We start from the raw sequence: 69,753 nt of genomic DNA, 5'->3' as shown, positions 1-69,753 counted from the left end.
CTCTTCTTCCGTATCTGCTTCCTGCTGAGAATGGCCGTAGTCCCTGCCTACAGGGGTTTCATGGAGCTCTTTCCCTTTCTGCCTCAGTCAGGATGAGTTTCCTGCTGAAGTGCCACCTCAGTCCCTAGACAAGGAAAAGAAAATACAAACTCGTTATTTAAATTCATACGTCTATTGATTTCTATTATTGATTTGCCTATTAAGCGAGTAAAGGGAAACAGGCTTGGTTAATATATTTCTTAAAGAGTAAAAAGAAAGACCTTTGGTGTAAATTCTCCTCCCCCCTAGACTCTAAGGGCCCTGCCTGGCTTAACACATTTCTGCTTAACAATGGGCTGATGAACCTTATCAATAGCCAGAGGATCTGAGTCTCCAGGGCAATTATCAAGATTTGAGGGCAAGCACTTTTTTTCCAAAGAAAGGAAGGAAGAAAACTTAACTAGGTGTATAAAAAGATTAACTCTGCAAGAGATGCCCCATTTCATTTCTTGCTAAAAGATTAGGAATTTACAAGTGATGTCCCTCTCAGAATTGCATTTTAAATTTTAGTAAGAATTCAGGAAGTAGATTTCAGAGAGTAAGGAGAACCCTTAAGGACTGGTCTTAGAGGATGAGTTGGATGAAGGAGAAAAAGTAACACAGTTTTTTAAACTAAACTCCCAAACTTCTGTTCGAACTAAGTCAGCCTTGCTTTTGTTTTATATATTGAAGTTCGAGATAAGTTTTTCTTGAAAACAAAAAGACTAAGTGGCTCTTTTTGGTAAAAACAACCAACCCCACCTGCACAAACATCTGGCTATTGATAAGGTTCATCAGCCCATTGTTAAGCAGAAATGTGTTAAGCCAGGCAGGGCCCTTAGAGTCTAGGGGGGAGGAGAATTTACACCAAAGGTCTTTCTTTTTACTCTTTAAGAAATATATTAACCAAGCCTGTTTCCCTTTACTCGCTTAATAGGCAAATCAATAATAGAAATCAATAGACGTATGAATTTAAATAACGAGTTTGTATTTTCTTTTCCTTGTCTAGGGACTGAGGTGGCACTTCAGCAGGAAACTCATCCTGACTGAGGCAGAAAGGGAAAGAGCTCCATGAAACCCCTGTAGGCAGGGACTACGGCCATTCTCAGCAGGAAGCAGATACGGAAGAAGAGACCTCCTGTCCCTCAACATCCATACTAATAAGGAGGTTCATGGCTCTTAGAAAAGAGGTAGGCAGGAAAGTAGTTAGGGGGTTTCGGGTCTGCCTGCAAAGACACTGAGGTCATCCTATTTTAGAAGGAGTCCGCCCTAATCCGCCCACAATTAAGCAAGCCAGAAGGCATTTTTTTTTTTTAACTCACACAAAGAAACCATTAGGCAGAGATTTAGATACCAGTTTCAGCCAGTCACTCGCACCTGTGCAATGAAGACCCCAATGACCTTCAACTCACTTGAGTCTCATTATACCATCATTATAATATGATACATATGCCCGGAAGTTCATTAATATCATTATAACAGAATGAATTCTGGGAACGAACATGCACAGAAAGCAGAATGATGAATCACTGAGTCCTGTCAATCGAGGAAGCCCACTCCCCTAAGAAAAGTAACCACCCACAGCAAAAAAGGGATAAAAACCCTGAAGTCTTTGTTACCAGGCCTTTTGAGCCATGCTTCTCTTGCTCGGGCCCGCTTCCATTTCTGGAAGTGTACTTTCCTTTCTAATAAAACTTTTCTTGTCTACTGTATTTTGGTGTCTTGCTCAACTCTTTGTTCGAGACATCAAGAACCTGGACAGCGCGCCTGGAGAGGCCCCCGCTCTCTGGTAACAAGTCTACTATAATTCTAGAAAAATAACCTACAGAAATACTTACACGGTTGAGGAAGTGTAAATATACAGGAGTGTTCATTCAGCACTATAAAAGTGAAAACATTTTTAGAGATAAACAAAATGTCAGTCGATGTGGGAATGGTTAAATCAATTATGGTAGTTAAAATAACTGATAGTTATGGAGCACTTAATATTGACTAAGCACTGCACTGGATGCTTTATGTCTATTACTTCATTTATTCCTCTCAACAACTGTACAAAATTACAATGGAGAAAGTAAAACACATAAGGAAGACTCATCAAGACTATTACAATAGAGGAGAGAGGTCAGAACTCAGTCCGAACTGAACTCTACCGAAACAAAAGGCGTGGGCTGTTAAGCACTGGAACAAACTAGTGGAAAAGCACTGGAAGACATTAGTGGGAAGTCAGGCCGTCTGTGTTTGCTACTTGGCTTTATCCAAAGGAAAAATAAACTCATATCTTTATGACAACCGATAGTTTTATAGCTTAATCAAAGTACCCCCCAACCCCCCAAAATTAACCTCCCACTCTCCCACAGAGATCAGGAAAAGAAGTGCTATCTTTCTTGATGATTACATTTCAAAGAGATGACTTCTAGAACTTTGAGAAAAAACATTCCTGGGTTATAAAACTGGCAGGAGGCTTTTTAAAAGATTTACATCTCAAGGGGGCTGAGAAAGAATTTACAATTATAAGTTTTCTAAAGTAAAAATCCCAAAAAAAGGGAGGTCAGGAGCCTAGAGTCAAGAAGAATCCTGTCTAAAGTGTATTAGAGTGAGGGAAACAGTAAGGCCTTCTTGGTCTGTAGATACTATTATCTTCATTTTACAGAGGAAGAAGGAGACTTAGAGAAAGCCAGGGTTTCGTTCAGGATTCCACTGCTAGAAAGAATAGGAGTCAGATCAAACCCCATCTCTGATTCAGGTAACAGTAAGTTTGTTCACTTTGTGATGCTGCCTCACCATACAGATAATGCTATGCTATGGATCTTTTCAAAGGCATGAAGTAGATCATATGTACAGACATACAGACATACAAAGATATTCTCAAGAAGGTTAAATTTTTAAAAAGGAAGAACAATTGATTACTACTTTGGGCAAAATCAAATAAGTAATAAGATAATAACAATTGAAAAGTCAATCTCTCTCTCTCTCTCTCTCTCTCTCTCTCTCTCTCTCTCTCTCTCTCTCTCTCTCCCACTCCCTCCCTCCCCTTCCTCTCCTCCTCCCCTCTTTCTCCTCCTCTGTAAGTCCAAAGGAAAAGGTATGAAAGGCAATAAGCAAACTATGGTTGCCTGCAGGAGTTGGAAGTGAGTGGGAAGGATTTAAATTTCACACAATTCTAAAATATTTAGTTTGCTTCTATCTTGAATATGGATGTTTTGTTTTAACACTTAAGAAGGCAGAGATAAAATGGAAAAGGAGAGGGGAAGAGGAAGAGAGAAAGAGGAATCAGGTAAAAGGAAGAGGGAAAAAGAAATGTAGAAAGGGAAAGAACAATAGATGGAAGAAAACAAAAAAAAAATAATAAAAAAGAAATAAGTGAGAGAAAGAGAGTAGGGGAATAAAGAGAATGAGAGAGGGGAGAAAAGAGGGAGAGATAAATAAGAAAAATTGTAAAATGGAAAAATGATAAAATGAAGAGGAAAAAGGGGAGAGAAAAGAGAAAGAGAGAGAGAGAGAGAGAGAGAGAGAGCGAGCGAGCACGAGCCAGATTAGAATGCCTCTTCAAATCTCTTACTATAGGGCTATGGGTCTCAGGCCTGGCTGGTCCCAGGTCTGGCTGTAATCCAGGCTCACGGCTAGGAATAGGACCCTAGATTTGAAATGTTACATTAATGTAGTAGGGCACCTGCACCTAAAATATGTAAACATAATTCAGCTTATTGTATCACGCATGTGTGGCTGAATGCTACCATTGTATTCTGATATATGTGGAGCCCATGCGGTCCCCCAGGGATCAGAAAAGGAGCAGAAAGGGAGCCGAAGAAGAGCAGAAGCGGAAGCGTGCTCCCCGCAATAAAGTTGGTGCCTGCTGTTTCATTCTCATGTCAGCCTCTGTGCATTTTTCCAACTGGGCGTCTCACCACCGAAACCTTCCCTTCTTGATCAGCTCAGTGCTGACAAGGCTAAGGGTTTGGATCTGGGAATTAGAATAGTTTCCTTCAAATGTTGATATTCCATGGATTTAAGAGTGGGAACCTAGTTGGAGAGGCCTTTCTACCTTTCAAGCACTCCTGTTCCCTCTTGGTACTTCCACAGGCAGACTGCATAGAGCAAGTGTCAGGTGTGAGTGAGGCTCTGTGATGACTTTATGCATCATAGTCATTTTCCTATTAATCATGAAGAAGGAATTCTCTGATCCACTCAGAAAAGTCTTCTTAGTCTTAACAGGAATATATTGTTCCTAGCTTTTATTTTTTTCCTGTTGATTTACATAAATGCTATCATCTTCTCTAGCTGAAAGTGACTCCAGCAGTGGCTTTATTTATCTGCTTTTACTATTATCATCCAGAGGACAAAGGTTTAGAATTTATTTCCAATAGTTTTCATATACTTAACAGAACAAAATATTTAAAAGGAATATTAAACATATTTTAAAACAGTTTTAAAGTAATTATATACAACAGCAGTTTTTCTCTCTCGAACATAAAAATTTGTCTCTTATCTTATCTTTGAAGCAAATAACACTTTTGTTATCTGAATCTTCCCCCATTTTCTTATTACTCATACCAATTTCTTTTTTAGTCCTTAACTTTTTACTTTTGTCTATAGTGTCCATTCCCATTATATTTAAGGCAAAGTTCATAATAGAGTGAGGATATCTCGCTAAAGAAAAGTTTTATTGCTGTAAAGTAAATCTGTAATGGTGAAAAAAAAATATGTATATACAGATTGGTATCCTTCACAAAAGGACATTTTCCTCAGTTTTCTCTGCTTATAGCCCACTCAACAGACAAGGTGCTTCTTTAAGTGACAGTTATGAAGAAGAGTTGCTTAACTAGTTTTGCTCCCAACTCCAAGTCAGGGAGAGCCCACTGGGCACAGGTTTATTTTATAACAGTCTCTCACAGGTGTCCTTTAGTTTGGAAATTTACTAAGACCATGAAAGCGTTTGCTGGAAATGACTATAAAACAGTAGTTCTCAAACCTGACCTTGCCTTTGGATCAACCTTGGGAGCTTGTTAAAATAGTCCCAAGCCTCACATGGTTCTTGTTTCAGAAGACTAGTATTATTTTTTTCTTCCTTCAATATTATTACTAGGTCTTAAAACTTGCTTATGCAGGCTTTAGATTTTAAGTTCTTAGCAATCAATTGCTATTGAAGGGTTTGGGTCATTTCAAAATGCCACTGAACAGCACCGTTCAATAGATAGGCAAACAACATATGCAACTTTATATTTTCTAGTTACTTCATTTAAAAGTAAAGAGAAATAGGTAAAATGAATTTTAATAACTTTATTTAACTCAGTATAACCAAAATATTTCATTATTTAATCAATATAAAATGTTAATGAGATATTTTACATTATTTTTAAACTTGTGCTAATTCTATGAAATCCAGTGCATATTTACACTTACAGATCATCTCAGTTTGGACTAGCTACATTTCAAGGGCTCAATAGCCATATATGGATATGCTCTATTGAATTAGTGTAGATCTAGAAGACCATGGTTGTGGCTCTAATTGCTTCAGATCTTCATCGATATTTTCTTAATGTTCATCATCACTGCCATGCTGCATCAAAGTACAATTTAATGGTGTCTGAGCTGAAAAAGGTCTCTTATGATGCATTAAAATGGTTACTAGATAATTTCCTGTACAATGCTACTAAATGTTCCCTAGACAGTAGAAACAGTGCTTCACAATGTATATTGAATATACTGTAAAAAAACAAACAAACAAACAAACGAACAAACAAAAAACCTGACTTTTAAGATTGAATACATTTACACAGACAGAGACTCATGGACATGGACAATAGACTAGTGGTTACCAGAGGGTAAGGGGGAGTGGGGAGGTAGATGAGGTACAAGGGGTCAAATATGTGGTGACAAAAAGAAATCTAATTATGTGCAATAAGCACACAATGCAATATATATATGCCTTACTGTTGAACTGTACACCTGAAACTTACTGGATTCCGCTAACCAATGTCACCACAATAAATAAATAAATGTTAATAAAAGATTGAATCCATTTACAATATGAGATATATGTCAAATATCAGAGAGTAATAGTCAGCAGAATAGTGATCTATGAGTAAAAAACATTGTTAGGTGAGTATGGAGAGACTAAACAAAGAAATATTGCTGAGGGAAGCATGAAACTGGAGAAACAGAACATGTAAAATCATATATAATAGAAAGTAGATGAGCATAAAGATAGAAAGATCTATATACAGTGGACCTACATGCTTAAAATCATTGGATTCAAAGAAAATCTCAGTTAGTCTAGTGTTTAGGGACATTTTATTAAATAGAAGAATGAATTTTATTGTAAACCCACTGACTTATGTAGAAATCAGATATAAGCGAGAAGCAAAATCGAACCATTCATTTTGGCATCTCAAAATGTCAATTCTATGTGTGTAATGTCAGTCCTCAGTTGTGAAGATTCACCCATGCAAAATATTGGCTATTTACAAATAGGCCAACAGGGCTGACCAAAATTTTATAAGAGGAATCTAAAGACTAAATATAGTCATGCCGAATTGTAATTGATGAGAATCTTTTAAATGAATCTCAAACAAACTGTATTGTCCGAGGATAGCGATACTGAAATACAAGGGGCAGGGATAAAAAAAAAAAAAAAATGAAGAGGACAGACCAGAGAAAAAATACAGAAAATCCTGTGATTGAGAAAGAATAATAAGAAATTCTATCAAACAACCAGAGAAATGTTTACAGTAAAGTATAAAAAATAAATCAAGGAAAAACAACAGGTATTTTAGTTTGGATGCCTTTGACTATATGTAACAGAAAATTCAACTTAAATTGTTTTATATATAATAAAATAAATGTATTGACAAAACATCATTGGAATTCTAGGGGCAGGACTTCAGGTATAGTTTTATCAGGCCTCTAGCTCAGTTTTACTGTGATTCTTTTGTTACAGAACAGAAAGAGTTCTTCCACCTGACGCTAGCAGAGCCAAACAGTAAACGCCAAGAATTGCAGTGGAGAGATACTGGCGATTTTATTAATGAATTTCACCATCTAGAAGAACGGGAAGCTGTTGATCAAAAGCCCAAACTCCTTGATGGCATGTAGATTACAAATTATATAGGGCAAAATCACAATATATCATGAGTTAGAGATTCAGGGTCATGCGGGGAGCTGATTGGTTGGAGGTACAGTAAGGGCAATAAATCATTTCCTCAGGTCTTAAGGATAGTTCTGAGGTCTTTTCAGGGGTCCTTTTGTCTGATATGATGGGAAAGTAGCCAGGGTATGGGTCCACCTTAAGGCTTAGGAACTGAAACATAACTTAGGTCAAGATGTTTTCTTTAGCCTGCCAGAGGTCCAGACGGTGTAACCATTAGTCAGGTCCAGACTACTGTCTTTGCTTGCTACCTCGGGGGTTGCTGATTATCAGGGTGAAAGTCTAAGTCTCTGAAAGATATATGGTGAGAGAGACGGAGAGGGAGAAGGAGAGGGTCAGAGATGATTTCTAGAGCTAGGATTTAAAACTAAGTTTAATTAAAATCATAAAGACCCTAAGTTTCACTTTCAACTCTGCTCTCCTCTATGTGTTCTAATAGTCTTCAGGCTGTTTTTCCTCATTGTAGTAAAATAGCTGCAGCAGTTACAGGATTTACAACAGCACACTACACTTTTATACAAAAGTCCTGTACTTCATTCTGAACCAGTCTGAACCAATGTGGTGGCCAGAGGAATACCATATGTTTATTGTCTTAAATAAAAGTTATTGACCATCCATAGTTTAATTGGTGTTGCAGAAGAGATGAGAGTGTGCTAATTGGATTATGCTTCTTAGAATTGCCCTTGTAAAGAGGGTCAATCCCACCCAAATTGCGTGACTGCCATACAATGAGGGAGGGTTGGAATGGATGCTGTAGAGACAAATGTTATCCAGTTCAAAGGAGCATAGGAAATATGTCCCTGAATGATATATCTGAGAATCTAGCCAGAGAAATTTCAGTTAATCAGAGCCTGATCAGAAGAGTCTGATCAAAAGAGAAAATCTGGCTTTCATCAACATGATTAGCAGATGTCTAAGCCCTTTGCAAATAAACAGGCTGTATCGCATTTAGGCACAGTTATCATGAAGACTTTAGAAAATTATTCTAAACTAAATACAGATTTAATCATTAAATATAGTACTTTAAAATATCCTTAATTAAACTAAATGCACTGCTATCTACAACATGATTTTAATAAACATTTTATTCGATGAATATAGCTTGTTTACTGAGTCTCGCCAGTGAAAACCATCTGCTCCATTTTATTTCTTCTCGAATAAATCGTTTTCTTTATGTAGACATATACAATGAAGTAGAGAGTTAATAATTACCTGATCAATTTGAGATATCTAGAAAGACAATTTGTATACTCTGAGAACCTTAGCAAACTCTAAAATGTTTAGCTTTAATAGATTTCACTGAAAGTAAAGCCTGGATGCTAGATCAGGGTCAATCAAGAGTATTATTTTTGTGGGATTTTCTCTGCGCATGCATGTGTGTGTTGGTCTAGAACAGTGCTGTCTAATAGAAATATAATGCAATATATGTATTTTTATATTTATTAGCCCTATTAAAAAGTTCAAAGGAAAGATTATTTTATTAACATATAATAACCCAATATCTCTAAAACATTATTTCAACATTAATCAAATGAAAACATTAATGAAATATTTTACCTTTTTTTCCTTGAGTTTTCAAAAACACGGTGTCCATGTTACACATTCAGCACATATCAATTTAGGTAAGTCACATTTCATATGTTCCATAGCCCCATGTGGTTAGTGATTATTATATTGTACGACATAGGTCCAGAATCGTTCATGTTTGTTTTCTACGCAGCCTGAACGCTGTTGATATTAGTCAAGAGTATTATATAGAATTTTCCTCAATATAATGTCAGTTTTGCTGTTCCTTATTTCAAAGATCTCTCTCTCTCTCTCTCTCTCTCTCTCTTTTTTTTTGTCCTTGTCACATACTTTTATATAGTTATTAATTCTATGTGCTTGGTCTCTTTTTTAATTCTAATTTTTCTGCCTTGTTCTATTACTTTTTTATTTATCTAGAATTTATTGAGATGACTACCAATGCCTGCCTTAATTCCACTTTCTTTGATAACATCTCCCTTTCTACAGTAATTTTGTTTGTATCATTTTCATCTGGATTCTTTTAAACCTTTTGCATTAGCTCAAATCAGTTTTCCTGAGGAATTTATGATATTCTTTACTTTGGTACATACACATTCAATTAATAAGCACTTAAAATGGAATGATATTTCAAAAATTCTACATCTCCAGTTTCATGTATATAGACTTTATTCAGATTGTTCTAAGAAACAGTTTTGTGCATTGATAGTACAATAAGCAAAGTAAAAAATACAATTTCATCATCTTATGAATTGAAAAGTGAAAGTATTTCCAAAAGTCTATTTGGATAAAATTAATTTATAATTAGTATCAATGAGCTTTTAGGATATATTTCATAGACCATATTGATATTAAAATGAGATTAATGAAACACATGTCATGTGTTTGTATTTAGTTAGAAGACAACACGTGGAAAAAAAACATATAGCATATTCTATGACCTAATAACTTCCCAGTATGGATTTGCCTCCCTCTCTTCTTGTCCCTTCCTGTATCATTATTTCAGTGGAATAGGCTTGGCAGCAGAAAGTAGTAGTTGAAATAGTGAATTCTCGAGTTAGACAGTCTTGGGTGACCTTGACAGCTGTGTGACCTTGAGAAGTTTCTTTGCTTATTATTAGATTCTTTGTATGTAAAGTTAAGAATGATGAATTTAACTTATCTTACTGATTACTGATGGGATCAAGTGAAGTATTTTATACTTGCACATAACTAGTACTCAATAAAATTATTTATCATTGCTTTTATTATTATTAATAACCATAGTACTTCAAGGTAAATTCTCTTCACTGGCATGTATCTGCATATGTCCAGCATTACCCGTACAACTTGAAAAGTATTTTCACTTGAAAGAGTATCTGAACTGTGTGGTGAGTAAAATCCATACTTTAATCACTTTGTATTAGGACAAAAGACATTTTAAACATTAATAAATAAAATATTTGACTCTAGAAGCTAAAAGAACATCAAAATGACCCAACAAAAGTAGAAAAGAGTTATTTAAGAGGGAAATAATTAGAAGCACCCTATAGAATTGCTAAATAAAATCGAAACCAATAGTTGCTTTTGTGAAATAAATTCACCCATTACAGGTCTAACCTAGAAAAAATGAAAATAACACACACTTGAGCACAATTAGAAATGAGAAAGGGATATGGAGAGGAATTTAAAAACTCAAAGACTATTATGTAAAATTCCATATCAAGAAATTTGCAAATCTAGGTAAAGTGGAATTATAAAAAATAAATCGTGTAAGTTAAAAAAGCCACTCAATAAGAGGTAAAACATAAAAGTTGAGTAGACCAACGACAAAAAAAATAAATAAAAATAAAAATAAAAATTATAGCACCTAAAAGACAATAGAACCAATGATTTTTTAATTAATTTATTTATTTTTATTTTTCAATTAGAGTTGACATTTAATATTATTTTATATTAGTTTCAAGTGTACAGAATGGTGTTGGAAAAACTGGGCAGATACATGCAAAACAATGAAACTGGACTGCTTTCTTACACCATATACAAAATAAACTCAAAATAGATTAAAGACTTAAATGTGAGACCGAAAACCATGAAACTCCTAGAAGAAAACATGGGCAGTAAACTCTCTGACATTGCGCTTAGGAGTATTTTTTCTGATATATCTACTCAGACAAGGGGAGCAAAAGAAAAATAAATAAATGGGACTATATCGAACTAAAAAGTTTTTATGCATCAAAGGAAATCATCAACAAAACAAAAAGACATAAAGGAGAATGCAGTATGGCAAAATGTCAGTTTTTCCCAATTTGATTCATAAATTCAAATGCAGTAAAAATCAGACACCCAGTGAGATTGTTTTCAGAACTTGATAAATGAACTCTATATTTTTCCTTAAAGAAAAGAATATGTGAGATTAGCTATTTTAAAAGTTAAATTAATGAAGATATAAGGTTGTTCTTGCAGTTATCTAAACATAATATAAAGTACAATAGTTAAAGTAATCTGGTGCTGGAAGAGAATAAATAGATAAATAGATAAGAGAATAAAGAGAATAAAAAGATAAATCAATGCATTAGAAGAGAGAGACCAGAAACAATATTTGTTTTCATAGCATATGATAAAAGTAGCATTTCAAATTAGCAAGGAAGGGATCGATTGTTCGATATATGTCGTAAAGATAATTAGCAATTTGGAAATAAATGAGACCCCCACTTCACTCCAAAATAAGAATACATTTCAGAAGAGTATTTTTAATATATAAACAAACAAACAAACAAAACCCCTCTAAGTGGAAAATATAGGGGAATGTTTTAATGTTGGACTCAAGAAGGCATTTCTTCTAAGCATGCAGTAAAACTCAGAACCTTTAAAGGAAAAGAACAAATATTTGAGGACCTAAAACTATACACAGAGTTAAAAGAAATGGCAATAGTTGAAAAGAAAATAGTTTCAACACATAGGACAGACAAACAGTTAATATGCTTGCGATACAAAGATTTATCAAGTGACTATTTCCTCTTAAACTAAAGTTCTCTAGAAGTTAGAGAGTTTTCTGGTTGTGTCCTTAGACTGCATCCCAAACTGATAGCGAATGTGTTAAGCCTGAGAAACCTCTCCAGGGTAAGTATGCCTGGGCCTTTTCCTCTTTGCTCTAACAAAAAGATGTGCCTTGGGCTTTATGCTTTATTTCTTTATTTCATATGGCATTTACTGTTACTTCATGTCCTTAATTTTGCAGAGTCAACAATAAAAGGTGTTTTCAACTATTAAAAAACATGACCAAAAGTCCACAGCTCCAAATCTAGCTTTACTGCTACCATACTGCATTATTCTGAGCATAAGATCTTGAAGTCACATGTATTTTTAAGACTAGTTATTAGTACATTTAAATACTTTTCGGAATCGTAACTCTTTATGAAAGCAGTCGCAGAAAGGATTTTAAGCAGACAGCAGATTTTTTTTTTTTTTCAGAGCTTCTTTACAAAGACGTAATTTAGCCTTGGAATTGAACTATCCTGAGACCTTGCATCCCAACCTCTCAGAACCTGCTTCTTTCCATGTTTACCAATGAGAAAATAGTTTGATCCCAATGTGAGGAACTTTTAGATGTTTCTCTCTCCTCTTATCTATGAAAAATTTTTCAACATTAGTCTTTTAAAGCAACTCTCTCCATTCTCCGTGTTTACTATCTATCACCCAGAAGTGATTTAATGGTTAGAATTCAAGTTCTTAGAAGAAAATAATAGCTGGTGGGAAAGCTATCTTTGGACAGATGACAACACCTATATGTATATAGTGCATCTACCATAAATAGGGCCTTGCTTTGGATTAACAACCGTCTACAACTTTGAATTCAGTTTATAAATAAATAGATCATAGTTATCAGTAGTTAGGAAGGGAAAATCTAGTCGTGAAAGGAGTCATTACAAGAGAGAGTTCTAAGAAATTGAGAACTGAGTGATAAAATAATTAATAGTCCCAATGAATAAAACCCGTAAGCTTAAGTTAGTTCACTAATTTGGCATTTGGAATGAAAAATACAACATCCGTTTCTCAAGTTTAGAGATGTAATTTACGTTACTGCTATTCTCATCATAGACAAGCATGGAAATTTAATATTCTATTTAGAAATTGATATATTACCTAAAGGAGGTTTAAATATGTTCAAATGTAATTCATTAAACAACTCACTGGTATTAAAGCGCTTATAGGAAATAGGCTATTTCTTTAAAATAACATTCGTATATGTGTAATTTCTAAATTTATAATAGAACAGAATACAGAATAAACTATATTCGTGTGGAATCTACATCACACTTTGGCATCTAAAGTATTATTGCCGAATTATTTCCTTTGGTACTTTAAGTAGATTCAGATAAATAGTAAACCTCTGAAAGGAACTCTGGTGAATATATGCAAGAAGCATAAGAATATGTGTAATTTTATGCGTAGGACTATTTATTTTTATATATCTACATCTAGATCTGTATACAATTATTTGAATGGGAATCTGAACCCAGATCTGACTTCAAATCCCAGGCACTTTATCATTATGTTTTTAGGTGCATCTACTTATTTAATACAGCAAGCTTTATCCCAAGGAAAAATAAACTCATATCTTGATGACAACTGATAGTTTTATAGCTTAATCAAAGCATCCCCTCCCCCCAAAAAATTAACCTTCCACTCTCCCACAGCAATTGGGAAAAAGAAGTGCTATCTTTCTTGATGATTACATTGCAAAGAAATGACTTCTAGAACTTTGAGAAAAACATTTCTGGGTTATAAAACTGCCAGGAGGCTTTTAAAAAGATTTACATCTCAAGGGGGCTGAGATGAACCAGGGTACTATCACTAAAACGTATCAGTAAGAAATGATACTTCATTTATATTTGTTTTGTTATTTATTATTATTTATTCCTACAGAACCTGGTCTTCCTAGGTGGTCTCCCATCCAAGTATTAACCAGGCCCGACCCTGCTTAGCTTCCAAGATCAGAGGGGATTAGGCGTGTTCAGGATGGCGTGGCTGTAGGTCATGGACTGTGGCTCCACTGGGGTCCAAAACCTGGACCTTCTGCATGTAAAGCGAACGTGCTAACTGCTACACTATGGATCCAGGTCCTCTCAGGGAGGTTTAAAAGTACTTATTCCTAGGTTACACTCAATACCAGTTACGTCAGATGTCTGGAGGTGGGGTCCAAGTATCAGGAGTTTTTAAATAACCCTAGGTGGCTCCAATTTTCACAACAATTGGCAACCACAACTCTAACAATTGGGAGGTCTGATATGTGGGCTACTGCCCCAAATGTTTTAGCCAACTGCTAGCTTTTGGGTTAGTTTTAACTCAAGTCAACAAGCAGCTGTAAAACTTCAATGTGAAAATTAGAACCTATCTTCTGGCAGCATCCTAGAACTCCCATCACAGTGCCCCTAACACTCTCCTACCCCAGTGCAAAGACTTTGACATATCCATCCCATCTGATGCAGCAAAAGCAATAATTTGTTGGGGCATGGGGGTGGAAGTGGCTCTAGAAAGATAACAGAGAGAGGTTGTATTTGCAATAGTTTTTAAGGATGGGATTTTTTTTCACAGATGCAGAGATAAAGAAAAACAGCAATTAAAAAAAAAGTGGCAACAGCCTAAGGAAAGATATAAATAGCGCTGAAGTGAAGAGCACAGTATTAGATGTTTTTATATTGTATCAGCTTCTCAGAGTGAGTCTGAGGAACAACTGCATCAAAATCACCTGAGTGAGGGCCAGACATCTGCATATCTACCAAGTCCCCAGAGTGATTCTCGAGTTTGACCTTCACCTCCAGTCGGATATCATCTCAATGGGAAAACATGATTCGAATTCACCTTACTTTGCACTCCCTTTTCTCCTCCTGCATACTTGCTAGCTTCTACACACCACCACAATCAGTGTTTGCTGCCCCCTTGTGGAATGCTTTAGGAATTATCCTTTCACGTCTCAGTCGCCATGCATGACCCTGGAAAGCACATTATCTAGGAATCTTGTTCCCAAGCAAGGTCGGGAACAATAGAGAAATTCTTGGGACATCTCTCTTCTGTCTTTTTGTGTTCCTGTAAAAATAAATCTCTTCTTATCTACCTCCAGGAAATCCAATTCTACAGCCGCCTTTTATCACTTATTCACTTGGGCTAGGGTAGAGGGTTTTGAATGGTAGGCCAAAGAAAATGTTCTTGTTCTTTAGAAGTGAAGATTTTGTGCTGAAGAGTAACTTACTTGAAGTAGAGATTTGGGAAGATGAATGTGACAGAGGCACACAGAATGGATTGGATGAGAGGAAAACTGGAGAGAGAGGGTTAAATTAGACCACTGCGTTAATTAAAAAAAAAAGAAAAACATAGATGCAACAGATGCAACAGACATTGTGAACAAAGATTTGACAGAATCAAGTGGTTTAATAACAGGAGTGTGGAACAGAAATCATATGATTCTTCTCATGGTAAACCATGTTTGTTTGTTTGTTTGTTTGTTTTCTAGATCCTGTGACTGAGGCACTAATCTCACCTGATAAGTTTGTTTTACCTGAAAACGCAGCACTTGAGATGAAAGAACTTCTTCAGTGACAATTTGCAAATCTCATTCTCTGAAGTAAAGACAGTAATGCCTCAATCTCTAAACAGAGCTATTTCCACATAGAGATGGCTACTGAACCCTATACTGGCTATTCCTTTTTCGTAAGGCATTGTCTCCAAAAGACAACTCTTAACAGCAAATATTCCCCATAAGAAATAACATTAACTCTCCGATGACAATCATCTCTAGTCAGAAAAAACAATTAATTGATTAGATAAATTAGCTCTTACTAGGTAGTAAGAAGGCCTGTGAGAATGGTACTTAAGACATTAAATGAGTGTTGGGTAGGAATTTCAGCCTGCTGTATAAGATGTTACTTTGGGGGCACTCAAGTATCATGAGATCTTTGGGCTCCTCAGCCAGCAGTAATAATAATTGATCATATTTATTGAGTGGCTGCTTACTATGTATCAGGCACTAATCAATCCTTCTTTCATGTATTAATTCAATCCTCACACCAATCTTATGAGGTGGTAGGTAGTATTACTATCCCTCTTTTATAGCAGAGAAAGATGAGAGGCATATAGAGGTTGAGTAATTAGCCATGGCCACAGTTTGGAAGTGAGGAAGCCAAGATTCAAACCCCTACAGTCTGACTCTGTTGCCTACTTTATTAACTCCAGTATTATAACGCCTTAAAAATATTGCAAGTGAAAGCTTTGTTTATATGGCATAATATTGAGCATAAAGCCTCTAAGGTGCTCAGGATCTTAGGAGTTTAATGCCACTCCTTCAAAATGATCCAGGAAGAAACTCAGTACCGAAAAGTATCTGGCAGCACCCTTCAGGATAAAGTCAGAATAGTGGAATAGGAGCAGGGAGGCAGAAAGGTAAAGATTAAGCAGTTATGAGGAAAAAGTAGAGGAAGATAGGGAAAGTGAGTTGGAGGATCTTAGGAAGATACAGAATGATCAAGGAAGATTCTGTATAGGTTGATAGGTGAAAAATAAATATGTTGTACCATCCGTCAAGTTCATATTTGTACATAACAGGCTAATAGTAAGACTTATTTCTGGTAATGGATCATTTCTTTATGTCTTTCTTAGGTACTATGGGACTAAGAAATAATGCAACAAACCCTCCTGCTGTAATATTAAATCCTTTGTGTCATAAAAGGATGCCCTGAAGCTAGTAGAACTACAGTGTTGTACTAATGAATTAATTAGATTATCTAACAATGAGGTATGAAAAACATGTCATAGCTTTTAAGGCTATGAATATGCCATTTTCTCTTATTTGACACACCTAAGAAGATGCCTTAAGGGCAATTGTTACCATAGATTGTAGGTGGGACAAAAATGATTTTTTTTAGATCAGTAGATGAACTGAGTACAGTTCATTAGATGTCTATAAATGGTTTAACTGACCTGATTCGAATTTCATGATGATTTCATTGCCTTAATGACCAATGAAAATAGTATTTAACATTCTAGATTTGAATTTTCCCCAACTGATAAAAAGGAAATCTATTGTAAGTCATTGCATATGACCATCTAGATTGCTCCTTTTTATTTTACCCCCAAGTAAATACTTCCTTGGAAGTAAACTGCTTATTAGCAAACATTATGATATTGGCCATCTTTTTCAAGGTGTTAACCCTGAGATAATCCTAACTTCTGCCTTTTCCTCATAGCTATCGTTAATGAAGCTTTGGTGTCATTTGACTTTTCATGGATAATTGAGTTAATTTTATAATGATTAATTTTTTGATAGCCGAAATAATGATAAATCTCATCTTAACTGGAAAGCATAGATGTCATTGGTGTATTAATGAGGTTAAAACTTGTAAAATGCAATATAAAGCATTACAACTTAAGCATCAAGATAACAATTGCTAAGAAGTATCATGGTCAATTCTAAATGATAATAGCTAACACATATAGTACTTAGTATGTGGCAGATATTGTTCAACAACTTTATACATTCTTAATTGTTTAATACTTGAAACAATAAAAGGTTAGTATTCATATCTCCCCTTTTTTTACAGATGAGGAAATTGAGGGAAAGAGAAGTTAAGAAACTTGCCCAATGGCAAACAGCTATGAAATGACATAAGTGGGGCAATCAGGCTCCAGAACCCATGTGCTTAACCATTGTACTATTCCACATCTTACATGAAAGAACCTAGAAAATAGACATCTTAGGAACAGTGGTGGAATGCCAGTTAGGATTCTGTTGTTTGTTTGTTTTTCTCTTTGTGAATAATACAGTGGCTTCTTTTTTAATTCAGCAAATATGGTTTTTCGCAATGCAGTAACTACATTTTCTGCTAGAGCTGACCTCTAATATTGTCTATACATAATTTTGAGCCTTCTGAACATTATGATGTGATCTGGTGCTGAGTATCTAGGAGGGCTTCATTTAAATTCTGGGTTCTTTAATGAACCAATACTTTTCTTTTTCTCTTTCAAAGCTGTTGGGAGTCATACAACTCCATAGGGCTCCAAGTGAAATTTCTATTTTACATATTCATTAGAATGCAATAAATTGTTTAAGTACTAAAATTTAAATACTAGGGAGACAGGGTCACCTTTTAGACTTTTTTTTTTTCAGTCCTGTTGCTACATTAAATGTGTGACAGGCGTGAATGTCCACATCCATATACTGTTATATTTAATTTCTTACAAAGCTAACAAACCTACAATTGTTTTGTGCCTTAGCTAAATATAAGATGAAAAGGAGGAATCAATTAATGTTAGTACAAAATACACAAAAAGTAGTATTTTTAAAAATTCTTTCGACTATTCTTAAAATCAATTATAGTTCAACCTGAGCATAAATTTCCTTTACTGAATTAAGAAGGATGTGAGGGTGATCAGGCTGCGTCACCCCATTGATGGCCAGGGTTAATTCGGCTGATCTGGCTGACTAGACGTGTGTCCCCTTCCTCCCTCATCCGCTCCATATGCATCCCTCCCCAAGCCTCGCGCTGGCGCTCAGTTGAAGAGGACGACCTTCCCGGATAGAGGAGAATACCGTTCTTCGGTCAAGGGTATATGAGTAGCTGCGCTCTCATGCTAGAATCTGCAAACAAGCTCCCAAAAAGGATAATTTCAAATAAGTTTTTTTTTTTTTTTAACTGAACCCTCAGTTAACAAAACTCTGTGAACTGTACTTTTTGAGGAAGATTATTAAAGCAAATCACAGATAACAATATGAAGGAATCATGTTTAAAAGTAAATTCCAGTGTGTGTTTTGGATTCAGTCCAAATTTTGCTCAATTTTCTACATTCATCATCTTGCGTTCAGCTTGTTTTAAGCAAAACTCTCAATAAGTCACTTTGTCTTCAGGGCACACACATGCTTCCTGGCTTTGCTTGACAACCCATTCAGGCTATTCCATCTACTTTCCTTCAAAAACATTCTACTAACCACATCAAAAATCTTATGCAGCAGGTACACCTGACCTCAGCTTAGCTGTTAAAAGGGAAATATTTGGTCAATTAAACTTATTCATTAAGATGTTGTCAATGATTGTGAAATGCTTAATATGTTAGCCTTCCCAGAAGTATTTCGATTTTAAAAGAGTCACACTTTAACCTAAAGGAATTTCTAATACTAGAATTACAATAAAAACCTCTTTGGCAAGGGCAGTTTTTCTGGAGCACTACACATTGACCCTCCAGGAAAGTACCTAAAATATGTTTTCTCCTGTAAAGTGGAACTTTATATTAACAGGGAACATTTATCAAAATCTTTCAAAAAGTGTGAATAGAGGCTAAAATCCTTGAGTTCTTACATATTTGAGAATGCTTTTCTTTAACCTTTAAAATAAACAACATCCTAGATGGATACAGAATTATTGGGCTATAGCATTTTATACTCCACAACTCATAGATTTGCTCCATTGTTTTCTTGAATGCAGTGTTAATGAGAATTTCTAGGCTAGCCTGAGATTTTTTGTTTTTGTTTGTTTTGTAAGTTATCTATTTCTTTTGTCAGAATACTTGTAAGTTTCTTTCTTTGTCCTTGAATAATTTTATGAGGTGATATCTTGCTTTTAAGCATTTTCTAATATTTTTTCAATAACCCTTTTGATTCACAATGTCTGAGTTTTTCCAGAAAAGTTTTATTATATCTTGTAATTTATGGGTAATTTCTGTTCCATTTTTCAAAGATACCAATTATTACATGTCAGATCTCCACTGTAACCTCTCTGAGCCACATGTAAAATGTAGCTAATAATGGTACTTGCCTTACAGGTTTGTTCTGAGGTTTGAATAACATTAATTGTGTAAAGCATTTAGCACAGTGGCTTATAACTGGTATTGTTACCACTGGAGTGATGTGAAATCCGGCGTTGCCTCAGCAGTGTAGGGGAGAATGAGGAGGACGTTGGTCTTGTGTGTTGTCTCTCGGTTCTTCGCCTCCAACACAGCAAAGAATTACAGGTTGGCGAAATTTAGAAAAAATAAGATTTATTGAAAGTACATTTTAGCAGGAGATGGGCCACGCTAGGGAAGGCTGCACCTAGCACCCTGTGTAATTTGGGAGGTGAAGAGATAGGACAATAAGCCCCAAAGGGAGAAGTAGGTTTTTAGCAAGGAGAGCTATAACAGCGCAAAAATGAGAAGGTATGTTTACATTTGGGCCGTGATAGGAGGTTCTAGATGATCTGTATGTGATGTTACCTTGACTGACACCTGGCTGCTATATAAAGCTTTGCATACTGCACATGTGCTTATTCAGAATTCAGTCCGTTATAATTAAATTCATGAACTTCCAAGCATAGTCATGGTATTATAATGAAGGTATAATGAGGCTGAAGTTATGGGCAGTACTTTCTGGACATGTGTTTGTAGCTGGCTTAGCCAGCAGCTTTTATGGCCTTTGAGTCCAATAAATATATTTCCAATAAATATAAAGATCAGCAACAAGAAAGCCTCATTTCCTAAGTAATCTGGGTAGTCATTATTTAAATAAAATTTAATATATTATCTTTAAAACCATTTCCTTGTTCCTTTTTTGTTTCCCCTTGCTTTGTGAGCTCTTCAGAGGCCCTCAGATTAAACACTTAGAAGGAGATATAAATGCCCTAACATACTGAGATACTGAACAATGTTAGTCACATCTAGTCACATGAGTTTAAGGTGAGATGTCAGTCCTTGAAGCTTGAAAAAATGATAGTGAACTCCAGAGCAAAGATCCATAACTTACATGGTATTTCAAACCTAGACCTAAATTAATCTGGATAGTTAGAGTACCATGTAAAGTCTTAAAAGGGTCAGGTTTTCTTTTCCTCCTTCAAGCAGTTTCTTGAGTAATTGCCTTCTTTTTTGCAAAGCTGCGAGTAAAGTGTAGGTGTTGAACACCTCATTGAGCTTAAGTTCTCTGAGTCAAAGTTAGCAATAGCCTGGTGAGAACTTCGTTGGGAGGAAATGCAGCAAGGGAATCCATGCGTAGGACCATTTACAAATAAAGTTATCAGAGAAGAGTTAAAGTCATGATACACTAAGATCAAATAGGAAATTACTTCAGTGACTATAATCAGGAAACTTTCTTACTTTATTATTGGCATGAGCTCTTGGCTGTAATAACTATTCTTATTCTCCCTTCTGTGGCCTCTACTTATGTATTTACTTCCAGAGTTATTTGGAGATGAGGCTTGAAATGGTTCTGAGGGAAAAATTTTATTTTTCCTCTGCTAATCATATTTCTTGGGTTAATATGTATCTCTGATTGACAACTGTAAAATCTATAGATTGTAAGCTCCCTAATGACAGAAACCATATGTGCCATATTTACCTCTGTATTCTTAATATCCAGCATAGTGCTGGCATCTGGTACACACTCAATAAATATTGAATGAATGAATGAGTGAGGCCAAGGACTCTGTGGTATGTGCATGTCATCATTGAGTGTCTTTTGTATATGTTGCCATCTATCTTGAATAAATTTGTTCTCTCTCTAATATATTTAATTTTCTTCTAGGAACAGTTGATAAGTCATAGATTTATTTCAGGGGGGTTAATATGTATGTTTTCTATCATACATATTATGAAGTAAACCTTGATAATGATTTGGAATTCATGTAAATTTAATTAGTGAATTTATACAGTGTCTTAGCCTCAGTTTCCCTAAAATAAAGCAAGAGATAATGGCTTATTTGGGACTGTGATTCATGGAGAAGGAGTGAGAGACAGAGAGTGAAAGAGAGAGGAAGAGAAAGCCAGTTCAAGAACAACTCCAATAGGTGACTGATTTTTGGCTCCTGCTAAAGCATTTGAGAATACTTAAGAAGTGTTTCTCAGAATGGTCTACTAAGGAGAAGAGAGGGGGAAGCATTTATCCATTAAATTTCATTCCCAGTTGGTCAAAGCCCACTCTATAAAGATTTAATTTCTGTGCCCTTTCAGGATGCATTTGTGTCAGTAATGAGCAAGTTCTGTGTTGTGGTAACAGAGAAGCACAGAGCAAAAATCAAGAGACATTTAGTGCAGTATAGAGGTAGGGTGCTGTTAGGTTTCATCTGTGCCAAGTTGGTCAAAGGCTATAGAATACTGATTGCCACAGATGTGGCTGGAGTTAGAGATGAGGCTGAGAGATTTAAAGTGATGCATAAGAGATGTTCCAGACAAATATTAAAATGATTAATTACCTATAAATGTGCCTTGAATAATGTTTCAGATATCACTGAGCCCCCAAAGAATACTTTGATTGCAATTCAAACTTTGAATTTTGTAGCTGTTTCTAAATCACACAAACTTTACTCCGGTGTTTTAACATTATCGGAGCCTTAAGATTGAATTACAAGATGATATTCAGTTAAAAAATATTTTAAGGAAAAATATGAAAACAAACTAGATGAAGTCAAATTGGAATTTAAAGGAGATGAAGATAACACTACTCTCCTAATGAAAGCAACATGATTTTTCTAGAATCAGATCTATTCGCAGGAATTTAATTAAAGTAAGATTTTAACTGGAAATATTTGTTTAGCATGATTTTAAAACTGTTTCTCAAAACTTGACTCTTTGGTATTCTAATGTACTTGCAAAATAAAGTTAGATCCACTAACATTTAAAGTCAAATCCACAAGGAAGATGACTTGATTCTTTTATTCCTTGGGTAGAGTTGCCTATAGAAACCTTGTAACTGTCATGCCAAACAGTGCTAGAATAAATACACTCACATCATGATGGCTAATAGAGAAATTTAGCCTGACAATTGATACTAAAAGTTACCATCAGAATGGCTGTGCCCCACAATACATTTATTCATTATGGTCAAACCTAGATGAATCATAATTGAGTAGTTTCCCTCAGTTAAGTCTAGTCCACTGACATACATTTGATTTTTAAATGTGGGTCTTAACTCAGTTCCAGGAGCACAGAACCACTTTAATTTTCATTTCACTATTCAAGATGCTCTTTAGGGTGCATTCAGGCATCAAGAGAGGAGCATATAATTTGGCCGAGTCCCCAAAATGTCATGTTATATTTCAAGAAAAACACCAATGTTCTTGTGGACTGTGACTACTTTTGTACAGAACTTACTGTTGAATTTGTCAATTAGCTGAAGATCAACTTCCATTTTAAGTCATATACTGACACATCCAGGTCCCAGGGATGTGGCAAAATACATGTATGCAGCAAGCACTGTTGAGCCTGCAGTTTGCTTTGGCAGGTTAAATAGAAAGTTGGATCCCTAGACAAACACGTATTTCTCCTGGAAGCTTTCAGATTTCATACATGACATAAAATGATTTAACGTTCATGCATTTGCAGCAGATTCTGTAAATGGAAGGTGATTTTCTTAATGACACTGTGATTTGTCTCAACTTAATTGAAGAAACCTAAGTCTAGACTCTGTAATAGTCACCATTTAAGAAACGAAAATAATAAGAAACCAAATATTGTGTCAAAAAAATTTAAAAAGGAATAATTATGTGATGTACTTAGGCTATAAAATAGTCAGTTCAAAAAAGTGGTGGTGCATAATGCACAGAGGACAGAATATAGAGCAAAAATATATAGCTTTTTTTTTTTTTTGGTCAATCAAGACAAGCCACATTATTCTGTGGTATCAACAAACTCCAAAATCTCAGTGGCTTCAATAAAATAGTAAAAGCTTATTTCTTGCTATTGTTGCTTATCCAATGTATGTTGACCACAAGGTGGGGAGCAAGGGGTTGAGGAACCCTGCCTGCTCCACATAATCCTTTTTCAGGCTGATGGAAGCTCTACCAACTTAAAAAGCTGTAATCCTAATACAAAACTCCTGGGTCCATTGCAACATGCAAAGACAGTGCTGGAGAATTGAGCACAAGCATTTGAATTCTTCTTCCTGAAACTGACATGTCACTTTCGATCTCATTACATTAGGCAGAGCTAGTCATATGGCCTCTTCTAATTTCAAGTATAATCCTCTGTGTACTGGAATGAAAAGAGAACTGAATATATTGGAGGGTGCTAGTAATGGCTATCACAATTTTAAACATGACTATCACTTTTGCATATCCTTGGGAAAATGACTTTACCTTTCTGAGTCTCAGTTTCCTCACTGTAAAATGGGAATAATATATATATATTCAATAATATATATATTCAATTATATATATAATATATATATATATATATATATATATATATATATATATATATATATATATATACATATTTTATATATATATTTTACCTTGGAGTAATTATAAGTACTAAAGGAGATAACTCTTTTAAAGTACTGAACAGAATGTCCTGCACATAGTAAATATTTGATAAATGATGATCATTTTAGTTCAGAGGAAAAATAGTCAGCTCTTATAGTCTTGAATTACCCAAGATTATTATCTATACCAACAAAATTTATTATTTTAAAGCCAGTTTTCCCATCAGTGTACATTTGGCTTGAAAATGCTGATGTTTATACTTGTCTCCACTTGGACCCTCTAGATCTGAGGAAAGATAATTTATGATTGATCAAGATACTGCTACCAGTGGTATACTTATTATATATTAAACATAGGTTATAAAACAACTCTATTCAGATGAATAAATAACTTCCTTTTTTAACATAAGATATATTTGTGGTTACTATGAATATATGTTTTTGTTGCTTTAGGGATATACAAGTTTGATTCATGGTGTCTTTGGTAGTTTTTATGAGGTGATTATTGTCTCTGTTTGATGCATCTAACTTGTCTTTGCCTTATATTGTCAGCATATGCCAAAGTATCTTCCCTACCATTTCCTCTATTATTACCTCTGAACACTTAGGATAGTGATCTCTACAAGATGAGGATTCAATATATGTTGACCGACTACTGGTAGTGTGGCTTCTATGTTTCTAATTAATAAAACTAATGTATTTATTGTGTTGGGACAGATCATTTTGATGGATGCATTCCTAAAACATAGTGCTTGTATCTCTGCCTTTTAAACAGAGGATATTGAAAATACCATTCTCTCAGATTCAAACAACTCAAATTTATTTACCATGTATATCTGTTAGGTAGTTAGTCAGACATGAGTGACAGGGAAACAATGGAATGGAGGCCCAGCCAAGAGATAGCCTAGAGACTGCCCAAAGAACACCCCATTGGTAGTTAAAGAATCCTTCCTGCATCCTGAGAGACAAAGGACTTGGGAGGGGGTGCATAACCTTTGGATGATGTAATCTGAACACAGACTCTTGTGCAGAAGGTACTACCCTAACCAGCCCACAATGTCAGCCTACTGAATTCTAAGTAAGCACATGTGCAGTAGGTAGAAAGTTATACAGCAACCAAGTGTCGATCAAAATGATCTCATGCACCAATCACCTAGGAATGCCTTTGTAACTACCCATCACAGCCCTAATATAATACAGACCTCCCCCTTCCACGGGATTACAACTCTTTTTCCTTGCTGTAACCCGCTCCTCACTGGGTGCGTACCCTCATTTCCACACTGTTAGCCAGTTTAGAAATGACCTGTTTCTACTTCAAAATGTCCCTTTAATAAGTTTACCTCTCATAACTGTTGCTGAGTGGAAATTCATTTCTTTGTCTGTAATAAGAACTGAGACTTGCGTGTTACCAGAACTCAGATCATCCTAATGGTAACATATCCATATGACCCAAGATATCTCTCCAGCCTTGATCTCTCTTTTGAACTCTAGGTATATATTTCTAACTATAAACAGGGTACCTTTATCAAAATATTTCTATCTTCTGTCACCTTCAATTCAACACGGACAAAGCTGACCTAAATTATCTTCCCTCACAAACCAAATCCAGCTGTTCTTTCTCCAGTTTTCCTTACCGATAATCTAACTCATAAGCCTTACAGTCATTCTTAACATCTTCTGTCCTATTCCTTACATCCACTCAAGTGACCTAGTCCTATAGATACTACTTTCTGAATATGGATTAGATCTCTCTTTACTTCTACTGCTTTAGTTGTTGTCACTGAAACAACCACAATATCCTCCCCTAACTAGATAATACACCTTTATTCTTTCTCTTTTCAAATCAACTTTCACACCACTACCAGAAGAAGCATACTGATTTTACAAGTAATTTTTTAATGATACATTTTAAAAAGTGTTCTGAATACTAATCTGTGCACCTTCTCAAATAGCATCAACAGCTTGCTTTCCAAATATGTTTATCCAGCTCTTAGACTGTACAGCCACCCTCTTTCTAGAGTTCACTGAACTCGCCAGAATCCAAGTTAAATCCCATGACCTATCTATCTATCATATCTCATACTCCAAGACTAAATATAGCAAGCCATTTCTTCATTTCTAGACATGGATGAAATGCCACATCTGGCTTCTTGTGTGGCCTTTCAGTGTCTGGATAATGCAACCTGGAAGTATCAGGTATTAGCTCCACATGAGGTAAACCTAACCAATAAATGAGTCAGGAAGATAAACTCCCTTTCCCTTATCACTTCTGCCTAAAGAAGATTGCTGCAAGAAGCAGTTTCTTTTTTCAAGCTTTCTGGTAATGTCCAGTAACGGCAGTGCTGAGAACAACCTTCTGTGTCTCTTCATAGCACCAGCCCCATGACAGAGCAGAAACCAGCTCAGGAATTCATTGCCTCACACTACTTCATACATGTCCTTGCTTCACTTCCTTTTTTATTCTTTACCCTAAAATCTCTAAACTTGCCTTCCCAAATAAAGTATCAGCATGTTAATCTAGCCTTGAGCTCTGCTTACAGGGGACTGAAGTTAAGACACATAATAAAAATCAAATAGTACAAAGAGTAGACAGTAAAAAGTAAATCTCGAAGATTGGAGAAACATGGAGGAGAGAGAAACATCCCCAGATCTCTCCTCTTGAAATAAAAATAAGCTAAACATCTAAAACTCAACAACAGCAAAAAACCCTAAACTGCATACCAGCACATCTGAGCATGGGATCTGTGCATAAGAGCTACCACAGGTCAGAACTCCAGGTATGGGGTGGTAGAGTGGAAGAAATAGAGAAGATGCCTCTCACAGACACTGGAGCTCCCTGTAGGAGAAGCGGGAAGGGAGAAGGTGCAGCGAGTTCCCTGAACAGCCCTGCGAGAGAGTGTGGTGAGTTCCACACCGCCGGCGACAGGACCTAGCTGTCAGGGCAGAAAACAGAAAAGTGGGGATGGGAGAGAAACAACAGTAAAAGTTGACTTTTACTGGCCGCGGTTGCAAAACTGAGGCTAAGCCGCAGACCCCAACTCCAACCCAAAGGTCCCATACCCCCATATCCTCCCAGACCGAACACCATGGACTGCCAGGGGAATCTAAGCAAACACTACCGAAACTGTCGCTAACACTGACAGGGACTGAGACTGAGGGTAGTGAGCATGATTAAACATCTACAAGAAAATAAAAAGGCATTATTAAGGATGTATATAAAGCAAGGATCCAAGAGGCTTAGATGCCATCTACTGGAAACCAAAAGAAAAGCGCCTTCGTTGCAGCAGGCTAAAGACAGACTTTTATATAAATCTTCTTTCTGGAAAATCAGCAGAATACACTTCCATTAATTCCCAGACGGAAATAGTCCATTAAACACCATGAACAACCAAGGTGACAAGGCGTCTCAGAAAGAAAGAGAAAAAATTCTAGAAAATAAGCTTACAGACATAGAAATATGCAACTTAAATGACAGATAATAAAGGATGGTGCTTCTGAAAAAATTCAGTGCGTTCCGAAACAAGTCATATCAACAATTTCAGGAATTAAAAAAACAACAACAACTAGATGAGCAGAGCAAGGATACTGAAATCCTCAAAAAGAACAGAATAGTTCTTCTGGAGATTAAAAAAAAAACACACTGCAAGAGTTGAAAAATGAAATAGCAATCTTGGGAAATAGAATCGACCAAATGGAGGAAAGGATCAGTGATATCAAAGACAGAAATCTAGAAATAAATCAGAAGGAAGAAGAGAGAAACCAAAGAATGAAAAAGAAATTCAAGAAATAGCTGATACCACCAGGAGAGGAAACATAAAAATAATGGGCATTACCGAAGGTAAGGAAAAGGAGCAGGGACTAGAAAGCATTTTCAAACAAATAGTTGACAAGAATTTCCCAAATCTAAGGAATGAGCTGGAGTTTGGAATTCAAAAAGTCAACAGAACACCCAATTATCTCAACACAAAAAGGCCTTCATCAAGACACATTGTATTAAAATTATAAAAAATCGACAACAAAGACAGAATTCTAAGGCAGCCAGGGAGAAGAAAACGGTAACTTATAAAGGACAACCCATTAGATGATCATCGGATTTCTCACCAGAGACCTTACGAGCCATAAAGGAGTAGAATCACATATTCAAACTATTAAGTGAAAGAAACAACCAGCCGAGAATAATGTAATCAGCTAAGCTCTCCTTTATATATGAAGAAGAAATAAAGACCTTTCTAGACATACAAAAATTGAGGGAATTCTGCACTAAGAGTCCTGCACTACAGAAAATACTGAAAGGGGTCAGCTCGCCTAAAACAAAATGATAAAAAACATACATAAGTAGAACTAAGGTGACTATCAAGCAAATAGAAGTACAGGAGTGCAACCCTACTAAGAACAGGGCATTATAAGCTTAAACATTAAGAAGAGAATTGCTATAGCAAGATAGTAATGAACGTTCAGCATACATAGGGACAAATGGAGACAACAATGACTGAAAAGGGTGGGGGGGATTCACAGATCCAAATACGCAGAGGGGAATGGAGATAAGGCATGTGCAGAAGAAAATGGACATGTGTATATATAATGACCCTGTTAATATTCATAATGGTAACCACACACCAAGGCTTCAGAACTGAAGTATATAACATAAAACAAAAAGAACCAAAGAGAAAACCCACAAAACTCAAATAAAATAAAGAAAACAGAAAAACAAGGACAAGGAAGCAAATGAAGCATCGAGCTACCAGAAAACAAAACAAAAAATGGCTATAAGAAGACCTCATATTTGAATTATCACTCTAAATGATAATAGACTGAACTAATCAATAAAAAAGTACGCAGTTGCAGTATGGATCAAAAAACAAAACCCAACCATATACTGCCTCCAGGAGATACATCTCAGCTCTAAAGACAAATATAGACTCAAAGTGAAAGGGTGGAAAATGATATTTCAAGCAAATGGCATTCAGAGAAAAGTAGGAGTAGAAATACTAATATCAAACGAAATAGACATCGAAATAAAAAAGGTAAAGAAAGATACTTAGGGACACTTCATAATGATTAAGGGAATCATGCACCAAGAAGACATAACACTTCTTAATATCTATGCTCCCAATCAGGGAGCCTCAAAATATGTAAAGCAATTACTAACAGAACTAAAGGGAGAAACAGACCAAAACACTATCGTAATAGGGGACTTAAATACTCCACTGTTGGATATGGACTGATCATCCAAACAGAAAATCAATAAGGAAATAACATCTCTAAATGATACATTCGAACAACTGGACATAATTGACATTTATAGAGCCTTCCATCCCAAAGAACTGCTTAAAATTCTTCTCTAGTGCACAAGGAACCTTCTCAAGTATCGACCACATACTAGGACACAGAGATAGCCTCGACAAATATAAGAGGATTAAAATCATACCAGCCATATTCTCTGATCATAATGCTTTGAAACTAGAGATCAACTGGAAAAAGAAAGCAGGAAGAACCACAAATACATGGAGATTAAACAACATGCTACTGAAGAATAACTGTCTCAGAGAAAAGATAAAAAGAGAGATCAAAAGATACATGGAAACCAATGATAATGATAGTAAAACATATCAAAACTTTTGGGACATGGCAAAAGCAGTCATAAGAGATAAGTTCATATGATTACAGGCCTATCTTCAAAAACAAGAACAAGAGCAAATAAACAATCTAATGCTTTATCTTTAAAAAAAAAAACCCAGAAAAAGAAGGACAAATGAAGCCTAAAGTCAGCAGAAGGAAAGAAATAATCAAAATTAAAGCAGAAATAAATGAAATTGAAAACAAAAATAATAGAAAAAATTAATGCAACAAAAAGCTGTCCTTGAAAAGTAAATAAAATTGACAAACCCCTGGCTGGACTCACTAAGGAAAAAAGAGAAAGAACAAATAAACAAAATCAGGAGTGAAAGAAGGAAAATTATGACAGACACTGCATAAATACAAAGGATCATACAAGAATACTATAAAAATGTATATAATATCAAATTTAATAACCTCAAAGAAATGGATCAGTACTTAGAAAAATACAATCTTACTAGATTGAAACAAGAAGAATTGGAAAATCTAAATAGGCCGATCGACAGTATGAAAATTGAAACAATTATGAAAAACTTACCAAAAACAAAAGTCCAGGACCAGGTGGCATCACCAGTGAATTCTACCACATATTCAAAAATATACTTATTCTCCTCAAACTCTTCCAAAAAATTGAAGAGGAGACAATACTTCCCAATTCATTTTATGAGGCCAATATTACCTTGATATCAAAACTTGGTAAAGATAACACAAAAAAAGAAAACTACAGACAAATATCTATCATGAACCTAGTTGCAAAAATCCTGAAAGGCACTAGTGAACCAAATACAGCAACATATTAAAAGGATTATACACCACAATCAAATGAGCTTCATTCCAGAGGCACACGGATGGTTCGACATATGCAAATCAATTAATGTGATACACTACATAAACAAATTAAAAAATAAGAATTATATGATTATATCAATAGATGCAGAAAAAGCCTTCAACAAGAAACAGCATTCATTTATGATCAAAACACTTAACAAAATCGGTATAGAAGGAAAGTACCTTAACATAATACAGGCCATATATAACAAACACTCAGCCAACATTACACTTAATGGTGAAAAACTAAAAGCTTTCCCTCTAAGATCAGGAGCAAAGCAAGGCTGTCCACTATCACCACTCTTATTCAATATAACGTAGGAGGTCCTAGTGAGTGCAATCAGGCAAGAGAAAGATATAAAAGGCATCCAAATAGGAAACAAAGAAGTCAAACTGTCATTATTTGTGGATGACATGATTTTCTATACAGAAAATCCTAAAGAATCCTCAAGAACACTACTAGAAACAATAAGTAAATACAGTAAAGTCTCTGGATACAAAATCAATGTTCAAAAATCCATAGTGTACCTATACTCTAATAATGAAATATCAGAAAAAGAAGTGGAAAAAATAATTCCTTTTGCAATTGCAACAAAAAGAATAAAATATCTAGGAATAAATCTAATAAAACATGTGAAGGACCTATATAATGAAAACTACAAGACCCGATTAAAAGATATCAAAGAAGATACAAAGAAATGGAGAGATTTTCCATGTTCTTGGGTTGGAAGAATCAACATAGTTAGAATGACCATATTACCTAAAGAATTATACAGATTTAATGCAATTTCCATCAAAATCTCATCAGCACTTTTTAAAGAAATAGAACAAAAATATCATCAGATTTGTATGGAAGCACAAAAGACTCAGAATTGCCAAAGCCATCCTGAGAAAAAAAAGAACAAGGCTGGAGGCATCATTCTTCCTGACTTCAAATTATACTACAAAGCGAAAGTAATCAAAATAGTATGGTAGTGCCAAAAAAATAGTCCCATGGACCAGTGGAACAGAATCGAGAGTCCAGAAGTAAATTCATATTTATATAGGCAAATGATTTTTGACAAAAAAGCCAAAAATATACAGTGAATTAAGGAAAGCCTCTTCAATAAATGGTGCTGGGAAAACTAGACAGCCACCTGCAAAAGAATGAAACTAGACTTGTCTATCACCACACAGCAAAATTAACTCAAAATAGATTAAGGACATAAATATGAGACCTGAAACAATAAAATGCATAGAAGAAAACATAGGAATTAACCTCAAGGACCTTGGATTTAAAGAGGATTTTATTAATTTGACCTCAAAGGCAAGGGGAGCAAAAGCTAAAATAAATGAATGAGACTACATCACACTAAAAAGCTTCTTCTCAGTAAAAGAAATTGTCAGCAAGGTAAAGAGACAACTATCCAAATGGGAAAATATATTTACAAGCAACATCTCTGATAAGGGACTAATATCCAAAATATACAAAGAACTCATACAACTCAACAACAACAACAACAACAAACCAAAAGATCCAAACAAAAAATGGGTAGAGGATCTGAACAGACACTTCTCTCTATAGGACATACAAATGGCCAACAAATATTTGAAAAGATGCTCATCATCGCTAGCTATTAGAGAAATGCAAATCAAAACCACAATGAGATACCATCTCACACCTGTTAGAATAGCTATAATCAACAGGAGAAATAATAACGAATTTTGGAGAGGCTGTGGAGAAAAAGGAACCCTCATACACTGCTGATGGGACTGCAAATTGGTATAGCCACTATGGAAAACAGTATGGAATTTCCTCAAAAAATTAAGTATTGATCTACCATATGATCCAGCAATCTCTCTACTGAGCGTTTACCCCAAAGACTTAAAGACTCATATCTGAAAAGATACTTGCACACCGATGTTCATAGCAGCATTATTCACAATGGGCAGGACCTGGAAACAACCGAAGTGTCCTATGATAGATTATTGGATAAAGAAAACGTGGTACATATATACAATGGAATATTACTCAGCCATAAGAAGAGACGAAATACTATCATATGCGACAACATGGATGGCCCTCGAAATAATCATGCTAAGCAAAATAAGCTAGACAGAAAAAGTTGAAAATCACATGATATAAACCTAAAAGCAACAAATGAACATGATAAACAAATTGAGACTCATGGACATGGACTAGAGACTAGTGGTTATCAGAGGTTACGGGGTGAGGGAGGCGAGGTAGACTGGGTAAAGGGGGTCAAATATGCGGTGACAGAATGAAATCTAACTATGAGAGTTGAACACGCAGTGTAAATATATATATACGCCTTACTGTTAAAGTGTACAGCTGAAACTTATTGGATTCTGTCAACCAATATCACCATAAAAAGTTTAAAAAAATAAATATATAATAAAAAATAAACTAAAAAGTTTAAACTTATAAAGAAAAGTAAATCTACCCCACCAAAACTAAACATGTGTTCTTCATTTTTCTTTCCCATTGCATCTACTATGACCAGTTTTTGTATCCTTCCAAAGACAATTTATGCATACAATTACCTGAACGAATATTATATACATACATATACATAAGTGAAAATAGAATATTCCCACCTTACCTTGCATTTTCACAGACTGACCTTTCTGAAACATAAATCGGATCATGTCACTCTCAAATGTAAAAGCTTCTTTAATTAAAAAAAAAAAAAAAGTAAAATCTTCCTATGGCCAATTCTCATTGACCCTAAATAAAATTCAAATTCCTAACATTAAAGGCCTCCACACTCTGGCTTCAACCTATGACTATCGTCATTCCCATCTAGTCCCCTGCCCTAATATGCCCTTTATTTAGCCACACTAAATACCTTTCTGTACCCATATATGCAAAGCTCTCATGTGTCTATATATTTGTGCATGCTGTTCCATTTGTACAAAATGTTCTTTTAATATGTATGTGTTGAATGATTAAACGAATCATTGAATCATTGTGGTCAATTAATGTGTAGAGTTTGATGTTAATTTTAAACGTTAGGTTATTTTTTTCTCTTCTGTGTAGTTAGCTATCAATTTTCACAGCTGTGGACATATGTTTTAAACAGCATCTGCTCGTATCTCTAAAATGGCCATACATTCTAAGGCAAGATAGGCATAATGTTTTCCCTGGTGACCAAGTAGCCAAGCTAAGTAAAACGATATCTTTAATTTTCTATACAGGAGTACTCTTCCAAGAGTATAAAACCCAAACCTAAAACAGCTGTTCCCCCGCCTCCATTACTTGCTGGTTTCAGGTGATTCATTTAATTCTGGCTTTCAGTTGTGTCCCCAGGTGATTGTTTTTGCTAGAAATCTCATAGGTCAATAAGTGAAGTATTGTTCCTTATATTTTTCAAATTCTAATGTAAAGCACACATGCACAGTAGAAAGAAAAGAGGCTTTCAACTAAATTGCTTTTCTTCTGCCCTGCATGTGGAAATATCATTACTCATTCAAAAATCTGAACGCTATTTAGCATCCTAGGCATTATATCTGTAAAACTGGAGTCAAATACACAGAACTGTTAACTAGGATTTTGAAGGAAATATTATATGATATTTATACAAAATCATTAAAAGAAAATGAAGTTTTCAGTCAGAATTTTCGAGTTTTTTAACTTTGTTTACATGAAGAAGAAAATAAGGCTTTGAGCTTCTTTAAGGAAGAAGTTATATATACATGAAGTATTGATTTATCCTTTTCTATCCAGGTCTCCCAGAATACCAACATTATGTAATGCATCTCCATTTGTCCATAATACATTAAAGAGCATCCTAATTTTTTTTCTCATACCTGAAGTCACTTTGAAATGAAAGCTTCTTCAAGTAATATGCCCTTCTTAGAAGATAGCTTCTTGTTTGCTCTTCTCTACCACTGTTTTCCATGTTGTGATAGGTTGAAGGCCTACAAAGACTTCTCTGTATCTCTCTACAGCCAAAATGGATTATGTATATGCAGTAGAACTTTTGTGGAAACTTGTTATTAAAAGACTGGCATGCCTATGTCCATCCTTAAAGAGATATAAAACAATAACAGTTGCTAAACCAACTGAAATGCCAATACCCTTTGAATGAAGGCTATGAGAAGTTGCAATTTTAAGTTATTTGCATTAGAAATGAATGTAACAAGATATGTGTGGTACTTAGAGTTTACAAAATTAATTTTACTTTGAGTAATGAGAAAGAAGAGCAAATTCTTACAAGGGGGAGATAGTGGGTCAATTCTACTCATGTAATATCACAGTGACAAATCTTGAAAGTTGCTAGATACATTTAGGCACATTTGCCCATAGCCTAACTTATTATGTCCTTATAGGCCTTACATAGATTTATTATGTTTTGATTTAGTTACCTTTTTTATCTCACCATAAGTTCTTGTGGAATGCTTTATGTATGAAGCACTTCATTTCCAGGGGGTATGTGTAAAATGGTATTAACTCATTATTTGGGTAGACCTCAGCTTTTTTATGGCAGATGAGTAAGAAAATAGAGAAGTGAAAGATCAAGAGGTGTCATGTTTAGAATAACAATTAAATATACCTTTAAGGTCCCCAAAACAAGCTTTACAGTCTTGAGGTAAATACACATGTATTTGTGACTATAAGAAACATCAAAGTAAACCCCACTCATACTTTTCTGGGAAAAGTAGATATGGTAATTAGGCCTTAAAATATAGGAAAATGGTAATTTTCAGTTACTATTACAGGAGCAGAGAAGATACTTAATCTCCAACACTAACGTTTTCATGTTTTTTCTCATGTCAACATTTAGAGGTTTCAGTAAAAAAATAAAAAATAATAATAATAAAAAGTAAAAAAAAAACTAAAGGGAAAATCTATTGGGAATAAATGAAAGGAAACTTAGCAACATAAAGAAAAAGATACAATTAAACTAAAAGCATTAAAGTACTGACAAAGACAGGTTCATTAAATTTGGCTGTTCAGGCACCAGTTAATTCTATATGATTTAATAGATAGTCCACCTCAAATGTTTTTTGCAACTAGGAAGACTGATATGAAGCTATTCTCTCCAAATTTCCTATACTAACAGCATATTGTCTATTTTCTAGCTCTAATTAAATGTAATGATAATGATAGATGATTATTGTTACCTTTTTGGAGCATGTTTCATTCCCACATCTTTAATGTCCTATAAAATCTGTAACATCTACTAACTTGTCAACTTTCAACTATTCCTTATATTAAAGAAAGGTAGAGACTGAAGACTAGTGTTTTAAATGAAATCTTGGTAAATTAGCTGCTTGGTGGGATAGTTAGGAACTATTTGAAACCCACTACCCCAAGCATTTCAAAGGACCCTAGGCATAATTGTTTCTGAATAAGTATACAACAAACAAAATGCATTATGACTGTGCAGGCACTACCATTAGAAAGCAGACTCAGAACAAATTGTCATATAGCATATAGACATATCTTATCTAATCTGGGCAATGAGAAAACTATGCCCGCATGGCATATATTTGAATTGGCAGTCAGTTTGTGGCATGCTGGGTAGATGATTGAAAAGGAGTGGGGAAAAGCCATCTAGGTTAAATGACATAATATCCCTTCTACTGAGCTTTTCAACAAGAATGTATTAAAACCTGAGGCAAAAAAATTACTGTTAGTATTATGGTTCTCAGCTACATGCAAAGGAACTCTTAAGCATGGAATCTTGCAAGATTTTTCTGACCAAATCAACATATACTTATTGATCACCTACTACGTGCCAGATAATACATTATGTGCAGCAAAGATTGTGATCTTTTAGAGGTGAAGAAGCCAATACATAACTAACCTCAAAATACTGAGGTATTGTTTAATAACATATGAGGAAAATTCCAAAGGAGGTAGCATTTGAGCTGATCCTTGACAGGAACATAGAATATCAATAGGTGAGGTTGGCAGGAAAATACTGTGGGCTGTAAGAATAATAATAACAATAAATATAAATAAAATTTAAATATAAATATAAAATAACAAATAAAAATAACAAAATCAACAATAAAATATAAGATTATTGAGCATTCACTATCTGTCAAGAATTTTTCCATACACGTCATGTCTTTAGCTCATTTAGTCTTTAAAGCAAACTTATGTTGCAGATACTATCATTATTCACCTTACATGTGAGGAAAATGTTTTACAGAAAAAAAATCAGAAAGATTAAATAACCTGCCCAAGATCACATCACTGGTAAGTATTAGAGCTGAAATTCAAAACGAGGCATTCTCACCATAGAACCTATGTCCTTAAGTGCTCCCTCATAGCATATGAGTAAAGAAGCAAAAGTGGAAAAATATAACAATATGTATGGAACATGTCAAGTATTCTGGAGCTACTAGGGCAGAGCATGAGATTAAATAAAGTGTAAATAATAAGAGAAGTTAGGTGAATAGTTTGGGACCAGATCAGCAGAGACTTTAAAAATCATGTTCAGGAATTTTTAGTTCATTATAGAAATAATGATTGGAGTAAGATCTGGAAGTAATAATGGCTTTTGAGGAGGTAAGTGACATAATGCAATGCACTTTGGGAATATAATCTTAACCACATCCTGAAGAATACATTTAAAGATAAGTGCATCCAGGCAGGACAGACAAGAGGTGAAAGCAATGAAAACAGTTGATGTCTCCTTTTATGAGAGTTGCCGCCTTAAATGAGATGGAGAATAAATGACACATTAGATTTTTGGTACTAAAATGGAGTTCATTAAAAAGAATATGAAACATTTCAAAGTCCATAGCCCAATTCAAGTCCCTAACCATAACATTATTTGTATTGCAGCTATTTCTGAATTTTTCCAGTAAGGAGATACCAGATAGATTTTCTCCTGTCATGACCAAATTAACTAATTTCAATTACAACAGTGCTTAAGAAAGTGTCTTGTACATAATAGAAAGTTAATACTCTGAGAGGATTTGACAAAGCCCTTATAGTGATGACTTTTGCTTGGGGGTTATATACACTATTTTAGAGTCTTATTTTTCTCATCCTGCATTCAAGGGCACCTTTAATGCATTACCACATTACTTCAGCAGCAAATTAAATGGTATCTTAATGGCCAAAACTGTTAATTCATCTCCTGAGGTCTGACTTCCTATAAGGAAACGATTAGGTGTGGAAAGAATCTGGCAAATATAGTTGCTTATCGCTTAAGAATATTAAATTGTGCCTCAGAAGTCTAAGTTACTACCATGGAAATTGGGGTGTACTTGAAATGTGTAGCTTATTTTATTTTCATAGTCCAAGGGGAAGTATATTGTAGTGGTTAAAAGTGCAGTATCTGGGCCACACTACTTGGATTCACATTTCAGCTCTACCACTAATTGTGTTGACCTTGATCAGTTTACTTAGCAATTCTGTGCCTTAGTGTCATCATTTGTAAAATAGGAATACTAACATTATCTATTTTAAATAGTGAAGATAAGGTGAGTTAATACATGAAAATCTAAAACCCTTAGTACATTGCCTGTAATATATAGAATTTGACAAATTGTAGCTATTATTCTAAGAAGATTATATAGAGTGTGTACATCAAGAGCTACAATTTTCATATTATTTCTCCATTAAATCATTGTGTTGTCTTGATATTAATTAGAAGAGCCAACATAAAAACTTTATACATAATGGCTGCCTCATTTTCTTTTAATTTCCAGTTTGCCTTGTGTCAGCCGTGTTAAATAACCCCATGTGCTGTAAGAGTAAATAAAGTCTTAGCTCTATCACTTACTAGTGAAAAGAAAGTGACAAATTAGAAGCTTTCATTCAGAATTTACTGGTTTGTTCCTAATTATTCTCAACATCCATAGTATATGTTTCTGTTATGAATGCCTTTGTCGATTAGCTTGCCTTCAGGAATTTAGTTGACAAAATAACTAAAAGAAACTAGGGGGGAATTTGGTAGATAAAGAAGGAAAATTGTGTATGGCATGATTTGTTTATTTATTGCACGTTGATCAACATTCCATAATTATTTATGGTCTACAGCTTTATTGCTTCTTCATGAACATTGTTAAAAAGGATCAGAATTTCTTCCTTTCCCTGTGGGAGGTGATATAAATTTTGGCACCTGCAAAGAGTGATAAAACTAAACAACATGCTTTAATGTCATAAGTTTATTCCCCTATGATCAGAGTTCCAGTTATCTAACACTTTCTTTGTAAAGCTCATTGAAAAGAGACTAGGGGATAGAGGATGGAGGATGCGGCAAGGTGTGCAAGGGGAAATGATCTTTGATTCCGACAGGGGAGTAGACATTGTGTATAGTGGGAATGGACATATAATGAAAGACCTAATTTGGTAGGTTTGCTATGATTAAGTCAAAGTATAACTGCTTGAGCCCATGGTAATCTATCTCACTGGATGTTCAGTAGAGATGTTTGCCTTTAGTGTTATGACTCTTCATCTTAGAAAATCTCAAAATATGAGTAGAAAAAAAAAGAGGGAGAGAAAATAAGCTATTGATTTTCTTATGTTGTCTTAACCTGGAGCCTAACTGAAGGTCAGTATATGTATCCATCTCAAAGACTGATTTTTGGATAGGCATCATGGTTTCCTGATATGCACACCAAGCAAGGCTTATTGATATTCTACAGATGCTACCAAAAAGAAAAATATTTCAGCTGAGGAAAACATTCTCTTAGGAAAATCAGACCGAAAGAAGATAAACTGCAAAATAATTTGGCCACTTATCAAGAACCCATATAAAAGAGAGGATATCTTGACTGGGTCAGTGGATTGGATAGAAGGCAGAGTGTTCTGTATGTTATTAATTCATAGCAGAACCTAAAAATGTGTGTTTATATGCTAGGAAACTAACATTTACTTCTGTTTTCAGTTCATCCGGTTCTGTAGCAAGCAGTACATGCATATGTTATCTTAATCCTTTCCACATTATATAGTGGTGAAACTCATGTAAAAAATATGACTTATTACTAGACACCCAGAATAACTAGAAGGAAAAGAAAAACAATATCGTTCCCTGATTCACCACAATGAATGATGCTGTCTCTCCAATTCCTCTTACCCTCTTACACACAGCTACACCTTCTATAGTATGTATTCAGGTATATAAATACTGTTCGTGGAGCCCCTGATTTACACTGTCTTATAAAAGACTTGGAGAACTGTTTTGCGATAACGAAAAATGAGAAAAGACTGGCTCAAGTTTGGTTCATGTGCCTCATAGAAAAGCTTAGTTTCTGATCAAAACAAGAATTGGCAAGAAAATAGAGAGTGATTATAAATGAGCACACATTTTTGGGGGATGATGATGGACATTTCCTAAATTTAGACTTGGTGATAGGTGCAAAACATTATAAACATACTAATATTCATTAAGTTGCACACATAAAATGGGTGAATTTTATGATTTGTATAATATAACTCAATAAGCTATTTCATTAAAAAATAGAATTGGCAAGAACTACCCTTTGAATAATTCCCCATAATGATAGAAACCTAGATGAAAATAGAAAAGTAGAATTCATATCTGTATGCTATATCCACAACAGTAGTTTTCAATTTTACTAGTTTTCAAACTACTCTTGCAGAAGGAAAAGCCCTATATCTCCCCTGCATCAACTCCACTCAATTCTTCTAATTTACTATTGCAAAGAAAACTATACCAAAACCCTTTCCTGGAGACTGTGGCAACTGCTGCAATAGAGTTACAGCTGCCCAACTCTTTCACGTGAGGCTTAACTTAAAAATTATTAGCAGTAAAATGTCTCTGCAATTGGTCCTTTTATTTTTCTTCTCTTGTGCCTTGACGTTTCCTCTGGATTCTAATATATCTTACTTGTGCTTCTAGACTGGCCTCCTGTCTAGCTGCAGATCATTGAATATTCTAGTCTTCTGTTCTACAATACGTAAAATGTTTTATATTTTCCAAACACCCACTGTTCAACTATATATTTTTAAACTTTTCACTCGAGATCAAAGGTCTATCTCTCTTTCTTTGTATCACTGAATCTAGTAATTGCTCTGGCCAAGAAGGTAAATAACAAACACAAAAAACACAACACTCAGTTCCCTTTAGATTAAAAAGAGTTTCTAACCTCTACATAAGATTTCTAAAAACAAACAAACAAACAAACAAATAAAAAAACACTCTGAAAGGAAACAGTTGGCAGATGGATATGAATGTGGGCGAATGAAGTTGGCCTTGTAAGTGGGCCCTATCAATACTGTTGTTCAGACCTGCATTGAATTAGGCCCTCTGAGTTCTACAGTTTGGAGAAAGGGGCAAAGATTATCTTACCATTTCGCATTCACTTTCTGAAGTCATGTATTATCTGGCTTTAGTTATAAAGATGCCTTCAGTTGCTCTATACATTTAGGAAATTTGAAAGTGGCTCAAAGTTTCAGTAAGTACACTTCAAGGTCTTTTGCATAATCTGGTGTAATTTAATGCTAGAATGGTTTACCCTTCCATTAGTATATGCAGGAATATTCCTAGGCTCTGAATTCAGAATCCTTAATCTCTTCTTTATCTTTACACATCTGCAACCATATATCAGAGTTCTTATGAAGCCCTAAACATTACGCTGCTCTGCCCTGTCGAACCACTCTCTATGCAAAGCGATGTATGAACATCTCATCTCCCTTATCCTCCAGATCTCTGTCTACTTCTATCTATTTCTTTCATGTGGAATCCTTTATTTTCTTCTTGAATTTATGTCCCTTTCCACTTTAAAGACCTAACCAGAATTCTTCTCCCATAAGAAGTATTTTCTGATTGTTTCACTTGCTTTTCGTATAGGAACACAAATTCTACTGTTAGCATCATATCCCAGAGATTTCTTTAGTAGGCCAAAGTCAACCTAAAGGAATATCTCCTTGAGGGAAAATTATGTCATTTTTTCATCACTCCACAAAGTCTTAAAACATCTGTTAATTAGCTTTAAGATCAAAAATGGATTTCTTGAGAGATTGGAGAAACGTGGCAGAGTGAGAGATGTTCCCAGATCTCTCCCCTAGAAACAACAATAAGCTGAACATCTAAAACACAACGACAAAAAAACCCACCTAAACCACAGGTCAGAACCCCGGGTGTCAGACAGTAGACTGGGAGAAATAAAGAAGCTGCCTCTTGCAGCCAGAGCTCCCTGAAGGAGGAGGGAGAGGGGAGAAGGTGCAGTGAATTCCCTGAACAGCCCTACCTGGGAATGTTCTGAGTTCCACGCAGCCGGCAGCAAGGCTCAGTCATCAGGGCAGAGAGCAGAGAAAGATGAGAGAGAAACACCAGGTGATTTTACCAGCCAAGTTGCAAAACCAAGGCTGAGCCTCAGTCCCCAACCCCCAAACCAGAAGGCCCCTTCCCCATATCCTCCGAGACTGAACACCAAGGAGCCCCAGGGGAATTTGAGCAAACGCTGCCGAAACTGTTGCTAACACTGACAGGGACAAAATTAGTGTAGCAGAGCATGATTAGACATCCATAAGAAAAAAAAGGCATTACTAAGGCTTTATATAAAGCAGGTATCCAAGAAGCTTAGATGCCACATACTAGAACCAAATGAAAAATGCTTTCTTTGCAACAGGCTAAAGAGAGACCATTATAAAATAAATCTTTCTGGACAAAATCAGAATACACTTCCATTTATGTGTAAGTGGAGAAATAGTCTATTAAACACCATGAACAACCAAGGTGACAAGGCGTCTCAGAAAGAAAGAGAAAAATCTCCAGAAAATAAGCTTACAGACATAGAAATATGCAACTTAAATGACAGAGAATTCAGGATGGTGCTTCTGAAAACACTCAGTGAGTTCCAAAATGAGTCATATCAACAATTTCCGAATCGAAAAAAAAAAAAAATGAAACAACTAGATGAGCAGAATGAGTTCTTTAACAAGGAGACTGAAATCCTCCAAAAATATATATATATATTTTTAAACTTTTTAAAAGTTATATATATATATATATGTAAGGAACAAACTCATTCGAGCAGAAAGTGCACAGTTATATATATATAACTTTGGGAGATAAAGAACACATTGCAATAGATGAAAAATGAAATAGCAACCTTGGGAAATAGAGTCAAACAATGGAGGAAAGGATCAGTGATATTGAAGACAGAAATCTAAAAATAAATCAGAAGGAAGAAGAGATAAACCAAAGAATGAAAAATAATGAAAGAGAAATACAAGAACTAGCTGATACCGCCAGGAGAGGAAACATCAGAATAATGGGCATTCCTGAAGGGGAGAAAAAGGAGCAGGGATTAGAAAGCATTTTCAAACAAATAGTTGATGAGAATTTCCTAAACCTGTGGAATGAGCTGGAGCTTGGAATTCAAGAAGTCAACAAAACACCCAATTATCTCAACCCAAAAAGCCTTCTCCAAGACACATTGTGTTAAAATTATCAAAAATCAATGACAAAAAGAGAATTCTCAGGGCAGCCAGGGAGAGGAAAACGGTAATTTATAAAGGAAAACCCATTAGATTATCGTCGGTCTTCTCAGCACAAACCTTACAAGCCAGAAAAGAATGGAATCAAATATTAAACTATTAAGTGAAAGGAACTACCAGCCTAGAATAATGTATTCAGCTAAGCTCTCCTTTAGATATGAAGGAGAAATAAAGACCTTTCCAGACATACAAAAATTGAAGGAATTCTCCTCTATGAGGCCTGCACTACAGGAAATACTGAAAGGGTCAGCTCACCTAAAAGAAAATGATAAAAAAAAAACATACATAATTAGGAGTAAAGTGACTATCAGGCAAATAGAAGCAGAGGGTTGAAACCCTTTCTAAGAACAGGGTATTATAAGCTTAAACAATAAGAAGAGAATTACTATAGCAAGATAGTAATGAACGTTCAGCATACATTGGGACAAATGGAGACAACAATGACTGAAAAAGAGGATTCACAGATCCAAATTTGCAAAGGGGAATGGAGATAAGGCACACACAGAAGAAAATGGGTGACTGTATTTATATAACAATCCTTTACATATTCGTAATGGTAACCACACACCAAAGATTCAGTTGTGGGGATCTCGAATAGAGAGATGAGAAACTGAGGCTCTAAGCAGGAAGCAGTATTTATTGATGCCGGCACTAGCTCAGCAAATTCCTATTTAAAAGCTGAGCCCCGATTGCAACATAACAGGAAGTTTTATACAGTCTTGTCATCCCTACACAACTACAGAGATAAGGAAGAATATTAATTGGTTGGCAAGCTATGAAACAACTGATGTTAGTCGAAGAGTCCTTGAAGTAGGGGAGGTAGCTATGAGAAAACATGTTAACTGCAGAGCTCTTGAAGGGGTGGAGGGAAGTAAGGAACAAACTCGTTCGAGCAGAAAGTGTACAGGTAGGGTCAGGCTGCCACAATATAACATAAAACAAGAAGAACCTGAGGGAAAACCTACAAAGCCCAACCAACCATAATAAAAGAAATACACACACACACACACACACACACACACACACACACACACACACACACACAGAGAGATAAGAAAGTAAAGGAAACACCGAGCTACCAGAAAGCAAAAAATAAAATGGTTATAAGAAGGCTTCATATTTCAATAGTCACCCTAAGTGTAAAGGGACGGAACTCACCAATAAAAAGGCACAGAGTTGCAGAATGGATCAAAAAACAAAACCCAACCATATGCTGCCTCCAGGAGATACATCTCAGCTCTAAAGACAAATATAGACTCAAAGTGAAAGGGTGGAAAATGATATTTCAAGCAAGTGGCATTCAGAGAAAAGCGGGAGTAGCAGTACTAATATCAGACAAAATAGACAACAAAATAAAAAAGATAGAGAAGATTCAGAGGGATATCACATAATGATAAAGGGAATCATGCACCAAGAAGACATAACATTTCTTAATATCTATGCTCCCAATCAAGGAGCCCCAAAATATGTAAACCAATTACTAACGGAACGAAAGGGAGAAACAGAACAAAACACTATCGTAGTAGGGGACCTAAATACTCCACTGCTGCATATCGACAGATCATCCAAACAGAAAATCAATAAGGAAATAACATCCCGAAATGACACATTCGAACAACTGGACATAATTGACATTTACAGAGCCTTCCATCCCAAAAAAGCTGCTTATACATTCTCTAGCACACATGAAAACATTCTCAAGGATTGCCCACATACTGGGACACAGAGATAGCCTCAGCAAATATAAGAGGGTTGAAGTCATATCAACCAAATTCTCTGATCATAATGCTTTGAAACTAGAGATCAACTGGAAAAAGAAAGCAGGAAGAACTGCAAATACATGGAGAATAAACAACATGCTACTGAAGAATAACTGAGTCAGAGAAGAAATAGAAAGAGAGATCAAGAGATACATAGAAATGAATGATAATGATAGTACAATATATCAAAACTTTTGGAACACGGCAAAAGAGACCATAAGAGATAAGTTCATATCATTAGAGGCCTATCTCCAAAAACAAGAATGAGCCCAAATAAAAAAACTAATGCTTCATCTTAAAAAAAAAAAAAAACTAGAAGAGGAAGAACAAATGAAGCCTAAAGTCAGCAGAAGGAAAGAAATAATCAAAATTAGAGCAGAAATAAATGAAATTGAAAACAAAAACAATAGAAAAAATAAATGCAACAGAGACCTGGTTCTCTGTGAAGGTTAGTAAAACTGACAAACCGCTGACTAGACTCGGTAAGGAAAAAAAGAGAAAGGATGCAAATAAACAAAATCAGGGGTGAAAGAGGGAAATTAAAACAGACACCACAGAAGTACAAAGGATCATACGAGAATACTATGAAAAAGTATATAACACCAAATTTAATAACCTCGAAGAAATGGACCAGTACTTAAAAAACATACTACCTTCTTAGACTGTGTCAAGAACTGGAAAATCTAAATAGATCGATCAGCAGTATGGAAATTGAAACAATCATTAAAAACTTGCCAAAAAGTAAAAGTCCAGGACCAGATGGCTTCACCAATGAATTCCATCAAACGTTCAAAAAAGATTTAATGCCTATTCTCTTCAAACTCTTCCAAAAAAATCAAAGAGGAGGCAAAACTTCCCAAGTCATTTCATGAGGCCAATATTACCCTGATACCAAAACTTGGTAAAGATAACACAAAAAAAGAAAACTACAGACCAATATATCTCATGAACACAGATGCAAAAATCCTGAAAGGTACTAACGAACTGAATACAGCAACATATTAAAAGGATTATACACATGATCGAGTGGGTTTAATCCCAGAGGCATAGGGATGATTCAACATACACAAATCAATTAATGTGATTCCCCACATAAACAAATTAAAAAATAAGAATCATACGATTATATCAAAAGATGCAGAAAAAGCCTTCGACAAAGTATAGCATCCATTTATGATCAAAACTCTCAACAAAATTGGTATAGAAGGAAAGTACCTTAACATAATAAGGGTCATCTATGACAAACCCTCAGCAACATTATACTTAATGGTGAAAAACTAAAAACATTCCCTCTAAGATCAGGAACAAGGCAAAGCTGTCCAATATTGCCACTGTTGTTCAGTATAAGATTGGAGGTCCTAGTGAGTACAATCAGGCAAAAAAAAAAAAAAAAGGCATAAAAATCACTATTTGCAGATGACATGATTCTCTATGTAGAAAACTGTAAAGACTCCACAAGAACACTACTGGAAACAATAAGCAAATACAGTAAAGTTTCTAAATACAAAATCAAAAATTTTTAGTGTTTCTATACTCTAATAATGAAGTATCCAAAAAAGAAATGGAAAAAATAATTTCTTTTGCAATTGCAACAAAAAGAATAAAGTACCTAGGAATAAATCAAATGAAACATATGGACGAACTATATAATGAAAACTCTAAGACTCTATTAAAAGAAATTGAAGAAGATACAAAGAAATGGAAAGATATTCCTTGTTCTTGGATTAGAAGAATCGACACCATTAAAATGACCATATTTCCTAAAGCATTACATAGATTTAATGTAATCTCCATCAAAATCCCATCGGCATTTTTTAAAGAAATGGGACAAAAAATCATCAGATTTGTATGGAAGCACAAAAGACCCAGTAGTGCCAAAGCTATCCTGAGGAAAAAAAAAAAAAAGAACAAGGCTGGAGGCATCACTCTGCCTGACTTCAAATTATACTACAAAGTGACAGTAATCAGAACGGCATGATATTGGCAAAAAAACAGACACAAGGACCAGTGGAACAGAATCAAGAGTCCAGAAGTAAACCCATATTTATATGGGCAAATAATTTTTGACGAAAAAAGCCAAAAACCTACAGTAAATTAAGGAAAGCCTCTTCAATAATTTGTGCTGGGCAAACTGGAAAGACACCTGTAAAAGAATGAAACTAGACTGTTGTCTATCTTCATACATCAAAATTAACTCAAAATGGATTAAGGATCTGAACATAAGACCTGAAGTAATAAAATGCATAGAAGAAAACATAGGAACTAAACTCAGGTACCTTGGACTTAAAGAGGATTTTATGAATTTGATCTCAAAGGCAAGGGAAATAAAAGCAAAAATAAATGAATGGGGACTACAACAAACTAAAAAGCTTCTGCTCAGCAGAAGAAATCATCAACAAAGTAAAGAGACAACCATCCAAAAGGAAAAATATACTTGCAAGCAATGCCTTCGATAAGGACTTAATATCCAAAATATACAAAGAACTCATACAACTTAAAACAACCAAAAATCAAATGATCCAGTCAAAAAATAGGCAGAGGATCGGAACAGGACACTTCTCCCTAGAGGACATACAAATGGCCAACAAATATTTCAAAAGATGCTCAACATCACTAGCTATTAGGGAAATGCAAATCAAAACCATAATGAGATACCATCTTATCCCTATTAGAATATCTATAATCAACAGGACAAGTAATAACAAATGTTGAAGGGAATGCAGAGAAAAATGAATCCTCATACACTGGTGGTAGGACTGCAAATTGGCACAGCCACTATGGAAAATAGTATGGAATTTCTTCAAAAAACTAAGAATTGACATACTATATGATCCAGCAATCTCTCTACTGGGCATTTACTCCAAAGACTTGAAAACTCATATCCGAAAAGATTTGCACACCTATGTTCATAACAGCATTATTCACAGTGGCCAAGATATCAAAGCAACCAAAGTGTTCTATGATAGATGATTGGGTAAAGAAGCAGTGGTACATATGTACAATGGAACATTATTCAGCCATAAGAAGAGATGAAATACTGCCATTCGCAACAACATGGATAGATCTCGAGATAATCATGCTAAGTGAAATAAGTTAGACAGAAAAAGTTGAAAATCACACGATATCACTTATATGTGGGATAAAAACCTAAAAGCAACAAATGAACAGGATAAACAAATGGAGACTCATGAACATGGACTATAGACTAGTGGTTATCAGTGGGTAGGTGGTAGGGAGAAGTGGGAGGTAGATGAGGTAAAGGGAGTCATATATATGTGATGACAGAAAGCAATCTATGGAAGGTGAATACACAGTGTAAACATATATATGCCTTACTGTTAAAGTGTACAGCTGAAACTTATTGGATTTCGTTAACCAATGTCACCATAAAAAATAAATTGATTAATTTTAAAAAGTGAATTTTCTCATCCTATTTATAAACATGTTGTATTTGCTTAACTGTTCAGTTATTCTATTTTCTTAAAATATAAATTTTGTTTCAAATGTGTTTGATCCATACTTTCTTGGGAAAGCATAAAATGAACCTCTCTTAGGCAAGGATACTGAATAATTTTATGGATCAAGTATCTGAACTGGTAATAGAAATCGCAAATGATTATAAGAATAAAAATAACAAAGTTTTGTATAATTTTGAAAATAAGACTGGCAAAAGTACTTCTATTTCATTAGGCTAATGGTTCATAAGCTTTCTGTTCAGAAATCACTGATATGCTCTATCTTCACTTTGTCAAAACACATGATAAAGAAAAACAAAGCCCAAAGCTTTAGTTCTCATTTAGATTCTATCATGTGCTTTCCTTCCTTCATTCATTCCTTTTTTCCTTCTCTCCATCATTTCATCCATTCTTCTTTTTTTTCCTTTCATAAACATTTATGAAACACTTTTATTTTACTTCCTCTAAATTGGCTTATATATATACTCCCCTAAGGAAAAAGGCAGTGTAGACTAGGAAAGAGCAGCAGGTTGTGGCAAAGCCCAGTGTCTAATTTTCATTTGATACACACATCTGTTCCAGTGTTTATTTTCATGAATCTATTGACAGCTAAAGTCCTATTTAAGAATTAAGCTTTTTATAGATGTGACATAAATTTTAGACAACCAAAGAAGTAATATGTAGTTTGAATTTTCTTTTGTCAATGATACTTTCTGTTATTTTAATAATAAAAACACCATGTACAAGTAAGGTTCATTTGTATTTTTTTTTAATTAGCCATTAAATATCTTCCGTGGTCAATTTAACTTGGTTTTAACATCATAGATCTGCTATTAAATCTAGAGGTAAAATCGTAGTGCAAAGCATAAGGGTTTCGTATTTGCAATTCTTCAGGAAAAGGCCTGGAAGTATATCCTAATGTTCCCTTTTCTATTTCCTGAGATGCTACCATAGCTTTCCTGCTTCGTTGGGGAAAAAATTCCAAGCTAAGCATCATAGTTTCTTCTAAGTCTACTATTGCAGAGATAATCATATCAAGCAGAGAATCTAAAAAGTGATATTTTTTCTGATCCCAGCTCTGTTTCAAAAGCTTTTTGGAACCAGCCAGATCACTAATAGCAGAAAGAACAAGTTATATACCTGTGAAACATATTTAAGATCATTTTCCTTCTACAAGTATGTTATCATCCTCTCTTATCAATCATACTAACATTACAACCTCCCATTTCAACTTTCTTAAATTACAATTGAGTTTTTTGTTTTGTTTTGTTTTGTTTTTACTGTAGTAAAGGTGAGCGTGCTAGATGTGGAGAAAGACTAGTTAGTGAATCAGATTTAGGCACCCAAGAAATGTTTGCCTTCTTCACTATAGTGCCTGACCCTCCTACTATCAGAGCAATTATTTAGGGTGACATCTTATGGAAATCCCAATTTAAGTAAAAGTATATTGCCTACAAAGAATAAAATTATTAGCAGTTACCAAAATGTCTGCAACAGGTTATGTAGCTGTAGCAATGAAAAACATGGATAAAGCTTGGAAGGATAGGAACAGCTACATTTTGATGAAGGAGAGGAAAAAAAGTTTTACTGCGTGTGAAAAGTAGATTTATACTGAAATTCTCTTTGAGAGTCCTTCAATTACATGAAGACACAGATGCTTAGACAAGACAAATAAAAGTAAGAAGGGAGGTTTATGTAAATAGGAGAGAAAAGGAAGCCAAAGATAGACCTCAAAATTTAGCTTGGAGACAACTTGGTCTACAATAGGAAACACTGACTTGAAAGTGAAGAATAAATAAATCTAATGTGTGCATGTCTACGCACACACATGTGTGTATGGATGAATGACTGTCTATGTTTTAAAAAATTTGCTTCACTGAAAATCATACAGCATATAAGTACTAATAATTGGCACAAAATTTTTAAAGTAAAACAATCTTCAGAACCAGACTAGAAACAAAGGAGGCTTGTGAATAGTCAATACCATTTCATCTATTAAAGGCCTGAGGGAAGTGCTCGAACGATATATGGAAAACAAGATAAAAGTATGCCTTAACACCTATATGGCTTTTCATGGCTCTGTTGCAGGTCAACAACTCCAGTTTTGCACTGGGACCTTTGATAGTATACATAGCTTACACCGTTCTTGATCTTCAGTGGCTAAAAAAGAAATGCTCAACTGTACTTTGTGTAACAAGAACATTTCTTACTATTCTTCAACACTGCTAACAGTGGTACATAACTTATGCTCTGGTCAAGGGAAATTTGAGTTATTTAATAGAAAGAACTGAGTATAATAGCATTTCCAGAAGTAATTTACATTCGGCCAAGAGGACTAAAGAATAAAAGTTTATATCAAGTAGAGTGGTTTTCCAACTGGAAAAGGTAGAACAAAAACTGGGGAGAGGAAATTAAAACTCAATGAACAAGGTGGTTATCGTAAGAAGGCACTAAGTTTATCATAACTAAATTTAACCCTCTAGGCTCACATGACTTCACCCTGGTCAAAAAAGAAGGGAGCGAAATTACCCAGGTTAAAATAAATATATCTTAAGTCTAGTACCCAGGTTGATAAAACAACTTCATATGATATGATGGTGCTATGAACTGAATTGACCCTCCCCGAAAAAAATCATATATTGAAGCCCTGCCCCCCATTTTGATGGTATTTGGAGACAGAGACTTTGGGATATAACATGGTTTAAATAAGGTCATGGATCTTTTAGTGCCCTTATAACTAGAGACACCAAAGAGCTGCACCATCTTGAGGACACAGCAAGAAGGCTGCCAACTATAAACCAGAAAGAGAGTCTGACCAGCAACTGACCATGCCAGCACCTTGATCTTGGAATTCTGGTCTCCACAATTGTGGGAAAATAAATTTCTGCTGTTTAAGCCACTCAGTGTATGGTGTTTTGTTATGGCAGCTTGAACTTACTAAGACAGGTAGGGAGATCTGATTAACAGTCATGAAAAAAAGAGAAAGAAAGAAAGAAAGAAACAGTCATTAAAAAAAAAGGACTTTTAGTTTACTGAAAGATTGACTGAGTTATATTAAAATGTGATAAAGCTGACAAGAAATAAATGCTGAGTTAGGCTGCAGTAATGAAAGTGTAGATTACACTACAAGAACAATAACAAGTGATAATGTTTCTTTACTTGGGTGAGCCTACTTCTTCAATGTTAATACTAAATTCAGCACATTGCATTTTAAGGGGTAATGTTACAAAACAATGTCCAAAAGAGGATGACCAACATTATAAGAGGAGGGTAAAAAGGCAGGACAAAATAGAGACTGGGTATTAGGTATACCATGTTACACAGTGCCAGGGGGAGAGCATTTACATTGTAGTATGAGCAACAGTACATAGCAGCCCTGCTGGAAATCAAGAGAGGTGGCTTGTAGTTCTGTTTTTTCCCCGAAATAAAATGAATATGTAACTTTGGGCAAGACAGAGTGGTAGACCCTACAATCTCCAAGGTGCCTTCTATTCTCATTTTTATGGTTCTATAAATGTGCTTCTGCATGTGCTAGTGAACTTCTTAGTTGAAGGTAGATTAACTACTGTCATGGATACTGTAGAGAACTTTCTCATAGTGGATTAGAGCTTGGACTGATTATATCATCTTTAAAGTCTCTTTTCTATGATTCTGAGTCCAACACCTCATTAAGAACATCTTAAAGTAAATGAACATTTTCAGAGAAAAATAACTGCTATAGAATTATAGTGGTATATCCAATATATAATGAAATGTTTTTGAAAGAATGAGCCTTTTGAAGAATTGACATGGATTTTTTAGCATTGTATTTCAGAGTCTGTGCAATCCTACTAGGATATGTGTCTAGGTTGAGGAGTCTGAAGACGAGAAACAGAGCTTAAAATAGCATAGCTAAGACATCTATCACAGTATTTTGGAGTTAAATTGCTGCTATTTCATTGGCTACAAATTATCAAACATTGCTGTGATGACTCTGACCTATAGGATACAATGAAAAGAACATGAGATTTGGGGCATATGATTTGGGTTCAAGTCTCAGATTTAGTAGTTACTAGCAATGTGATTTTAGGCGAATTTAATTACCACCGTAATCTCCACCATTGTGATAAAAACGTTGATAATTAATGCTATAAATTGAGCATTTTAGGTTCCAGGTTGCAATTTATTATTTCATTAATCTGCATAAAAACCTCATGAAGTAGGTGTAATTGCTTACATGTTATAAAATTCACACACAGTTACATGACCAGTAAAATGTGGAGCTAATTTATCAGGCTTATTTGACTCTAACATCTATACTTTTAGCCTATTATACAACCCTTCTTCCTCAGCCTCAGTTACTTCATGAATATAATGTTGTGAGTCTTTTGAAATGGTATGGTGAAGTCAAAAAAAAAAAAAACTTAAAGCATTTAACATACATTAATGGTTCTTTAGATCACGGCTTTTATTATCATTATCTCTTCCCCCAACTTTACCTTTCTAGACACATATCAAAGAATCAGGCAGTGAGAGTTTTTACTTCTCATTCAAGAAGGTACATTGCTTGGTTGTTTCCACAGAAGCTAATTCTTCATCATCTTTGGGTGAAGAATTTACCCGAAATTTAGTGTCTTAGTGAATAAGAACAATGACTAACAAGATACTAAAGCAATAAAACATTAATTTTGCCTATCGCACTTCACCACACTGACAAAGATTATCTGTACATGCGTGTGCACATACATACACACACACGCACACACTCACACACGCACACTAGTGCTGGAAAGGGTTCAGAGAAAAGACACTGCCGATACTAGAGTTAAATCAACCAATATTTCTGAAGGACAACATGACTTTATCAAAAGCCTTAAAATTGTCTATACTTTTAATCTAGTAATATTTCTTCTAAAAGTATGTCCTCAGAAACTAATAATTTTTGGACAAAAAATGTGCATAAATATCACTATAACATTATTTATAATGCTGATAAATTTAAAACAACCTGAATATCCAACAATAAGAGTGTGGCAAAATATAGTTATGAAACATTAAGCAACCGTCAAAAACATGTTTACTTCTGCCATGGGAAAATCTTTATGGTATATTCTTAAATAAAGACACCATGATACAAATCCTTATAGACTATAATCTCAACATTTGTTAAACTTTTGTACATATCCATACATGCACAGAGGGGGGGGGTGGGGAGAGAGAGAGAGAGAGAGAGAGAGAGAGATGAGAGCATTGGAAGGAAATAAACTCCAAGTTGTTAATAATGGTTATCTCATAATGGTGGAATTATTTTTATTTTTTAAAATATTCTCACTTATTTTTGTGGTCATTTTTTTAATAAATCAACTTGCAGTTAACAATAACAAGGAAAATTATAATTAGGGGCCAGTGTCCCAGATTAACAGTTCAAATATACAAGAAATTATTTTGAATGTTTCTAACTAACCTACCCTTAATATTTGTGACATCAAGATATTGGACGTCATGTGGTCTTCCTATATATTGAATTACTTTTCTTTCCAAAGGAATATGAGTGATGATCACAAAGATAAAAATCTCTTTTTGCCTCAGTATTTCAAGATGTCACCTGATCTTGTGTCCTGGGTAATAACTTGGGTAATAACTAAACATTACTGTGGACAGTAGTACTTCTTGAATACCTTTAGCAATAAAACCTACATATTAACAAACCATTAAAGGCAAAACAGAACCACAGTGTGTGTGTGTGTGTAAGTAAAGAGAAAGATAGCTCAGCATCCCCATATTTTATCAATTTTTGTGTTAGGAAAGAAAGTACAATTCAGACAAAACTCTGAGTTAAAAGAGAAAAGTATTTTATTTTATGGTCAGTCAAAGAGGTAAAAGAGTCAGAGATAGTAGACTGGACCAGGTACACTTTAATTATCTTAAAAGTCAAAGCAAACCCTGCAATTTCAGATATGTGGAGTTCTGTCTTAATCAGCTGTCTGTTGGAAAAATGGCATTTGCTATTTTCATCACTCTTTTGGTATTTTTCAAGCTCTTTTTCATGAACTCTTCTCTTAGGAGTTTAGAAATACTGTTTCTAGCAAACTAAACAGCATTATTCTAAATTTATAGCTAATTTATCATTTGGTTTAATAATAGACAATTTAGAAAAGAAATGTTTAATGTCAATATCAAGTATGTGAAATCCAATATGAATTGTCTAATACATTTTTTAATTGACTGGCTCATTGATTAGCATCCACTTTATGAGCATAGACACTGTTATGTTTACATAGGTTATTGTATTTAAGTTAAATGAGATGAAAGTTTCTGTTTCTCATCTAACAAATTTCTGCAAGAACCCATAGCTTCCCAGATATATGTCAATTTAATATTCTTGTTATGTGATTAGAAACTATATAAAATACATACATAGTTTTGGCAGTAAAATCCATGGCATCCATAGAAATGAAACGAGACAAATCCATACCCTAAACATGAGCAGATTCTCTTTCCTGATGCCTACTAAGGGTCTCTCATCTAATCTCTGCTTCCAGTACCCAAATTGCTCAGAACAGAAATATAAAAGCCTTTGGATTGAAGTTCTAAATCCCAATCCTTTATAGATTCCCCAGGTTGAGAAGGAGCACTGACAATTTAAATTTCACAATAATATTATTGTGGATATAAAACTAATGGACACTTCAGAATTAATTAGACTTCAAAATCCAAATTTATGTAACTTGAAATATTAACCATTACTGGTATATGTATAGACAGCTGAATTTGATAATTTGGAGCAAATAAAATTTTTCCCTTTAACTCTTTGCTTTATTGAACCAAATTGGTGAATAGGCAACCTGAACAACGAATGAGCATAGATATTAAATGTGAATTGTATTAGATATTTCTATAAATCTTGGAAATGTATACAGGCTCAATCTTAGGGCATGACAATAGATCTTATAGAAATTTTAATAAGAAATCTTTATTTTTAGAAGTATTATTAGGAGAAACAAGAAGGAAAATTTAACCAGCACTTTCATGAAGGGAAGTTTCAAGACACTGGTCAAAATCCCAACTACTAAGATCTGGGTCTCAGAATCCAGCATGGCTTAGAAGCACAAATCCAATGTCAATAATTATAGATGCTCCAATGATAATCTCCTCTCAAAGCCTTGCTATAGCTCACTGTGCCATAAGGAACTAGGGTTCTTCCTGATAGAGCTATGGGCTGCTCATGGATAATAGGATATACATAAAGAAGTAAAACTCATCCTGACAGAACATAATAATCTATAACTGAGAAGAGTTTTTCTTCTCTGTCTGAAGAGGAAGAGAAAAGAAGAAATCACTGATGAGGGAAGACTTAACTTCTCCCAGTTAAAAGAACATAATGTGCTAACTTCACAATGGGATGTATTAGAAGTAAGTACAATGAACTAAGAGTCAGATTTTAGTACAGGTGTTGTTTATAAGCTGTGTGACCATGGGTAAGTCATTTGGCCTCCCTGGATCTTAATATCTCTAAAATAGAGGCTTTGGCCTAGATGTGAGGGTCCCAAACTCAAAAGCCTGAAAGGGGCAGGCGAACAATTTATATCAGATCATGCAAATGTGTCTATTGTGAGAGAAAAGCAATAGCCTGAGAAAGAGGGTTATAGCAATTGATATCTTACATTAGAACCAGGGAAATAATAGGGAGCGGTAGAAAGTGAATTAAACTAGAGAGCTTGAGCTTGATTTAAAGCAGGCAGCCACTACTAAGATTATTTCTCCAACAGATCATTGCTTTGAGAGCATATAGGTCCTGTTTTGTCAAATCTTCTGATTCTTCAAAAGAAACTGGATACCCAGATTTGTATGCAAATTCTCTCCCTTTTTGATGTTAGACATTAATTTGAATTATTTTATAACACTGTTCAAGCCAGAAAAAACACAACGTGGGTCGGATCTGTCGTGCAGACTGCCATTTTGCAACCTCTAGCTCAGATAATCTGTAAAATTCTACTGTGACATTAATAAGAACAATTAGAGTTATTTTAAAATTCTGACCTTAGTTTCTGTCAATGCCATTTCCCTGTCTAATCTCTGCTCCTTAGCTATACTCTATCCTTTCTCACTCACCTAGGTTTTTGTGATCAATGTTTTTGATATCACCATAATCTCCTCTTCTTCTTCAGTCAGCCCTCATCCACTAACACTTGAAAAGACCCAACCCTGCCTACCATTCATGACCCTCGAGCCACAACCTTCTCACTCCTGTAACCTAACCATTCCTCTTCATCAAACCCTACCCACTATAGCCAGATTTTAAAACACCTCGAATTAAACAATCTGTGCAATGACTATGTGCTGTATTCACTTATGATAGTATGTGACTTTAAATGGAGAGAGCAACTTACTCTTTTATAGAAATATTTCCATACAAGTGAAACTTGAATGGTATGTGTCTTATTCCATTTGGGTTGCTATAATAAAAATACTACAGGTTGGGTAGCTTATAAACAACAGAAATTTGTTTATCACAGTTATGGAGGCTGAATTAGGGTGCTGGCATGGTTGGGTGAGGGCTGTCTACTGGACTGCAGATTTCTCATTGTTTCTCCACGTGGTGGAAATGTTGAGCTAGCTCTCAGGAGCTTGTTTTATTAGAGCATTAATCCCATTCATGAGGGTCACCTTTACAACATATACAACTCCCAAAACCATCATATTGGGCATTAGGATTTCAACATATGATTTTTTTTAATTTAAATATATAAATATAGATAGTATACAATCTTATATTGGTTATACTAGTTTCAGGTATATGATATAGTGATTCAGCATTCTCAACCCTTACAATGTGATCACCCACTAATTCTAATAATCATCTGTTACCATGTAAACTTATCACAATATTATTGACTATATTCTCCTTCACCTTTTCACCAATCCCCCCATCTCCTCCCTTCTGATAATCATCTCTTTGGTTTCTGTTTCTATGAGTCTGTTTTGTTTTGTTTTGTTTTAAATTCCACATGTAAGTGAAACCATATGGTATTTGCCAACAGACATATGAAAAGATATTCAGCATTACTAATCATCAAGAAAATGCAAATCAAAACTACAATGGGATATCACCTCACACCTGTCAGAATGGCTATTATCAAAAAGTCAACAAATAACACGTATTGGTGAGGATATGGAGAAAGGGGAACACTTGTGCACTGCAAACTAGTGCAGCCTCTATGTAAAACAGTATGGAGATTCCTCAAAAAACTAAAAATGGATATACCAAACAACTCGGCAATTCTATCTCTGGATATTTATCCAAAGAAGACAAAAACACTAATTTGAAAAGATATATATACCCCTATGTTCATTGCAGCATCATTTACAATAGCCAAGATATGGAAGCAACTTAGGTGTTTCTCGATAGATAAATGGATAAGGAAGATATTGTGTGTATACACAGACACACACACAATGGAAAATTATGCAACAATAAAAAAATGAAATCTTGCCATTTGCAACAACATGGATGGATCTAGAGGGCATTATGCTAAGTGAAATAAATCAGACAGAGAAAGTCAAAATATGAATTTTGGAGGGTTACAAACATTCAATCCATAGCTGTAGGCTTATATTGCTGGTATCTTTAGATAACAAATTTATGTTTCCTCTGAATATATACTCTTCTAATAAATGAGCCAGCAAACAAACTAATTCTGTTTGTGAAGGGTTCTTTAGGGTTTCACATAACAGCAAAAAAATAAAAATAAAATCAAATAATTCTTTGGTGATAATTAACATTTTAAATGAGGCATTGTCACATCTTCCTTACAATTTCACAATGCCATAATTGATCAGCAAGGTCAACATTTTCTTAAAACATACTAGTTTAATCATTGCTTTACCAATAAAACGTTAACCATTGAACAACTAAAATTACTCTTTTAAGCTCTATAAACTGAAGGAACATTTTTATTTATTGTTGTTGTGTAGAGTTCTAATTGGATGAAATTTGGCTTTGAAATTAAGTTTCGATTTGGAGCTGATATTATTGCAAAAAGGTAGAGAGCATAGGTATGGTGCTAAATACAAATTCCTTTTACCTTGGACAAGTTCTTTAATTTCTCTGAGCCTTGGTTTCCTATTCTGTAAAATGAGTGTGGTAATTATGTGGTAATTATAATATCTATGTCACAGGACTTAAATGAGAATTAAAGGTGTTTATGCCTTTCACAGTGTTTTCACATGGGAAGCATCATATAAAGTCTCCAAGATATAATCTGATGTCAGCCATGCCTAACTGAAAATAGACTAAATTAGGAAAAATATAATCCCGATAGAGTATATTAGGGAAAATGTGTATAGAGGGATGAAACATAGTATATCATAGAAGAGAATAAGTAGCTATAGACAGGATTTTCACTTAAAAGTTACCAGAGAGCTTCCTGTTACTTAGAAGCAAAACCCTCCAAACTCACTAGTCTTTTCTCTGTTCAGTGAAAGTTCCAACCTCCTTCCCAACACCTGCCCTTTCCATCTGCTAATCCTTCTGCCTGCAACACTAAGCCCCGACTCTATCCCCTAACACCCTAGGCTGATGATTTCCTACCTTTCCTTCAAATCTCATTTTATATGAACTTGCCCCACAAGTATCTTACCTGGCTTCCCAGTCATAGGTTTTTCTGTTAAATTCTATCATAGTACCCTATATTTTTTATTCATTGAATTTATGAAAGTATATAATTATATACATTTATAAGGTTTAAAAGTGTCTGTCTCCCCCTTTAAATTGTAAACTCCATGATTGCAGAGACAGTGTCTATATTCCTAGTACCTGACAGAATGCCTGAGACAGTTCTCTTATTCAATACTTATTGAATAAATAAAAAAAAATTTCTATGTAAGAACTTAATTAAAAAGTCTCTAGAAGATGTAATCAACTTGATTTAACTTCACACTAAGATCTAAGTAACTGTTATTGATTCTCTTTTGAAAGCACGTTTGGATGGGTGAGGAGAAGAAAAGGATGAAGATGGGGTAGTAAAAGCTAAACATAACATAAGCTTGGCCTCTGTCTCACATACCTTCTGTGATTGACTGAGCCTCTAAGATGGGCTGCTATCTCACAAGGTGTTATCCTTTCATTTGTAAATCGATTTCAGGTGAGAACACAAAGCAGCCATGAAAGTCTGAGAGTTCAAGATTTTAAAATTTGTTGTCTTGAAACTGTCAGCTAAATGGCTCCACTTTTCTCTTCCAAGGCTTATAAACTGACAAGACTGACAAGCTTGCTATCTTCCATCTCTGAAATGGACATATCTAGTTGAGGAAAGAATACTGAATATGTTTATGCAGGTGACATATTCTTTTTTTAAAGCTGAAATAAGTAGACATCGATGAGTTCATATTGGCAGTCTTCTCTCCCTAAAACCCACGTACACAGTAGACCTTCCTGGCACAGTGATCACCTACTCAGTCACTCAAGGATAGGATGTGAAGGTGAGGTGCATGATTCTCTCTGCCAGGATTCATGCTTGCAAAAAACTGATTTCTTTCTCACAGGGGGATTGATGTTTTCAAATTTTTTAGGATCTGCCATTCGCAGTTTTAAAGAAACATTCTTGTTATAGAAAAAGTTAAACAACTATCAACTGCTGAGAGAGACAGAGGGATATGGGTGGGCTTTGGGTTTAGGAATTAACAAGTAATTAATGTTTACTATGCCCTAGGCTCTTTTTATATATCATCCCATTTAATCTCCAAAACTGTCCTAGAGACAGATGTCATTATTCTCATTTTGTAAGTGAAAATATAAAACTCATAGATGTCATACAGCCAGTAAGTAGCAGAGAAAACATTCAAACTCATATATGTTTGACTCTAAACCTGAAGCATTATACCTATAAAAACAAAAATTTTGTCAGTCATGCCACCTAGATATTTTTTTTTTCTGAAGCACTTTTGTTCCTCTGACCTCATAGCAATATTAAACTTGGAACTTTGCCACAATTTTCTTTCCATTTTAATCCTAGAGTGAATGTAAAGGAGGAGAGAACATCAAAGGATTAAGGGACACAGGACTGAAAGATTCTTTGGAATGAGGACTGTATATTATTTATTTTAGTATCCTCGATGCCAAGCATAAGCCTTGACTCATGATAGAGGTTCAATAAGGTTTAATTGAGAAAGAAAAAAAAATTGGAGCTGATCAAGGACTTCTCTTAGTAGTGGAAACACTAGGACACTTAAGCTTGATCTAAGATTTGCTGAGGGAGTTCTCATTGCAATATTAGGAGTATAAACTCTACATTCACCCAAAGGTGATTGGATCATGACTCACATTTCTAGCACATGAACTGATAATGGCAATAAAATCATTGTCCAGGCCAGAAAATTTAGGGAACGGCAAAGATATTGTTCCTCTCATTCCTAACTTCTTAGAAAGGGAACACACCATTCTTCGATCTCCCAGACAGGTATTTAAGTATCTATTAGCAGCAGGCACTATGTTAGTCACTGGAAATACAAAGATGAATGAACCCAGAATGCAACTCTCAGAAAGTTCACAGCCTAGTTGTGAAGACAGACCTATAAGCATTATTAATTTATAGGAAATATAGCCAAGAGTAATGGTAGATATAAACAGATTATTTTAGAAATTCAAAGGAAAGGTACCTGATCCATCTGGTAGTATGAGGAAAGATTGCCTGGAGGAGATGACACCTGAATTAAGTTTAGATGGATGTACAGAGTCTAGACAGAACCAAGTGAGATTTATCCAAGGTTTGCTAGACTGGTTCAATGTAAGAAAATCAATTAATACAATACACCATATCAAAAGAATATAGAAAATAAACACGATCATCTCAATAAGTTAAGAAAAATCTTGTATCAAAATCCAACACACTTAGGTAGGAGTGGGGAGGTAGATGGGGTAAAAGAAGTCAAATATATAGTGACAGAAAGAAATCTAACAATGGGAGGTGAACCCACAATGCAATATTTGTATGCTTTACTGTTGAACTGTACATTTGAAACTTACTGGATTTCGCTAACAAATGTCACCATAATATATTTTTTTAAATAATGAAAATTTAAGGCAAATGAAAAAATCCAACACCCTTTTTGATAAACATAATAAACCAAGAATAGAGGGGAATTTCTTCAACATAATATAGAATACCTAAAAATCCCTACAAGTAACATCAAAATAATCAATGACTGAATGCTTTCCTTTGAAATCAGGAACAAGGTAAGGATGTCCTTGTTATTTAACACAGTTCTGGAAGTTGTAGCCACTGCAATAATGTAAGAAAAAAATTAAAGGCATACAGATTATAAAGAAATAAAATTCTCCATTTGTAGATGACAAGAAAATCCCAAGAAACCTCTTGTTCTCCTCTCTCTCTCTTTCTCTCTCTCTCTCTCTCTCTACACACACACACACACACACACACACACGCACACACACATATCTCTGAGAATTAAAAGTGAGTTCTGTTAGTTCACAAGATATAATATCAACCAACAAAAATCTATTCAATTACTATATACTAACACTGAACATGTGGAAACAAATTAAAAACATAATACCATTTATAATCACCCCAAAGAAAATAACATAATTAGGTATATTAGATACAAATTTAATAAAACATACATAAAATCTATATGCTGACAATAATGAAATGTTGATTAAAGAAATTAAAGAAGACCTACAGAAAAAGAGAGGCATACTATATAAATGGATTGGAACATTCAATTGAGTAAAGCTGTCAATTTTCCCAAAAATTGACCCATAGGTTTTTAATGTAATCCCTATTAAAATCACAGCATAATTTTGTTGACATGTACAAGATTATTCTGAAGTCCCTAGAATAGCTAAAAGAATTCCTGAAATAAAAAGAATCAAGTGGTATAGTAAGGCATAATATTTATCTATAATGTTCAAAACAGTGTACAATAACCAAGCATAAGTCTTGGTGGATGGACAGACAAATAGATTAATTGAACAGAATAGAAAACCCAGAGTTAGATCCATGCAAATATGCCCAACAATTTTTTGATGAAGAGCCAAAAGAAATTTAGTGAAGGAGGACAGCATTTTTAATGAATGTTTCTAGAACAACTGGACATCATTAAGGAAGCAGAAGAATGTTGTCCTAAACCACACCTTATACATGAATTATCAAATTAACTCAAAACACATCACAGGCTTAAATGTAAAACATATAACTATAAAATCTTTAGAAGATAATAGGAGAAAAGTTTCAGGATCTAGGGCTAGGCAGAGTTTAGACTTGACAACAAAAATGCCAGTCAAGTCAAAAGAGAAAAAAATATTAATACATTGGGCTTTATCAAAATTAAAAACTCTTGCTGTATGAACAACCCTGTTAAAAGAATTAAAAGACAATCTACAGAGTAAGAGAAATACTTGCAACAACATATCCAACAAAAAAATCACTATCTGCAATACATAAGAAATTCTTAAATTTCAACAATAAGAAAACAACCAATCCAGTTAGAAAATGGGCTAAGGATATACACAAACAATACTCTTAAGAGGATATACAAATGGTAGGGTTTCATTTTTAATGGCCAAGTCACATTCCATTGTATATATGTATTACTTCTTTATCCGATCATCTATTAATGGACACTTAAGTTGCTCCCATATCTTGGCTATTGTAAATAGTGCTTCAGTGAATATAGGGATGCATATATCTTTTTGAATTAGTGTTTTGTATTTCTTTCAGTAAATATCTAGAAATGGGTCATCAGGTAGTTCAAATTTAACCTTTTAAAGGAACCTCCATACTGTTTTCCATAGTGGCTGCACCATTTTGCAATCCCACCAACAGTGTATGAGGGTTCCCTTTTCTCTACATCCTTGCCAACACTTGTTTTTTTGATTTATTGATGATAGCCATCCTAACAGGTATGAGATGATACGTCATTGTAGTTTAACTTGTATTTCTCTGATTGGGGATGTTGGGCATCTTTTCATATGTCTATTGGCCATCTGTATGTCTTCTTTGGAGAAATGTCTATTTAGATCATCTGCTCATTTTTTAATTAGATTATTTTGTTTTGTTATGTTTTGTTTTGTTTTTTTGATGTTGAGTTCTATGAATTCTTTATAACTTTTGGACATTAACTCCTTAACTTCGTGGATGAGTATCTTTCCCCATTTAGTAGGCTGTCTTTTTGTTTTGTTGATGGTTTCCTTTATTACGTTAAGTGAAATAAGTCAGACTGAGAAAGACAAATACCATATAATCTCACTTATATGTGGAATCTTAAAAACCAAAGAAACCAATAAACAAAACAGAAACAGACTCATAAATACAGAAAACAAATTGATGGTTGCCAAATGAGAGGGGGTTTGGGAGGCTGGGTGAAAAAAGGTGAAGGGTTTAAGAGGACAAATTGGTAGTTACAAAATAGTCATAAGGATGTAAAGTATAGAACAGAGAATATAGTGAATAATACTGTAACAACTAAGTATAGTACCAAGTGAGTACTTGACTAATCGGGGAGGAGGTCACTTCATAAATTATATGAATGTCTAAAAACCATGTCGTATACTGGAAACTAATATAAAATAATACTGAATGTCAACTTTAATTTTAAAAATATAATTTATAAAAAGCGGATACATGGATGTCAAATAAGCACATCAAAGATACTCGACATCATTAGCCCTTAAGGAAATGCAAATTAAAGCCACAATGAGATATCAGTACACACCTATCAGAATGGCTAAAGTAAAAATAGTCGAAACAACAAATGCTGCCGAGGATATGGAGAAATTACAACACTGACACATTGTTGATCAGAAAGTAAAATGGTACAGCCACTCTGAAAAATTGTTTGGTAATTTCTTATAAAATCAAATATGCAACGATATATGACATAGCAATTACACTCTTAGGTATTCCTCCCAGAGAAGTGAAAACCATGTTCACACAAAAATCTGTATAAAAAGGTTCAAGCAACTTGATTCATAATAGCCCCAAACTGGAAGCAGCCCTGGTGTCTCTCAAAGGGTGAATGGTTAAAAAACTGTATATCCATACTGAGGAATACTACTCAGAAGTACAAGGAACAAACTTGATACACTTAAAAACTTGGACAAATCTCCAGGGAATTGTTCTGAATATAAAAAGCCAATCCCAAAAGATTACATACTGTATGATTCCATTTATATAGTGTTTTTGACTTGAGAAAATTATGGAAATGGTGAATGGATTATTTGTTGCCAAGAGTTAGGGACAGGAAATGTGGGGGGAGATTAGTATGTTTATCACCATTACCAACATGATGGATCCATGTGATAATGGAACTTTTCTGTGCCTTGCCTATCTATGGTGTTAGATACATGGACCTAAATGTATAATAAATTGCATTTAAGCAGTGCAAATACAATAAACACAACAACAATAACACACACACACACACACACACAAATGGGCATAAATAAACCTGGAATCTATGGGAAGATTTGTGATATCTTGGTTGTGATATTCCACTGTATAGTTTTGCACAAAGTTGCCATTGGAGGAAACTAGGTATAGGTTACATAGGATCTTTCTATTAATTCTCAAAAGTGTATGTGAATATCCCATTAACAGAAAATTAAAAGTTTAAAAAACAAACATTTTAATAAATAAGAAAATAAATATTTAAAAAGCTATTTTAACAGAGAGAAGCCATCTCATATGCAACAACTTTATTTTTTTTTTAAGTATATAAAAGCTGGAACATATTTTTGAAACCACAGGTTCATTGCAGATAATTTTAGGTTAACCATAATAAATGCTAGAATTTATTGTTATGATGACCAAAACACTGTTAAGATTTTTGTGAATATTATCTCATTGACTCCCTACATTCTACTTTATCTTTGTGAGTTCAATGTTATTATCCTATTTTACAGATGAAAGAACAGGGTCAGGACTTAGTGAATGAGATAGGATTTGAACCCAGGTCTGTCTTTCTCTAAGGCTTAAACACTCCAAATATATAACCAATCTACTGAAGTACCTCCTAGCAAAATGAGATGAGAGAGGTGTTGGAATTTTGGGTTACTGAGACCTGATATAGACTTGAAGGCACTTAAAACATGATTTCTCCTGGATAAAGCATTACTATAATTATTCTTGAATATGAATAAATAGATGAGCAGCAATGCATTAGGATGTCTCTACTAAAAATCCCCTATTATAATTCCTACTCTATGAAGACATTCCTACAATAGGCTCTCTCTTATAGCCATGCCACAGCTTATGAGGGTACAGTCCAGAGCTTATGAAAACAACTACATCGAAAGAGTATGTGACTTTAAGAGTGTCGACTTGAGAAAGACCAAAGGTAATCTTTGGTAAATATTAAGAGGAAGAGCAGTCTCAAATATTTAATTCCCCCAAGTCCTGATTTTGACCTGTATGACCTGTATGAAAATAATACAGCCTTTCCAATCCAGTCATTCTCAGTTGCCTCACTATAAGAGGCACAGATGGTGTCTCAGGTAGCTAATCCAGAACTATTAACAGTTGTCTCTGTTAATGAATCAGTCTTGCTGCAAAGCACATAGCTAGGTCTATTCATGGATGAGGGGCAGAAGCCCTGGAGTACTTCTCCTGCTTCTCTTTAATCAGGTTGTAGGATGCTTTCTATGGTAGCAGTTGTCTGGGGAAGCTCACTGGACTTGAAGATATGGCTTGAATAATTTATTCAAATTATCAAATTTAGAAAAGAACTAATTAAGTTTTGTGTTATTCTAAAGTTAGAGTTCCTACAGGGACCCAGGAAGAGCAGAAACATAAGAGGAAACATTTGAAAAGCTTCTGAGTATGAATTTCTCCAGTCATACTTCCCTCCCTCCAATATGTACAATCATGTTCTCTCTCCTCTTTTACCCTCTCACTCTGATTCTGTCTCTGTCTGTCTGTCTGTCTGTCTCTCTTCTCCTCTCTCTCTCTCTCTTCTCTCTCTCACACACACAAGGCACTGTTTGTTACAGCACACACACACAACAATGACCACGTGTGAGAATGGGTAACCATCTTTGGAGTAAATGATTCACCTATCAAACTCCTGGAATCAGACTCAGAGAGCTACTCAAACTCATCTACTCATATTCTTGCAATCTTCTACAAGAATCACACACTATCAGAGCTAGAAAAAACTTAGAAAATTTACCCTCTCTATTTATAAGAGAGGAAACTAAGAGAGATGGTATATGAGTGACTTGTCCACAGGCACTGAGTTAATAGCAGAGCCAGGATTAGAACCTAGACAACAAGTTATAAAGCATGGGGAACAAACAAGGAAAAAGCTTTTCTTCTGATATGTTTCATTCTGAAGTCTGTTGCTGGGCCACACAATGACTTGCTTCTGCTCCATTATTTGCTCTGTCCTTAAGACCCATGGTAGCTGACTGGAATTCAGTATGCATAATTGGGAACTGACTGTGTAGGTGGTGGTGCTGGTATTGGTAGTTTGGAGGAATTGATGCTGCTTTCTTTTAAAAATCCCTTGGTCCTCAGAACTATTTATATTTGATGTTTTAAATTAGAATCCAACCCCAACGATCCCAGGCTAATAAATGAAGTCGAATTTCCTTAACTGGTTCCTTCCAGCCTGAGAGTCCATAAAAACCTAAAAGCTCTCAATTTAAAATGAAACCTCTAGGCCAAGTTATCACCATATGTGCCTACCTCTGCAATTCCTTCCAGTTAAACTACACAGGCCCAGTGAGAAATCAAATGCCAATTCAAGTGTGCTGGTCAGTACTTTATGATTTTCTCATCCTAATCAACATATGCAGTTATCTTGTTTTTCCTGGGATGGCTTGATGCAATTGATGACAGATTTCTTCATCATGCCTTTTTCTTTCTCCTTCTCTCCCATGCAAATGTTAGAAATCAAAATAACTACAAAATTCAGCATGAGTAAAAACTTTGATACTTTATCCCATCTTTGCTTTTCACCAAAGAAATCTTCTAGGATGTTCCTGTTTTAGTCTCAGTTCTTCAGAGTACGCAGTACTCAATAAGGTAGGTAATAATAGCAGTTATTACAATGAATATTTACCATGTGACAGACACTGTGCTAAACCTGGACTAACTCAGTTAATTTTAATGAAGCAGGTTCTGTTATTAAAACCTTGATGCAAATAGACACACTGAGACTCAACAAAGTTAAGTAATTTGCCCAAGGTCACAGAGTTAATAAGTGGAAGTGCCAGGATTTGAACCCAGGTTTGTTGGGTTCTAAAATAATATGTCTTTAAGTAGTATCATACACCACCTTGAAGTTTTGTTGGATCCTTGTGAATGGTGACAGCAGCAAAAGAAATACAGTAAATGGAACTTCACCACTTAAAGCAATAAAAGCCCTTCACTCTGTGTGCAATTCAGTACCAAAGAGTAGGCCCACGGGAAATTCTAGCTCAATGCATGCTGAAGAATCATAATGAAAACTAGTTTTAATTTTGGAGAAGCTATAAATAAAAATGAAGCACATTTAAGTTTTTAAAAAATCTTTAAAATGGTTATTATTGCCCAGTTTTCTTAATAATGAGAGTAAGTAGTTAGGTCAAAGTTATATAAACCTAAGTGAGATTTTTTTTCAGCACATATTTCTTACTTGCTGAAGCAGTCATTTTTTTTTCTTTTATAATGCAGGAGCTAAAAGCATACTAGAGTAAAAGAAAACTATAAATATTAAAATGCAAAACTATTATGGCAAGAGAACAAACTTGTCTCAAGGAACTTCTTGCCTTTAAAATCTGTACCAACTGAATTTTCTTATTAAAGGTTTATTTTAAGAAAAGTCCAATTCCATTCAGTGTGAGTACAATTCTTACAGTAGCAGCCTGTCTTTCACAGTTAATTGCTGCTTGTCTCCTTGGATATAATCATTTGCATGATTGTGATTCTTTTCAATAATAAAAAGGATTATATAATCTTAGAGAAGCAAACATCATAAAATTTAAATTTATATGAAATTAAAGGAATAAATCCATGGTAACAAAACTATTAACATCTACCAAAAGAATAAAGTCTTTAATTTTATAGCCTATGTATTAGTAGAAAATCACTTTAGATTACACTACTTTTCATATGTCATTTAAATTTAAAATTTTAGAACTCATTTTGAAATCACAGTATTGAAAAGAAGATAAGTAGTACCAGTCATAAGATAATGTTTATAATAAATGAAGGCAGTGAGTGGGAAGCAGAAGTATCAGTGTGGTTTTGCCTCAGAGAAGTACAAAAGTAGAGGAGAAGCCACAGTCCACTTGGATGAAAGTTAGGTTATGTTAATATACGAGCTACTTATTTATCTGTTGTGTTCTATCTGCTTTTCACAGTTGTGGCACTCAAAACCAGTGCCCAATAGCTAAATACCACCTTGGCCCCTACTCCTTCCTATTGCTGGGGCTGGCTCAGATGCTATACCAAGCCAGCACCGAGGAGTGTCAGGCTGTATATCAGCTACCAGTCTAATCCTAAGGAAATTGCTGGGGATATAGCCAGTAATCTGGCTGTGTCCTTGACAAAACACAACACCTAATCACCACACACTGTGATGCTCCTTCTGTTGCTACACCAGAGTTGGCAAGCATCCTTCTCTCAGCATTAACCATCCAACTGTCACCTACAACATCATCTAGGGATGATTTTCTTTTACAGAATCATTTGCTTAATCAAGTCACAGAATCAAGTCATAGAATCTGGCTGATATATAATTTGGGCAAAACATAAAGGAAAGATATGTCTCTTAAAGAATAAGTTTGTTTGTAGCATTTTAACAAGCTCCTTCCTTTCCCCAATCCAGGCATAGATCAGGACAACTAAACTGTCATAGCAGAATGAGATGATTCTCAACAGTGCACTGAACAGTGAGGTGCATGAAGGCAGGTACTGTGCTGATTTTGCTAAGGCCTAGTACAGTAAGCTCTAGATAAAGCTTTATATGAATAAAGCTCTAGAATAAATAATTCATAAACAAATTATACCTATACTCGCCAGATTTTTAAATCCCAGCATCATTAGATTAGAATTATGTATCTTGATATATGAAGGCTTACTGCATAGTGATTTAGAACATGCTTTAAAGTGAGAAAGACTTGAATGACTTACTAGTAAGTCATTTAGACTAGTAAGCTTAAGCAAGTCACTTAAACTCTCCGACTCTTAGTTTTCTATGTACAATGCAAATAACAGTAGTATATACCTTATATAAATGTGAGTATTAAATAAAATAATACACATATGTAAAAGTCTTGGCATGGATCCTGATTCAATAAAGCACACAATAACTGTTGGCATTCTTAGTATTATCATTATTACTGCTACTGTAGAGTCAACATCTGGTTTTGTATGCAAATACCAGTCATGAAATTTCTTTTAAAAACAGTACAGAAAAGATAAAAATCGCCATTCATGTTCATTTAATAAAAAATGTCATTCATTAAAACTCATTGAGTTCAGTTTCCATTTATTTGTTCAGATACATGTATTCACTTCTGTAAGGGATAGAAGAGGTATACACACATTTACATAGTTTATCCTCTGCTGTTTTCCCTGTTTGTCTTCCATATTCCCACAGGCTTGGTCATACACGCTTTTGGAAGACCAAGAGAATGCATTTCTGTAATATGACTTTCTTTGGAAAATGGATTATACATGAAATATAAACACCTAAAGGATTCAGTAGAGAGGCATTTATGTAAGTTTCATTGATTTTAAAAGGAAATTGACCTCAAAGCCATATCTACATGGGCCACAGACAGTGCTATATTT

At 34.9% G+C, this 69,753-nt stretch overlaps 1 pseudogene; it reads right to left on the bottom strand.

The window, feature by feature from the left end:
- Positions 1–13,585: 13,585 nt before the first annotated feature.
- Positions 13,586–13,704, bottom strand: LOC120600178 (uncharacterized; annotated as a pseudogene).
- Between the last annotated feature and the right edge of the window lie 56,049 nt (positions 13,705–69,753).

The sequence above is a fragment of the Pteropus medius genome, unplaced genomic scaffold, assembly GCF_902729225.1.
Source record: "Pteropus medius unplaced genomic scaffold, Ma_sr-lr_union100, whole genome shotgun sequence".
NCBI lineage: Eukaryota > Metazoa > Chordata > Mammalia > Chiroptera > Pteropodidae > Pteropus > Pteropus medius.
The sequence above is the reverse complement of the archived record's forward strand: the minus strand, read 5'-3'. Positions and strand labels throughout refer to the sequence as shown.